The sequence below is a fragment of the Neopsephotus bourkii genome, unplaced genomic scaffold (assembly GCF_033783945.1).
Source record: "Neopsephotus bourkii isolate Nb327-2 ecotype Australia unplaced genomic scaffold, CSIRO-AGI_Nbou_v1 NB_1630, whole genome shotgun sequence".
In the NCBI taxonomy this organism is placed as follows: domain Eukaryota; kingdom Metazoa; phylum Chordata; class Aves; order Psittaciformes; family Psittacidae; genus Neopsephotus; species Neopsephotus bourkii.
The window spans coordinates 5,653,226-5,725,314 of NW_026902105.1; the positions used below are offsets into that span (position 1 = coordinate 5,653,226).

A 72,089-nucleotide genomic window follows, 5' to 3' on the forward strand; every position below is an offset into this window, starting at 1 on the left:
CATGGCTAGGGATATTAAGGATAACAGGAAGGGATTCTACAGGTACATAGCAAATAAAAACCAGACTAGGGAGAATGTAGGCCCCCTCAGGAAGCTCTCGGGAGAACTAGCTACACAGGATTTGGAGAAGGTTGAGGTTCTGAATGACTTCTTTGCCTCGGTCTTCTCTAGCAAAGGCTCTGACCGCACCACCCAAGTCTTGGAAAGCAGACGCAGGGACTGTGAGAATGAAGACCTTGGGCCCATTGTAGGAGAGGATCTGGTTTGAGACCATCTTAAAAATCTGAACATGCACAAGTCCATTTGTCCTGATGAAATCCATCTGCAGTTCCTGAAGGAGCTGGCAAATGAAGTTGCTAAGCCACTGGCCATCATATCTGAAAAATCATGGCAGTCAGGTGAAGTTCCTGATGACTGAAAAAAGGGAAATATAACCCCCATTTTCAAGAAGGGGAAAATGGATGACGCAGGGAATTACAGACCAGTCAGTCTCACCTCTGTGCCTGGCAAAATCTTGGAGCAGATTCTCCTGGAAGGTGTGGTAAGGCACATGAAAATCAACAAGGTGTTTGGTGACAGCCGGCATGGCTTCACTAAGGGGAAATCCTGCCTGGCCAATTTGGTGGCCTTCTATGGTGGGGCTACAGAACTGATAGACAGGGGTAGAGCAGTTGATGTCATCTACCTGGACTTGTGCAAAGTGTATGATGCTGTCCCACACTACATCCTTGTCTCTAAATTGGAGAGACATCAATTTGATGAATGGACCACTCGGTGGATAAAGAACTGGCTGGATGGCCTCACACAAAGAGTTGTGGTCAATGGCTCAATGTCTGGCTGGAGACCAGTAACGAGTGGTGTCCCTCAGGGATCGGTGTTGAGACTGGTGTTGCTCAACATCTTTGTCAGTGACATGGACAGCAAGTTTGCTGATGACACCAAGCTGTGTGGTTCGGTTGATACGCTGGAGGGAAGGAATGCCATCTAGAGGGACCTTGACACACCTGTGAGCTGGGCTGATGCCAACCTTATGAAGTTTAACCATGCCAAGTGCAAGGTCCTACACCTGGGTTGGAGCAATCCCAGGCACAGCTACAGGCTGGGCAGAGAAGAGATTCAGAGCAGCCCTGTGGAGAAGGACTTGGGGGTGCTGGTTGATGAGAAAATGAACATGAGCCAACAGTGTGCGCTTGCAGCCCAGAAAGGCAACCGTATCCTGGGCTGCATTAAAAGGAGCGTGACCAGCAGGTCGAAGGAGATGATCCTGCCCCTTTACTCTGCTCTCGTGAGGCCTCACGTGGAATATTGTGTGCAGTTCTGGTGTCCTCAACATCAAAAGGACATGGAACTGTTGGAACAAGTCCAGAGGAGGGCCACGAGGATGAGCAGGGGACTGGAGCACCTCCCATTGAAGATCGGCTGAGAAAGTTGGGGCTGTTCAGCCTGGAGTAGAGAAGGCTGCGTGGAGACCTCATAGCAGCCTTCCAGTATCTGAAGGGGGCCTATCGAGATACTCAGGAGGGACTCTTCATTAGGGACTGTAGTGACAGGACAGGGGGTAACTGGTTAGAACTTAAACAGGGGAAGTTTAGATTGGATATAAGGAAGAAGTTCTTTACTGTAAGGGTGGTGAGGCACTGGAATGGGTTGCCCAGGGAGGTTGTGAATGCTCCATCCCTGGCAGTGTTCAAGGCCAGGTTGGACGAGGCCTTGGGTGATATGGTTTAGAGCGAGTTGTCCCTGCCCATGGCAGGAGGGTTGGAAGTTGACGATCTTAAGGTCTTTTCCAACCCTCAGTATTCTGTGATTCTATGATTGTAAGTACGATCTGTTGAGACTTAATCTGTGGTGCATCAGACAAAGAAAATGAGAGAGTGAAAAATGCTGTTTGTTTTGATTTGATTTTTTAATTTGTTTTTTAATCTTTAACTGAGAAATGAATGAACTACTTTTGCTGACTGCAGAAGCTGTGTTATACTTTACTTAACCCTTGCCACATTCAATTACAAACATTTTCAGGAGTCTGAAAAGAAGCATTCAAACTTTCCAAAGCAGAGACTTGTCTTACATAGAGTAGAAAGTAGTTTTCTCACAAGCTCCAGTTTTCCAAGTGTCATCTTTTTTGGTTGAAGCTGTCTAACAATTCCAGCCTGCCATCTTCACTATTGAGAGGTTTCAGTTCAACTGGTTAACTTTCATAGAATTCTTTTGGGGCCCTACTAAAAATATCAGGTTTTGCCAGTTTTAGAAGAGACGTGTATGCCTCCAAATACTTCAAATTCATGGGACAAACGTGATGAGAACTGTAACTGTCTGTATTATGTAGTGCTTGGCCAGCTATGAATGGCTGCCTCGGTACAACTGATCCTTGTGTAAGCTGTGTCCCAGCTGTGTGAAGTAAAATTTTGTTTTGTTCATGACACACCAAATTACAATGTTTTTTGTCATTGAGGAAAGTGGTGGCTGATTTCTAGCAAGATTGATAGGAGACTTACAGTTTCTCTTGCAGTAGACATCTGTGGTGTAATTAACATCTGACATTTAACATACCACTTAAGTATAGTACTTGACAGGACTGGCTCTGCTTCCAACAGACTGTAGTAAGGAAGTGATCTGGAGTTTCTCCTTAATACTAGAAGATTGCATCTTGGTCTTGTAGTCTGCTTTTTGGGCATTCTCCTCACTTCCCAGCATGTTCTGGGCTGGGATACACTGAAATTTTTCATTCACTGTTGAATCAGTGTAGAAGATGATAAACTGGATTTTCAGTTAATTGAAGTTAGCTAGAACTTGGTTTCTTCTGCAAATTGTAGGTGCCTTTCTGTACTTTTAGACTTTCTAATACCAATGCAGTTGGTTTTTCCCATTGGGAACAGTTAAGCAAAGTGCTGGTGCATTTTTAGTTGTGTTGAAGTAAAAAGACCAAATGGAAAGCATGTATACTTTCCTGGTTTAAACAACTTGTATTATTCCATCCAAAGCTTGCTGAAGTCCTTGCTTTGGAACTCAGAAAAAGTGAGTCAGATATGGCTGCCGTTTGTCTTGTGCTTTTCTTCCACGAAGAAAGAAAGTTTGGAAGTTTTGTCCAGGGAGGTTGTGAATGCTTCATCCCTGGCAGTGTTCAAGGCCAGGTTGGATGAGGGCTTGGGTAATATGGTTTAGAGGGAGGTGTCCCTGCCCATGGTGGGGGGGTTGGAACTTGATGATCTTAAGGTCCTTTCCAACCCTAACTATTCTGTGATTCTATGAATAGAGCTCAGTGTTTTGAATGTTGATGGAGTAAAAGAGCCGTGGAAAGGATATTACTCTGCAGCAAGCTGCTTGTTTATATTTTTTTGATGACTTTAGTTCCTCCATTTGAGGTGATGTGAAGGTCTCTCTCATTTGAGTGTAACTGAAATCCTGTAAAACTACTCAGCCAGTAGAGGGCATGGAAACCACTTCTCTGCTCAGAGAAGTTCAGCAATACGTAGTTTTTAGTAGGGAGAAGAAACATGACCTGGTATGACTTTCCTTCAGAATGGCAAATGAATAGCATTGCTTAGCACCTCATGCAGGTTTTGGAATTCTTTAACATGCTGGCTGGTGTACATACAGCTTTTGGCCTTCTGCATCATTAAGTGGATGTGCACAGGTAATTTAAATACATTGAAAGTTAATGCTTTACTGCTCTGTCAGTTACATTTCTGTACTCTTTTTTACTAAGCAAGTCTTTATCCTTACTGAATCTGTGTTAAATATCACCTTTTAAAGTTAATGAAGCTTCATGTTTGTGTTTACAGTCCTCTTGCAGGCCACTCTAGTAAAATTTAAATATCTGATAAACTGAATCCAAAATGTAACTTCCTTATTCCATTCTAATACTACTTATGCAGTACAGGGGAGAGAGCTACAATGTGCCACTTGCTCCGGTTGTTGAGCCTGCGCCACTCAGCGATGTGTTGTAGCTGTAGCGGGGAACAGAATGAATGGAACTTTGTGTTGGTTTTGCCTTTTGCTCTAGTCAGCTCTGTATTTGTGGAAATTGGAAACCTTTTCTGAGGACAAATTCTTTGAGCTAGTTAATAGTGATGTCCAAGGCTTTATCGCAGTGATGATCAATAATGCCAAAAGGATGCACAGCTGAAGACTCTTACTTCATTTTTGTTAAAGACTATTGTTTATGCTTGTACTGAACACAAGAGTACAACACAGATCCTGAGCATGTGAAAGGGAGTGTTAGAGGTTATCATCTCATCTGATCATGAGGGAAAGTTTGTAGTACTTGCATTACCAAGAAGATAACTACTGATGCTTGCGTTGAGGGAAAGGGGGACATAAGTTGGTGTTCTAGACAAGTCAAACTGTTTTGGTCTGAATTTGAAGAAACAGGTAATCTTAATAGTCAAAGCATTAGATATCTGTTTATTCTTTTTCTAAATAGCTTTAGGCCTTATAATAGCCATACACTGTCACTGATTGTGTTACTCTCAATCTTTGAGAATTAAGTGACTTTTAGATTGTAAAAATAATTGAACAGTTATTACTGCCTAAGACTAGATTAATCTGGAGAAAAAATAGGACTTCAGCACAATAGAAGAATAACTGTTCTGAGCCTAACTACAGTAAACTGCAGCTCTGTTTGATTAGTTATAACAACCTGTTTATACATGTAATGACATCAATCAGTGATTAAGGTATGACCATGCTAAAAATTGGTTTCCTGTTATTTAGCAATTCGTGTTTTCTTTAATTGCAGACAACAGAAGATAGCAGAAAGGGAAAAAAGAGCAGCAGAGCAGCAGCGGAAGAAAATGGAGAAAGAGGCCCAGAGGCTAATGAAAAAGGAACAAACCAAAATTGGTGTAAAACTGTCCTAACAGAAACCAGGCATCAATGGCAGTGCCAGTGAAGAAGAGAATTTCAGCTCTGCAACATACATATTGGTATTGATTTTAAGTATTTCTAGGACTTCAACATGCTGCTTGGTTTCAGTGCATTCTTCAGGTCATCTTGGAATCCAGGATTCTCCCACAATACCTTGAACTACTAGCTGCTTCTCTTAAAGGAGAAAAAGCCCACAGAAAATCATGCCTTGGTGGAATCATGATTCCTGCAATTGTTCTATTCCAGCACCGTTCTTTGCAGCAGAAGTGATTGAGCAGGGATGTTGATTGAAAGACACTCTTAATGAACTGCTGAAGTCTCAGAAAAGAATGTAAATATTCAGTGGTGGGAAATCTACTGTATTATCTGTGCTTACCTGAAACATGTAATTAAACAGTTTTAAAAAACCCTTTTCTTGCTGCCTGGTAAAAGAATGTTTGCTTTTGCCTTTTTATAAAGGTATTTATAAATACTTCAGTGTGTTCTATGGGTGATCATATTTTGACGTGCAGAAGAAAAGCGCTTGTTATAGATGACCTGTGACTCTAAGTGTACTCCTGGTAGGTTATGCTATGGTAGAGCACAAGTCAAAGCTGAACACTGAAGTGGCAGTATTTTCACCTTGTCCGTTGCAGCTTCCTGTGCTGTCTTGCCCATTTACACATAACACTGCAGTAGCATCATCACACAACAGCTATGCATGCTGTTCCTTTCTTACGCAGGTGGATGTGAACATGGGGGAGCCATTTCATCACTTGCATATAGTGTTAAATTTGTATTTACAGCAGAAATTCTTCCTACAGTTAAGAAAAAAGACCCTTCATGCCTTATACTTTTTTGCATAGGTAATTGAACAAAAATTGTGTCCTGTTAATAAAGCTAGTGTTAAATTCTCAGTTCACAGCACTTCTCACATTCTATTTTTGTATACTTTATGTATTTCCACTGGAGTTCCTCTGGTAAGGTGTGTGGGGTAGATACACAGTAGATAACAGCCGTGCTTTAGAGAAGGGAAGTTTCACATCTGCCGTAAGGGAAGGTGTACAGTTGTCTGAGGACCTGGCTTTTTCATCTCTAACAAACTCTGCACCCAGGCAAACACTCCCAATAATCAGACACAAGGTACAGAGCTGTAACCAGATCAAAACCACGCACAAGTCTGTGAGGGGGGAAGGGAAAGTAGGAAAGCCACAGAGTATTTATATCGTGTCTACAGATGTAGAGGTCAGTGACCCTCTCCTTAGGGAAGCAAAATGACCGTGGGACATCATAGTGTCCAAAACTGCAACAGAATTTTCCTGATGAACAGAACATTCCTATCTACAAGACTGAAACACACTCTGAATACTGTCTCGGTACCACAATACTCCCAGATCTACTTTTCCAAGCAAGACCCAAACAAGTAAACCCATTACAGAGATGTCATACCTCTTCTGTTCACACCTCTCAACATTACTGCCCCTGCAAGGTGCCAGAAGCTTTCCACAGCCAGGTCCTGCCTGCAGCACAGAGAGCAGGAGCTCGCTAAGGCTTATCTCTGGGTAAACAGATCACAATCAGCCCTGGCTACCCGAAGCATTTCAAGGAAGCGCAGCTTAACTGACCTGCTTGCATCACAGAGCATGGCTGGGGCAAGCTCCAGAGCTGGCACTGCCGTCTGGGTCAGCAGAGCCTGGAAACAGCCACCTCCATCACCGAGCTTCCTGAGCCTGAGCTGCATTCGAGACAGGAACCGTGCCTGCCAAGCACCAACTCACCTTTCTGGCCACGGTTCTGATAACAGCTACACGTAAACTTCACACTGAGCACAGGAGATTACTTATGTTTAAAATTAGGTGTGAGGATATTTATAGGCTCCTCAAGAACACCTACATTAAAGGGGTCACTGCTAGCAATGGTTCCAAGTGCATTAGTGATATTCAAGGCAGCTTTGCATGTGGCAGAGCTCAACAGCAGTGTTACCAGGAGACTTTTAAAATGCTTCCTCCCATTTGGTAGAGATTTCTAAGCAAAGGAACGTGGCATGTATCCATAAAATATCACATGATGAAACACATCCTCCTGGGTAACTGTGACTTCTGTCTTGACAAAGAGGTGGAACTCTTGCCTAGCAGCACTGCAGGCAGGAGCCTCTCATCTCTCCTAATGCCATTCTCCGGGCTGATGGCGCCCCAAGGGCGCCTGTTGGCTGTTTTTGTTGCTGTGACAATGTGATTGCAAAAGCACACACATGTAAGCCCAGCAGAGCCTGTGCTGGGCTTATGTTAACCATATTTTGTATTAACCATGGAGGTTGGCATTTCTCAAAGCCACTAATTTGTCCTAACTGGACATAATACTTGTTCAGCTCTGATCTCAGACTTCCCTGTTACCAGGACTGCCTTACCCACTCTTTCCTGCCCATGATGCTACAAGTTGGGCCACTGGATTCAGCGGTATCTCATTTGAAATTCCTTCATTCATATTCTTCCATGCTCCAGGCACTCAGTGTCACAGCACCAACAGCCTGCCAGGGTGACCTGACCTAGGCATATGCTCTGATGGAGATGCTTGTGCCGCATGTGGCATTTGGCCTTGGGAAGCTGGTTGACCTGGCCTTCCCCATCTCACAGCAGGCTCAGTACAGCAGCGTGCCCTCACCCCTGGAGTGGAGCTGTGCACTGCTCTCTGAAATGCGAGACACAATTTGAGAATGGCCAACAAAGTAACATTTTCCAGAACTGCTCCTTGCCTGGAATGGGTATCTGAGAAGCAGGAGTGAAATCATGGATCTGTTGCTGTCTCTGCACTTTACTGCTTGATGGACAACTGCTCCAAGCTAAGTGCTTTCTGCAGACAGCATCATGCTTTGTGCTGCCTTTTACTCTGCTTGCTGCCCTGACAGCCCTGTGACAGACAGACAGTCAGCTGCAGCTGACACGGAGGGGAGGAGAAGGGAGCTGTGCCACCCCGTGACAAGGGCTGCAGGCAGCACGGGCAGGCACAAGCCAGGCAGAGGCAGGGAGGGCAGCGAGGCTCTGGCAGATGTGTGCTCACCTGAGCCAGGAGTCAAGGAGCGCAGCTCAGGGTGCTAATGCTGTCCTGCTGCAGCATGGGAGTCAGATGGGGAACCTCCTCCTGCCGATGACTCAAGATTTCCCATCCTGCATGTGATGCCACAATTTCAAGGTGGGATTGAGGGAGGGAGAAGGAGCTGCCTGTGCAAGGACAGCTGGCACTGATGTGTGTTTACTGCACTTGGGCAGCACAGCCATCACGCCTACATTCTAGGTGCAGAGAAGCCCCACCTTTAACTGCGCTGTCTGCACGGCTTCAGCCATAGCACAAGGGTAATGACACAGTATGGTGACCAGACCACACGCTGCATTCACAGCTGTTACAGGCAGAAAAAAGTCAGTATATTAGGCCTACCAGGGCAATATGCAAGCACAGAAATACCACACCATGGATATATACCTATGTATGTATGTATACAGAGGCAGTAAATACATTGCTGACGCAGAGTCACACAATAACTGTACATAATAAAGCGTACAGCTTTGCTGTGTTTCTCTCCACATCCCTGCTGTGCTTGAGCACAGCTGCTCGAGACATCACCTCATGGACCATGTGCTGACACAACGCCATTAAGGATATGGTGCTCTTGTAGATGCGTGATAACCCATGCAGTGGTGGTACACTTCATTTTACATGTGCTGTGTCTTCTTTTCTCTTTCACAGGCTCCTCCTTTTCCCTCTCACACTCAGACTGTTGGCCATGCCCTTTTATTTCTTCACTGAAAGCTAAGACTTGATTGCTTTCACTGTTATTTCTGGCTATGGAGAATTGACCTGCCAGGAGGACTGGATATCATCCTTTCCTTGGCTTTGCTATGGTTGGTCATGTTTGCAATGTCCTGTTTTCATTTGTCTGAAGGGTTTTGGAGCAAAATTCTCACTTGTTCTTCTCATGTAGGACATAGATAATACAGTGTTTTCATTTTGGTGTGTTCCTAGAGGGTGGGATTTAGGAGAGAGTTGCATTAGGGTGAAAGGAAGGAGAAATGAGTAAGTAATTGAAAGTTAAGAACAGCCTTGAGAGAGGGTGGACATAAGTAAGGGTGAATTTCGGGGCAGGAGGTGGGCAGTGCCTGAACCTTTGTGTTTTCATCAGCTGATGGGCATGCTGGTTACCCCTTCAGCTGAATAGTAAAGAAAGGAGCTCTTGTTCCTGGGCTAGAAAGCAAAATGCATAACAGTGTTATCAGCAGGTGGTACTTCAGCATCCACATCCTCTGTGGATCAGGGAATAAAGGTCACCTGTTGCTGAGCAGTTAAATGCCTTATGGGAGCAGAGCAGACCAGAAGACTTTTAAGGCCAGAAGCAACTTTGAGGTTATTCTGGTGTTAGCACCTTAGGTCTTCAACAACACATGTCAAAACACTACTGCTAAATGCAGCCTGTCCGAACAATGGGCTGAAATCAGCCTGGAGAAGAGAATGCTCCAGGAAGATCTTAGAGCAGCCTTCCAGTCCTACAGGAAATCTGGAGGGGGACTTTTTACAAGCACATGTGATAGGGCAAGGGGGAATGACTTTAACCTGACAAAGGGGAGATTGAGATTAGATATTGGGAAAGAGTTCTTCCCTATGAGGATGCTGAGGCACTGGCACAGGTTGCCCAGAGAAGCCGTTGCTGCCCCATCCCTGCCAGTGCTCAAGGCCAGGTTGGACACAGGGGCTTGGAGCAACCTGGTCTAGTGGAAGGTGTCCCTGCCCGTGACAGGGGGTTGGAACTGGGTGAGCTTTAAGGTCCCTTCCAACCCAAACCAATCTGTGATTCTATAAAATGAGTTTGTCCTACTGTAATTTTAAACCCACGTGCGGGTTTGTGCTTTGTTGCCTCTTTCTGCAGTAGAGAAATCCAAAACTGTAATCAAGTTGGTAACATCTTATGGTATAAAATACTGCTCTCTTGGCCTTGAGCAGACACGCTCTGAAGCAGGAACACAGCATTTTCTGACATGTTTTCTAGTGCTAAGAGGGAACACCTATAAATGATGAAATTGCACCTGTAACAAGTGCATTAACCCCACATACTGGCCCTGGTGTCCATGTAATGACAAAGCTGAAAGCGACCTCTGAGCAATATGTACTGCAGCAGCTTCACAGGGCATGCCAGGCCTGTGGGAGCCCAGGGAGCCAGGAGAGCATTGGAGAGCAAATTACTGGCTCCCATAGCATCTTTGTGAGCTCCAGGGGACTGTGTCGCGTTGAACTGTCCGTTAATTCTCTTCCTTGAAATAATGCTTAAAGAAACCTCTTGAATCTTTGTTGCAAACACAAGTAATGCAGAACTGAGGCATCACGAGGATGTGAAAGGACCCCAAGTTGCCTCTGCAAGCACCAGTGCGCATCACCCTCTTGAGTGTTGCAAATGCTCCCCACACGCTGGCCAACTCCTCCTCCTCCCTCTGGCTTACTAACAGTTCCCTTCCTCCCAAAGCTGGTGAACAACGCATGGCATTGTCAGGCTTCACCAGGCCTCCTCTGTCCTGAGCTGCACAGGGAAATGCTCCACTTGCTTTGCAAAGGGGAAAACAGAAGGCTGGTGAGGTTTAAATGGCCAGAGGTGTGTCTGGAAGCTGGGGTGGAGCCAGACAAGCCCCACTGTTCATCTGTTGGGTGATGTTGCCCTCCTCTGATCTATGCACAGATCTCATGGTTTGGACATGGTTTCATGGTCATAGCTGCATCTCAGTGTGCCCAGACTGTTGGCTGAGTTCAGCTGGGCCTCCTGGACCTCTGTCAGGTGCCAGGAAACTGATACTCTTCCGAGAGCACCAAAATGGGAAGTTGCAAGGTTCCAGAGGGCTGCACTGGGTTTCAGAGCAGGTCCCGTGTGTGTGTGATGCAGTGTGTGTGCAGCAGAGCAGGCGCCTGTGGCCACAGACCCACTGCTGCCTGTTCCTCTGGCTGAGTACTTGTGCTTGGAGCTGTACTACAGTTTCCCCAGTCTAACTCTGTGCTCTGTCCTGTAACCACAGAGCTGAATGAGGAAAGGGGGGCCAGTACTTTATACTGACTGTTGGATGGTGGCAAATGCCCTGTGGGGGTGGTTGCAGCAATGGAAGCAGAGCAACTGGCAACGCAGAGGTAAATCCATCTGGGCTGCTGCACTGTGGCAAGGTATTGCTGACCCGGTGCAGAACCTGGTAGGGAAGGTACGCCACATAGATGCTCATGTGCCCAGGAGTCGGGCCACTGAGGAACACCAGAAAAACCAACAAGTGGGTAAAGCTGCTAAGATTGAATTGGCTCGGATTGGCAGCATAAGGGTGAATTATTTTTGGCCTGGTGGGCCCATGACACTTCAGGCCATCAGGGCAGAGATGTAACATACAGATGGGCTCGTGACCGAGGGGTGGACTTAACAACGGACACTATCGCCCAGGTTATTCACAACTGTGAAACATGTGCTGCAATTAAGCGTTCATTATTTTGGATTAATAGTCACTTGTCACAATGCTGATTTATTGGCTCTCAGAGTTGTTGCTCTTGATCTCACAACCAACCTTATGCCCTATCACTGTGCCTCCTCCTGCTTGGACTGTGCCAGAGAACTCAGCTGAAATGGGGTGTTTTTTATAGGTTTTCCACAATAAAACACTCACGCATTTGACATTTCCAACATGCTTTACTGAACTTGTGATAATAAAGGTAACTTACACAAAAACAAATAAATAAACAATAAGTTAAACCACAATACATTTATCCTTAGTATTTTAAAGGGCTTGGAAGACTGTTCCAATGCACTAAGACTTAAACCAAAATTAAGATTCAAAGTGTACCTATCGATGTCCAGCTGGAGACCAGTAATGAGTGGTGACCCTCAGGGATCGGTGTTGGAACTGGTGTTGCTCAACATCTTTGTCGGTGACATGGACAGGGGGATTGAGTGCGCCCTCAGTGAGTTTGCCAATGACACCAAGCTGTGTGGTTCGGTTGATACGCTGGAGGGAAGGAATGTCATCCAGAGGGACTTTGACATGCTTGTGAGGTGGGCTGATGCCAACTTCATGAAGTTTAACCATGACAAGTGCAAGCTCCTCCACCTGGGTCGGAGCAATCCCACGCACAGCTACAGGCTGGGCAGAGAAGAGATTCAGAGCAGCCCTGTGGAGAAAGACTAGGGGGTGTTGGTTGATGAGAAAATGAACATGAGCCGGCAGTGTGCGCTTGCAGTCCAGAAAGCCAACTGCATCCTGGGCTGCATCAAAAGGAGCGTGACCAGCAGGTCAAAGGACGTGATCCTGCCCCTTTACTCTGCTCTCATGAGACCTCACTTGGAGTATTGTGTGCAGTTCTGGTGTCCTCAACATAAAAAGGACATGGAACTGTTGGAACAAGTCCAGAGGAAGGCCATGAGGATGATCAGGGGACCGGAGCACCTCCCGTATTAAGACAGGCTGAGAAAGTTGGGCTGTTCAACTTGGAGAAGGCTGCGTGGAGACCTCATAGTAGCCTTCCAGTATCTGAAGGGGGCCTATAATGATGCTGGGGAGGGACTCTGCATTAGGGACTGCAGTGATAGGACAAGGGGTAATGGGTTAAAACTTAAACAGGGCAAGATCAGATTGGATATAAGGAAAAAGTTCTTTACTGTAAGGGTGGTGAGGCACTGGAATGGGTTGCCCAAGGAAGCTGTGAATGCTCCATCCCTGACGGTGCTCAAGGCCAGGTTGGACAGAGCCTTGGGTGGCATGGTTTAGTGTGAGGTGTCCCTGCCCATTGCAGGGGGGTTGTAACTAAATGATCTTAAGTTCCTTTCCAACCCTAACTGTTCTATGATCCTATGATTCTAAACTTATAACAAGTTTCAAGACTCCCAACAATGCACATTTTTGGTTACAGTCCAAGTATAGGCACAAGACCAATGAAATGCTCGAGCAATTGCACCATTGAGAAGAGCACTACACAAGACAGGGACAAAGGATGTGCTGGGTGGAAGCTGCCTGCGAAATGTGTGTGTTAACCTCTAAACTGATTTGACACTCTGGACAACACATGGAAAGCGCTAGCATGCTTTCTGGAGCACATGGATGATACCCTTGTTGGGCTTCAGTCTCTATGTAACTTACGTAACACTGTAGTTTCACAACCATTTGAGGTGAGTGCTGCCGTAAGAAATACTGTTCCCTTCCCTGTGTGTGTTTTGTGCTGCCCTTGAGCCAGTGAGTCTGCTCAGTGAACCACTGAGGGAAGTGACCGAGCTCAAGACTAGCTCAGCAGAAAACACAGACATGAGCTGTAAGTCTTCTTGATTTCCCTGGTCATGTTTACTGTGCAGATGCTCTGGCACCATAAAGACACCAGCACAGGGGAAGGACACAGTGCCTGGGAGCAAGAGGACCATCTGTGTAGGCAGCAGTGCTGTTTAAAACACCAGTTAAAAGATACCTTGTGGAAGTACAGGATTCAGCTATTTTATATTTTTGAACAAGGAACATGTTTCTGAAACAATTTGTAGTGCAAATCAAATAGTGAAAAGCAAAATTATGAACTCTTAAAGAATCTACGATACTTTAAGGACCTATTTTATCCCTATTCACCTCTGTCTCGGGTAACCACACCAGGACAGAGCAGACATTAAATTTTGGTACGGAAGGGTGTACGGCGTAAAGAGAACAGGGCCACCAGGCAGCAGCCACGAAGCAATGTGCTAATATTGTAAATGGGTTCTGTGCCTCCTCTGTGGGTACTGAAAGCCCACAGGACAGTTGGTATAACAGGGACTGCTAGAGCCAGAACATCTGTGAGGGGACTGCTGCTCCAGTAGCTCCTCTTGATGTCTATCTGAGAGGAAGTATGGGCATACTTAAAGCCTTCATCATCAGGAGGGTCGATGAAATCAAGTTCTTTCATGAAACGGTTTTCATTAACTCCGCGCTGCACCAATCGGCACGGAGACTCCATGGGAGACAAAAGGATGACAGAGTTTGGATCACTCGGAGTTAAGTCCACTGCAATAGCAGAATCGGTGAAGCTTCCAAGAGAAAACTCATCCAGCTCCTTCAGTGACGAAGGTGGGCTTAGAGGATAGTTATCTTGAGCACTGAAGATGCTTTGGAAGAACTGCTCCACATCCAGGCTATATGGTACCACATCAGTCTGGATGGCCTTTTCCACCATCACGTTGATGCTTTTCTCCTCCTCCTGGGGGGAAGCTGGTTTTTCATCCAGAGCATTTTCAAGCATCTCTTTATTCACAGCAGGATTGGAGGGAATTGGATCACTCGGTGCGGAGGTGCTGGTGGTTAAACTCTCTTCACATGAATCAGTCTCATTAGCTGTGCCCTCATTAAGAAGCAGTCCACTATCTGCCACCTCCTCCAGAGCTTGCTCCCCAGTGATGAGGCTGTCTGGTATCACGGCTAACAGCTTCCCTTCCAAGTCACACATGTACTCCAGGTGCTGCTCATCCTGCACAAAGCTGTGCTGAGCCACCTCCATGCTCTGCAGCAAAGATTCCAGTTTCTTGTTTTGAATGTTTATGTCTAGGAAATATTTCTGCATTTTTTTGTCTTTCTCAGCCATGCTGTTTTTCATGGTTTCGATAACAACCTTAAGTTGTTTAATTTCACTTTTTGCTTCCTTTAAGGCCAGCTCTGCCTCCACACGATTACACTCTTCTTCAATCCAGTCTTCCCTCATCCGTCCCAGCTGAGCTTTGAGCTCTTCTATTTCTTTTTCCCTGTAGCAGAATAAAAGTGTTGTGACACTACTGCTGACTGGCCAGTTAACAAATCAACATGGGGCTCCTCATGCTGGAATTGTTGTGCTGCAGAGATGCTCCAACAAGGAAGCAAACTCCTCCATGCCCCATTTTCTGCCATCCCTGAGAGAGCTGGCAGACATGCATACAGCTGCCAGCCAGAGTCACCAACCTCACCACACAGCCAGTAACGACAAGTGGGCACACTGGTATGTGTAAGAGCTTTTCTTTCATTAGGGGAGCAAGGCGACATTTGTAGTCATATTTCACTGAGAGGCAGAACAAGAGACTAAGGTCCCATGCTGGCAGGGAAAAACTGCCTTATTTATAAAGGCCTCTCAATGCTAAACCAGACTGGTAAAATATAGTCCTTTAAAAAATATTCTACAATGAAAGTTCAAAAAAGGGGAAAGAGGCAGCTATAATCATATTAAAGTGCATGGTATGTATTCCCTGAGAACACTGTGAGACCTGAAATACCTGAAAACAACCTCATCAGACTGAAAAGATTTCAGATTTCTTAATGCAAACTTTATGTGGTCAAGAAATGAGTAAAAGCGTTTGGGATTCCCACCCCTGAATGTTCCTGAATAAATCTTTCTTGCTCTGATTTCTGAAGCAAAATTTACCTTTCTTTGAGTTTGCTCTCAGATTCCTTCAGCTTGGTTTTCAAATGCCGTACTGTGACTTCTTTCTGCTGCAGAGGTGTCAAATACTGCTCTGGACTTTGTGGCTTAATATTGTGATTGTCACAAGAATTATTGTACCTTCCCGATCGCCTGCGAAGAAAACACACAAACCGTCACATAACATCATTCCTACAGTTCTTCCATCCCAGCCAAAAGAAAAGCATCCTGTTGACTGATACATTTGACTCCCTTGGGGCTCCTCCATGTCCACACAAGTGACTCCCTCTGGCACATCAGAGTGCTTGAGGGAACAGCTGATTTGTGGCTATGTGCAAAATCTGCTATTTATCGTACTTGCTTTCAGTGCCATGACATCAAATGAGACATTTAAGGCTAAACCACCCAGCTATGCTCTCACACAGAATGGATGGTGTGCCCAGCAGCAGGCAGCTGGGACTGGCAAGGGTCCCCAGCTGTGAACACGGACAGGCAAGGCTGCTGAGTTCATCTCCACATGGGAGTTATGAAGCCCAGCATGCTGAAACCTCGATTCATCCTATTTAGCTTTAGGTGTGTGTCTGACATGGTAGGCTGTTGAACTGCCTGAGAGAGGGAGAGGGAGGGAAATAGCAGCAGTGTGGTGGCAATTTCTTCTCTGCACTACATGCTGCATTCTCTGGCAGACATCTGTTTTCCTTCCTGTACAGGAAACTGCACTCCTCAGGAGGGTGCTCAAGGCTGGGCAGGGTGAATTTTCCCTCAAGTGCATAATATTTTCTATACTACCCCATCCAGTTGTCTCCAAAGTGAAAGGACCCTTCAAGAAAAGAACCATGAGAACTGAAGGCATGAAACCCCATGAAGTAGCCTGCCTTGGAGTGAAAACAAACTCCAAAGGGCTTTGATTAAAAGTAACCTTGAGTTTTACAGTGCTGAAACGATAAAGCTTTTACAAGGGATGGAGCACCCTGCTCACAGTCAAGCCACCATCAGGAGAAGTCACACTTATGCTGAGGAGCAAGGTGACCTGCTCTGCAACTGGCACAGCTGATCCCATGTTACAGTGCAGAGAAGATAAGTCATGCGCTGAACACCGGGATGCTGAAATAAACACTTGCCTCATCACTGGGCTGCTGTTGCTTCCTTTGTGTGAGCCTGAGTTGCTGCTGCTGACTGAAGAAGCCCTGTAACTCTGATGGATATTAGGAGGACTCAGCTGGTTTTTGCACAGTGTTGGCAAAGGGTCCTTTTCACGGGAAGCAAGTGGGCTGGCTCCAGGCTTGTAGGATAAGGATCCATTATTCCGACCATAAGGGCCACGACTGGAGGGGAACCAAATAGTTAGAGGATTATCGTGGTTTAACCCCAGCCAGAAACCAGTTTTCACAAAGCCACCCCCTGCCCTCGCCCCTGGAGGGATGGGGAGGAGAACCAGACAAAAACGTAAAACCCATGGGTTGAGATAGGAACAGTATAATAACTGAAATAAAATGAAGTAAAATAGAATAATAAACACAACACCAAGTGTAATGAAAAGGGAGACAAAAAGAGACAGCTGAATAAAAACCAATAAACGCAAGTGACGCTCAATACAGTTGCTCAGCACCCGCTGACTGATACCCAGCCAGACCTGAGCTGTGACTGGCTGAGAAGAAGGTCCTGAAGCCATCAGCCACTGCATGTCCTTTCAGTGACTGCAAGGCTCTCAGTCTGAACCACGTGATCTAGGGAAACCTCGGCCACCTTCACATTTGTCTGTGGATAGCACAGTACCCAGTGACTCCATCATCCACGTTCCCTGAACTTCTGGCTCCATTAAGTAATGAGAGGCCTGCAGCCTGGATTAGTACCACAAGAACCACGCTGCAGCTTTCCCTGGCCAGGCCTGCAGAGAGATGCCTGTCTGTGGAGGTTTGCTGTAAGGCTGCTTTCATGCTCCTCAGCAAGCAGCCTGAGGCATCACAGCGTGCAGTGAAAACAGATTTTTGTTGAGCCACTGTTCTTTTCTGCCTTTGGCATCCTGGGTGTTTCAGCTGCCATTGTCAGCTATTCATTTGCTTAGATATAGTTGAACCCTACTGGGAATAGGCTGGAATAGTATTAAAATAGACAAAGGAAAGCACAGCCTTCCTTCCCTTCTCTCCCTCCCTTCCTCCTTCCAGTTTCCCTCAGACACACCTATCTTTCTTTTCCCACTCTTTATTAAAACTCTGACTTTCAACTGTGTGTGCTTGAAAGCAATTGGTATCTGCACTGCCCAACAGCTGCCAAAAGGCTGGGGAACCCTGAGGACAGCCTACTTGGTTTGCCTTCCTGCATTATTATGCTGCTGCCTTCTTCCTCCCATGGAAGTTGTTCTAAATTTAATGAAAGGGCAGGATTAAAACAAGATTGGAAAAAGATAAATCCAGACAGCAAAAGAGAAAGCTGGGACATAAAAATTTAAATATCACAAAATTATGAAGCAAAGTCTCTTTTTTTAAATTGTTCGATTTGGTTCCCTCCCTTCTCTGAAAGTGGAATAGCTTATAAGGAACAGATGGTCGAGTGGCTGCTGCAAACCTTCATGACACTGCTGTGGTTTGGGTGATTTTACGGTTACTTTACAATGAAGCACAGGGCAGTGGTCTGTGAAACAGTGGAATGTTTCGTAGTGGGTTGAGGCAAATAGTTAAAAAAGAACCTATTGCAAAGGAGACAACTCCTCCCACTTTGTGCAGTACAGCATCAACTCTGGCAGGAGGCAGAACTTGTATGGACTGTGCATAACAAAGCAATGCATTTGAAGGAGTCTTATGACAGACGACTTCTGCCCAATTCAGTAGGTCAATATGCTTTAATTTAAAGTTATATTTAGATGCACAATAATATATGAAATTTTACATAACCTTACTGAAAACAAGGTGATTTTAGGGCTTTGTATTATGCATAGTACTGTTTCTTTCCACAGCCAGTAACTTTACTTGCTAGATTTAATCTAGCAAGAGCTTAAGTTTATTTTTCTAACAGTCTCGCAACACAGATAAGAAACTGCTCATAAAGCATCATTTTGCTGATGCCTGTACACTGGGGCACACTGCGATCCTCGAGTCGTCTGTGTAACTCAAGCATACGAGTACCCTGCTGCCAGTCCCTGCCTGCCAGCTCTGCCATGGAGGGCAGGAAACCAGTCCTGCCAACCTGAATTCTTTCCACCTACTCCAAAACCTGTATCCAACAGGGATCGTGTCAGCAGAGCGCACTGTGCACACCCCAATCCCACTGCCCCCCATTCACAAGCTGTCTGTATTTGCACTCCACACATGAAGGGAAGAAACCCCACAGAAATCTTTATGAAAGGTTTGGTCAGACAGATGAGCATGATATTTTTTAAAGCTTGCATTTCGTTTGAGTTATGTAAAGATTAGGCCAGGGTGTTTGAGAAAAAAAGCACCAAAGGCAATATTGTCTACCTATTTCCTACAGAAGTAAGATCATGATCTGGAAAGGCAGAAGTCGAGCTGACAATTTATTACAAAGAGGAAGTAAAGTAATAAAACCAAAATGTTAACTGGCTGGAAGTACCGCTGTTAACCAACACACACCCAGTTCTTTCCGCCTCCACTCCAGCCAATGCCTTTTCTGCTTTACCTGATTATCTCTCCACACCTGTCATGAATAAGCAACATACATCAATACCATTTGGCTGATCTGACATGCTGGCAATTTGTATGTTCCAAATACAGCATCATTTTTTCTTTCTCATATCACAGTTCTCACGAGTGTGGGCGCTGGCGGGGAACACAGTGTTACCCAAATTGTTTTAAATCTCACAACACAGGTATTGTATGCATTAACTGCACGACCTTACAGAGCAGTCTATCTTTGCACAAGCAGTACTTGCAATGTTCAGGAAAAATCGCTTTACTTACTTGCGAGAGAAAGATTTCTTGCTTCCAGCAGCAGACAGATGGACTTCAGGTCCTGAAATACTGCCCGTGCTGCCTGAAGAGCTAAAATCAGCTTCACTGCCTGGAAAGGAAAGGGGAAGAGTGAAAACATGATGGAAATTATAACTCAAAAGACTGTTTTCAAAGCAACAGTGAAGCACAAGCATCCTTCCTTTGTCCGTCCCAGGTGAATTTCAGAAGTCACATGGATTTTCAAACGTCCCTGAGGGCAAGCGCTGGACTTGTTCCAGATTTTCATCATTTCCTCAGAACTGTCACTTCCACAAGAGCTGACAAAACTTTTGGACATGTGCCCTTCATGCTACAGAAGCCATTTTAGGACTTTGGCTAGGAACATTGGTTGTGACAACCTGTTCGCTTTCTCACAGCCATCAACAGCTGAATGAGACCACTCACGTGTCTCCTTTGGGAGCACAGTCATTAGGAGCACACAGTTCTAACTGGAGATTTCTCTTGCTTTAATTCATATGCAAATACTACTTGTTGGGAGGAAAGCTGCTTCTGTTCTGTTTCTGAGACGATGTACACACACATTTATAGATGTATATATGTATAGAGACTAATAGGGTATGTGTATAAGTATACACGCACCTGCACAGGTATTCATGTGTCACAGAAGCATGGTAATGTAGTACCAACAGTCTTGAAATAATCCAGTAATCATGTGTGGCTCTCAAGTGCTTCCTGGGTGCTAAGGCATCTATCTGATTACTGACTTCCTATGGATCACAGATTTTATTTCCCAAGCTCTGGCATATACAAGAAAAAATGCTCTCATTTTGCTAAGGTCAGTACTAAATAGATGTACTACGAAAGTCCTCTCCCCTGGAAAAAACCCACCCTAAGGTTAGGAGTTTTTTCAGTCTGTCACTCAAATGGCATCGCTCAAATGACATATGCCTCAAAGCATATCCAAGGCTCCTGCTGCAGGGCCACAATAACGGATGGTGATTTTATTTGTGGGGATGGAAACCTCCTTCACACAGCCGGTCAGGGGGAGCATCACTGACCTGGATTTCTGGGTGCTGTCCCATGCATCTACATCCCTGGCCAGTGCTGCAGATTTACCACAAATCCCAGGTTTGCTCTTTTTTTCCATGAGGGAGAGATACAGCTGCAGATATCATCATCCCGTCCAAGACAGATAAACCTCCAAGTGCACCATCTTCACAGCCTTAAAGAGGATGAGTCATCCAGCAACCATCCTTACTATCTGGTAACTCTTAGCAACTGGTCATAGGGTCAGACATGTTCGGATTTAACTCAGCATTTTCCCAATCTCACCAGGCCTGAGACCAGCCCCATTTCTCTGTGCCTGTGGTTCAGCCCAGCCCAGAACATTCCTTAGCTCAATTTCAAAGTGCACAAATGGAAAGCTTAGCTCTTCAAAAGGGAAGGCCATTCCAGGGACCTGGAGAAGGGAGCTGTGCCACTGTCCTGGGTTCAGCAGCAGCAGTCATTTTTTCTCCTTCTTGGTAGCTGGTGCAGTGCTGTGGTTTTGACTTTTGGCCTTGGAACGGTGCTGATAGCACCCATGTTTTTAGTTACTGCTCAAATGTTTGGTCTGGCCAAGGACTTTCTGAGCCTCATTCTCTGCCAGGGAGGAGGGGAAGCTGGGAGGAATCAGAGACAGGACACCTGATCCAAACTAGCAAAAGAGGTATTCCATACACAGCACATCATGCCGAGGGTATAACTGAGAGTTACCTGGAAGGACTAGGACTGCGGGGTAGGACTAGGTATCGGGCGGTGCTTGGTTGGGCTGGGGGGGCGAGTTATCGGTCGGCAGGTGGTTAGGTGCTGTATTCTCTTCCCTTGTTATTTCCTTTATCATTATTGTTATTGGTGGTAGCAGCAGTGGTTTGTGTTATACCTTAGTTACTAAATTGTTCTTATCTCAACCTGTGGGAGTTGCATTCTTTTGATTCTCCTTCCCACCCCTCCGGGAGCAGGGGGACGGCAAAAAGGTGGGGGGAGTGAGAGAGCGACTGCGTGATTTATGGCTGACTTTGTTTAAACCACAACAGCCACCCCGTGACAAGGGCTGCAGGCAGCACGGGCAGGCACAACCCAGGCAGAGGCAGGGAGGGCAGCGAGGCTCTGGCAGATGTGTGCTCACCTGAGCCAGGGGTCAGGCAGCGCAGCTCAGGGTGCTGATGCTGTCCTGCTGCAGCATGGGAGTCAGATGGGGAACCTCCTCCTGCTGATGACTCAAGATTTCCCATCCTGCATGTGATGCCACAATTTCAAGGTGGGATTGAGGGAGGGAGAAGGAGCTGCCTGTGCAAGGACACCTGGCACTGATGTGTGTTTACTGCACTTGGGCAGCACAGCCATCACGCCTACATTCTAGGTGCAGAGAAGCCCCACCTTTAACTGCAGTGTCTGCATGGCTTCAGCCATAGCACAAGGGTAATGACACAGTATGGTGACCAGACCACACACTGCATTCACAGCTGTTACAGGCAGAAAAAAGTCAGTATATTAGGCCTACCAGGGCAATATGCAAGCACAGAAATACCACACCATGGATATATATCTATGTATGTATGTATACACAGGCAGTAAATACATTGCTTACGCAGAGTCACACAATAACCCCACGCATGCCTGAAGTATGGCATCCCAGTTCGCTACTCATAGCTCTTACAGACAAGGTCTTCTGGCCTCAACACTAAAGTTTAGCATTTAATCTTCTCTAAGAAGAAAGCTCCAACTTTCCTGTGTGCGTTTTATTGTCCATTTGCTATCTAAATAGTAAGACTAATGTATGGAGAGAAAAAAATAATTCAAGTAATACCTGTGACAGGACATCGACAACTGAGCAGCATAACTGATTTCCAAAACTCAGGATGCATACAGCTTATCAGTCTTTCCATGTAAGTCTTTCCTATTTGTAACTTCACCACTGTTTCATAGCTGCCAAAGCTTATAAACCGCAGAGCTTACTTATCTTCTGACTCCATAACATGACGTCTTTCTATACACCAGTTTTGACGCTAAGCTTTGCATATTGTCATCCAGTGAAATAGAGCTGTAAATAAAACACTGCTGACAGATACTTGTTCTCAAATGTAAAGCACTTACGTTTGCTGAGCTTCCTCGCCTTGAAAAGTATCCTGTTCCACAGCAAAGCCCACTCTATGCATACATGTTCATCACTTGGAGGCAGCAACTAGAGGAGTAAGGGTCACACTTTCTCTGTAGATAGGTTAATTTAGAGACCCCAGGGGAAAAGACAGGGCCTAACTGTGTAAAAAAATCTAACAAAGCCATTAGAAGCAGTTGGAAAAGTAGAAAGAATTCAGTTGCAATGCCCACTATTGAAAGGGACTGTATTTTAAAGAGATTTGGTTTCATTTCTCTTGAAACCTTTAACTCACAGCTACATCTCTTGTTCCAACCTTTAACAGTATAAGCAGTGTATTTCCAGGAAACACTAATGTGGCTTCCTTTTCTACTTAATATGAGGTTGCTCCCGCAAGGTTGTTTTTGTACAGCACAAGCAATCTAGGAAAGAAAACCACACTGCTCACATGCGCTGAAAAAAGTAAGAAGCCGCAAAGGAGTGATGAAGTCTCTCTTCAGCATTTCAGGCCTTTCTTCAGGTAACACCCTTAAAAATTATCCATTTCAAGGGTAAAGTCTCCTAGTGGAAAATGTACTCAATTCACAGCATCAAGAGCTGACAGCAGGGTTTGGTTCCAGTCTCCATCCTTTGACTTACTATTTATTTGATTTACTGTTACTTATCTTGGACTTACTATTCTATTCACACCAAACAGTAACTGGGTAAAAGAAGACATAATCCTGAAACCAAGGAAAAGGACACAGAGATCTCCTCCATGTGGACAGCTCTAACATTTGGGTGACACAAGCTGCTCCCACTTCCTCTGCCCATGGTTCTGCCTCTCCTGAAGCTGAGGTCTAGAGTCTATGGTGAAAGCGGAGGATGCCCAGTAGGTCGCAGTGACTCAGGAACTCTGGTGAGAGGTGTGGATTTAAAGTCCTTTGGTCCAAGGAGGGCACTGAACTGCTCTTTTCCTCAAGCTCTGACTGCTCAGCTGGGACCCAGAACACAGAGGTAGCAGTAGCATTGCCCTGTTTCAAAGGAATGAAATGAGCAGGCTGCCTGCCCTCACAGAGTTGGTCTAGCTCCAGCATGGAGGCTCAGAGTGAATCTAAGGCATGCATGTGGGCACACTCAGGACTACAAGTAGGTGACCAATTCTGTCTCTCTCTCTGACAGGCACTCTCTCTAACTTCTCCTGTGTACTGGTGGAGGCGTGCTCCTGCCTGTCATGCTCTGCTGTGAATTTTGGATTTTAGTACCTGACCATCCCCTTTGATTTTATGCACAGCTTAGTCACTGAGCTCAGATTTGTGAGTTGTGCTCCCAGAATGATGGTGAGGAGCTGGGCACAGCAATGCCTGGCATGGTCAATCCTAAGGGTACCAACAGGCATCCCTCCCATATCCCATTGCACTGGCTGCTGAAGCCATCACTCCCTACTCTTCAGTGGACATGCACCTGACTGCTTGCCAGTGCTCCCTCATCAGACGGGTCTGTTAACCATATTTCAGCCTGGAGAAGAGAGGGCTGTGTGGAGACCTCATAGCAGCCTTCCAGTATCTGAAAGGGGCCTGCAAGGATGCTGGGGAGGGACTATTCATTAGGGACTGCAGTGACAGGACAAGGGGCAATGGGTTCAAACATAAACAGGAGAAGTTTAGATTGGATGTAAGGAGGAAGTTCTTTACTGTGAGGGTGGTGAGGTGCTGGAATGGGTTGCCCAAGGAAGCTGTGAATGCTCCATCTCTTTCGGTGTTCAAGGCCAGGCTGGACAGAGCCTTGGGTGGCATGGTTTAGTGTGAGGTGTCCCTGCCCATGGCAGGAGGGTTAGAACTAGATGATCTTAAGTTCCTTTCCAACCCTAACTATTCTATGATTCAGGAATAACTGGTAACCTGGGCAGCTGGCAAAGCTGCAGTTTGAGGGATGTGGAACAAAACTTGCAGTGTGACCCTTCATAAATTGTTCAAACCTGCTGGGTGAGGAGACCTCCAGCTCAAAACCAGACAGAAGACTTGGGGGGAAAATGGCAACACAGACCCAGCTTCCCCACATTTGGACCTAAATTTGATTTTACAAATGATCTCCTCAATTCAGAGTGCTGGCTTTGTGATCTAACCTCATTATTTGTCTTGATTTTTTGCTTCCTTACTCTTCTTACTTTGGAAGAAGAGTTGTTATCAAATAATTAAAATTTATCTCATTAAGCAGTTTTCTAAGCTCATCTAAATACTGTAGTTTTGGTAGTAATGTGAACTCCATTAATGCAAATTATAAGCACTGCAGATCTCAAAATGAATACCGAATGTGATTTGTGTATGCTGTGAAACCACAATCAATCCAACTCTTCTCTAAAAACACAGTCACTACAAACTAGTTACTGCTATTGGCTGAGAGCCACCATGTGTATTCTGCATATCACTGTGATCTGGGCTTGTGTTTTTCTTATTTTTTTTAATTCTTGGGTTTGTAGCACAGCCACAAGAGGCTGTTGGAACAACGAGCACTGCAAGTTGGGTTTTTTTTAAGTGTTTTAAGAAGATTCTTCATAAAGAAATCAGCTTGAACCAATTGTTTTTTTGTGCTTATGCACACAGTTTGGGTTGTTCTAATATCTTAGAAATGGCTCTCATGAATTTTCTTTTCTCAGCCTGAAATGACCTTTGTCAGGGGGAGCATATGCTCATGGAGCAGAAGGGGGTGGTCTGGGGAACTTACCTTCTTGTTCAGACAAAAAGGCTCTTTGGAGCAGAGGTGGAAGGATGCTGCTTTGCTACACCAACCTCAGGGAGGTTCAAATAATACACTGAGAGTTGTATAACATGATACTCAATTTGCATTTGACAGTAAATGCAAGTGTAAGTCCACTTATGGACAAGTATCTTTTATAAAAAAAGCATGTAGTGTCACCTCATGAGATTTTTAAACGTACCTGGCAGCGCTATTTGGTCTGTTTGAAGGGAAATGGATAGTCTGGTCAGAAGTATTTTTAGGAGTGGCAAAATGTCATCTTTGGCAAGGATGACTTAGTAGAAGGGAGCAAACTCCATCAGAGACTGGGAAAATATCCCAGAGCTCCTGTCACGTTGGTGGCAGAAGTTTACCAAAGGGCTTTCAGAAGCCTCTCCAATGCATCTAAATCTGGTTCCCATACACATGGAACACAAGTAACTGGGGCACCACAAGTAACTGTGCAGGCAAGCATTCACACCATATATGCAAATGCATGAAATCACATGCTAAACCTGATTCAGCTGAAAGCTTGTGCACAGTCACCCTTAATCTAAGACATATGGTTTTCATTATAATGCACATAAATTTTTAAATCAGCTTGAAATGTTTTCAGTAGGCAAGAGAAAAACACTGGAAGAAGAAACATATCTGGGAGGTAACTAACTAAACAACCCAGCAGACCCAGGATAAGAAGCAAAATCTGTCATAAGCTAAGAAAGCATTCACTGTATTACACACCTTGAAATGATTACAAAATGCAGTAAGAGTTCAAGTGTCATTTCAGGTTGCAATTGCTGTCATTTGCTCCTTCTTTTTCTCAATAGCACTCTTCTCATTAAGAAGCACAAATGACAGATGAGAAGCTTGTGCTTTTTCAGTTTATTAATCCTTGCAGGTTTGTGGTCACGCCGTATACTGCCAGCTCCAGCAAACTGTCACAACCTGCCTGAATTTAGAAAGTCAACAGCTTCTTATTAGTTACAGAATTTCAGAAGAGAGGAAGAGAGACCTGTAATAAAGTGCCCCAGTGTGGAAGCAAGACAAGGCTTGTAATACTAATAAAACATGAAACAAACCCGGCAGAATTTTCATTTCTTTATGAAATGGTATATATAAAATACACTATTATAAAGCAAGTTTACTCTTTTGCTATGTCACATTAAAGACAGTACATTTTTAGCTCCTTAGGGAAGTAATGTCACCCTGGAGGCTGGATTTATGAAAGGATGCAAGGTCCCCCGCATTCGGGGCAGGATGGGGGAGGAATTTTGGAAGTGGCCGTCTCCTCATCTGCCACCTCACTTGGGAAGTACCTCCCATCAGTCTCAGTCAGCAAAGCTTCTCATCTGTGTGACGCTCTTGTTTCTGGGCATGCCTAGGAGCAGGTCAGCTTTAAAAGTGGTGAACAGTGCAGTGCTTGACTGCTGTCTAAAGACCAAGGTGAGTGTTTCACACCATGCTAAATACACTAGGATCTACACAAAAGCAGCCAAAGGAAAGCTCTCTTCTGCTGTCTGCTTTACTGGGAAAAGAAAGAATTCACAGGGCCAGACTTAGCTTTAAACAGGGAAGAGGCTGCACAAGATTTCCCCATCACACCACAAGGAACATGCACCACATCCAGCAGTAAGAAATGGGTGAAGAGATGGGGCTCCCATACTCTCAGCTTATGCCCCTCTCCAGTTCATCTGTAAATCCACCTAGCCTGGGATGCCTGTCTTCATTACCTCCTGCTGCATTTCCCACAGCTCCCACCTCCATCACGAGACTACCCAACCCCAGCATCCAACACATCTGAGAAAACTAAATCCTACAATCTGAAGTTTTGGGACAAGCTGTGCAACCTCTATCTAGTTGCTCTTCCAGATGCCAGTGTTTATTTTATGATTTTTAATTGTGTTTTGTTTATTGCAACAGTGGACTGGATGTGCATTTCTCCTATGTTCTTTCTGAGCTCAGAATTGTAAATTCAAGTAGGAACCAAAAAAAAGTGAAGGTATCTCAAACACAGCTTCATCAGGATTTCGACATCTAGGTACATAAAAGCAAGTAACATACCACTGCTTAAATGGGCCAAATGTTCAAAATGCCACCACTACCTGCAAAGGCCTGCTTAGTTGTTTATGCTTGAGCTTTCACTTCTGAGCCCAGGAACCACCAACATACCCAATGTCTTTATAGCACTGTAAAATGAGATGAGTGAGATTTGCATGACTAAGTACAACCCCTTAGCTTTCTATGCTTAAATATAAATACAGATATATAAGACAAGGAATATAAAGACATATCTGCTCAATACTGATCCAAAAGTATTTAAAGTACTCACTCTGAGGGTAACAAAAACTTTTAGGCAGTAACTTGTCACAAAAAAAAAACAAGTTCAGAGAATACTGAAGCTATTTATGATTAAAGTCAAACAGAAAATTGTTTGCTGTTTGCAATGATGCTATAATTTTGAAAACTGACAAATTTTTTTCTTCTTTCGAAAAGGGGGTAAACCCACTAAAAAAACCTCTCCACACATTCTAAATATTTTAGATTCAATATTGTGTTTGCTCAGTCTGGAACAAAGGTTTTCTTTAATGTTTTGATTTGGCAGCAAACCCCCAAATCAGTTATTTGCATAGCTCCACTTTGAACATTGTTGAGATGTCAGGCAAAAAAGAAATAAGGGATGTAAAGGAAAACAGAAAAAGGAAATAATCTATCAATTCTTGAGTAAACATTGCTCAGAAAACAGTTTAAATCCCAAGATTCTTATTTAAAAGACATTAATAACCCGGAGGAATTCCCAAAAAGGTCAACGATGATAACAGGATTACAGGGCACTGTTTATGAAGGGAGATTAAGGGAATGCAATTTGTGTATTCTAAGATAAAAATGAATACTGGCAACACTGTTTATCATGGAGGAGGAATACAGCTGGAAAACTGTAAAGAAAATCACGTAACAGCAACACAGGATTCATGTTATTTTATGAAAAATGACTTGAAATAAAAACTGATGGTTGGTGGGAGTAGTGCATAGTAAAATGTAGCTGGAGCAGGTTGAGAATACTTTAACCAGGGAATCAGAAAGCTATTTTAAACATTGGCGTAAATAATCAGATTGTAATTTAAAAGCAGAGCACACACACACACAAAATCTCCTAAGGGAAGATTCATAATGGCCTCTTTCGTCTGCACAGTATTCTTTCTGTGGAGGTGAGGTGAGCTGAAACCCACAGAAAACAGCCAGAAGGAGTGGAAAAATTGCTGCAGTAAAACACAAATTGCAAAGCATGTTCTAGCTTGACCTCACACACAGTTTAAAACAAATATTTAAGTGTGCAGTGTGTATAGAGCCAGTTTCTCTTTTTTGGCTCTCATTCCACTCTGCATTAACAGAGGATAGAAAAAAACCTAGTTCAATCACAGAACCATAGAATGTTTGGGCTGGAAGAGGCCTTAAAGTTCCAACCACCCTGTCATGGCAGGGACACCTTCTACTAGCCCAGGTTTCTCAAAGCCCCATCCAAACTGGCCTTGAACTCTGCCAGGGATGGGGCATGCAATTTTATTTTTAACTAAAGATCACAGCTATTGCCATCTTCCATACCTACCTCAACTCTGACTTCTAAACCCCAGTTCCCTTCTTACGCCAGGCACTCAGCCATCTTTTCCAGATGCAGGAGCACATCCCCACAATCCCCAGCAGATCTTCCTCTCTATCCAGAGGAGCTAAAAGATGAATTGGCTGGCACAAGTCTCCCCCTGTCCAGCAGCCTGGGCACTCCCTGACGAAGTCACATATCGGTATCCCCTACTCACTCTGATTTGCAGTTAGAGCCCTGGCTCTGTCACGAATGAGCACAACTCTACGCTTGAGGTTGCAGGCATGTTGCTGTTATCAAGCATGAAAATCATTTTTTTGATGACTTTCCCACTTTTTGCACATCTGGAGCAGTACTGGGACAATTAACAGGCCAGAGAGAAAGAAAAAGGAGCTATGGCGTGCCTGCTTGGAACTCTGCTTCAACTCTCAATAAAGCAGTTACTAAATTAACCAAAGTGGAACAGCTGCCCTGGGAGCAGACTCTCTGCATCCCCTCAGCCTGCCCAGACCTGGATTAGAACACTCTTCTCCTTTATGCTCAAGTCCATCCTCCAAAAGAGGCACAAACAGATCTAAATATAAATTAATTTTCCCTTTAATGAACTAAGTAACAGGGATCTCCTCTTACTGTATATTTGTATTAATTTCCTAAGGAAATAAGTACCTAACTGCACAAGATTTGTGCCCAAGGCCCTGAATTGCAGGTAGCCTGTGCCACCACCCCACACCTGGACAGGCCATTATCCAGGACAGGTAGGACTCGGACTTTTGCCTTTTATTTGCCAGTTTCTCCTTTGCAACTTCCTGGCTTCAGTTTTATATGCTCAATTTTTCCTGTGATATCTGGGTGCTTGCTGCAGCCTGAAACCTTTGGAGCAAAAAGTGGTATGCATCTCAAGAAGGCACAGCCCAACTACTAATTGCTTACAGCTCTCCTAAGCAACACCTAAAATAATCTTTAGAAGGGGATGTATTGCAAATTTAGTGACACAAAATTAAAAGACTGTATTTTGAGGTCACTTTAACAGGAACTTGTAGATTTGGTTTTGATAATATATGAAACCGCTCCTCAGAGGGTCACAGGATGCCCTGAAAGTGTTGGTTCAGCCTCTTGTGGCAAGAATCCCTGCGATCATGGAGCACAGCCGGAAGTACCCTCACCACCCCCGTGCGCGTTCTGGTTCGGGCGGAGACGTGACACGATATTGTCACCCCCAAGCGAGAGATGGGCTGAGCTGATTCTGAGGGCAGGGCGGGGCGGGCGGGCGCAGGACAATGCGGCCGCTCTGTCACAGACCCCAGCCTGGCCATCCCGCTGGGGTCTGGAACAGACCCGAACCTTTGGGGCTCGGCCCACCTGCTCCTGCCGAAGTGGCTCTAAGTCCTCACAAGGAAAATACATGAGGGTTTGGCATACTGGCCGGCAGGTCTGCCCAGTGGTGGAGCGTGGAGTCCTGGGTGCAGAGAGGCAGAACCCCTCTAAGTGAGGCTCCTGCAGACTGCCCCTGCCCTATCACAGAACAACCTATTGTCTCAATATCTATTGCCAAACAGGCCACGTCTTGAAGTGATTAAAGAGCTAGAGAAGATGCGCATTGTAAGTTGTATGCGCTCCCCTCAGAACTCCCCAGTTGGGCCAGTCCATAAGGCCAATGGCCAGTGGTGTTTAACAACTGATCACAGGAAACTTAATACTACACCCCTGACGGCTGCTGTCCTGAGCATAACCTCTGTAGTGACAGCAATGCAGGCTGCTGCCCACCCCTGGATGGCCACTCTACATGTTAAGGGTATGTTTATGGTTACCCTACGGGAAGAAGACACACCTCGATTGCTTTCACTTGGAAGAGAACACAGTACATCTTTAACTGACTCCCTCAACAGCATAAACAATCTCCCAATATTGCCCACAGTGCTTTAGCCAAGACAATAAAATAGTTGAGTAAACTAATGGCCTGATTAAAAGACATGCAGGTGTTTCATACCACATTTGGAATGTATACCTGATGATCAGAGGAGTCAATTCCCATTGGGAACCCATGTGGGACGACCAATGGTGAAATTGCCCTGTGTTGGCATTGTGCCCACGACCCTGGCAAAACCCAGAGGCCTATATATGCCTGGCGAGCCCTGGACAGGAGTGGGAAGACCCACTGAATTACTGCCTGATGGATAATCTCTGACTTTAACCTAAAGCAGAGTCTCAAAGGGCAGAGACCTAGTTTTGTTTCCTTACAGAGGAGGACATGAAGATGTGGATCAACCTGATGCGACAGGAGTACTGCCCTGCAACAACCACCAGGACCTGGTCATCAGATATGTCAAAGCCAGCTTGGTGTGGTATACAAGGTGTAATTTCACCTTTCTACACCCTTTCTCACAGTAACACGGGGTGGAATTGGACATTTTCAAGGAGGGTCTGTGCCAACAAGTGGTGGGACTGCACCCCAGGAAGCCAGTGGGAGGTGTGGCAGGAAGCCTCAACACTAAAGAAAGGGTGTATGTGGAATTCTGAAACTGTTGATAGATGACTGTTGTCTTCATATTCCAAAGTTTATATTATGAGATGTTTCATTAACTGTGCAATGATAAGATCAGTAACATAATTGAGAACTAATGATCCACAGTGAGCATTAAGACTCACCGAGGCTGTTCTCTCTTCTAACTTTACAGGCAAGAGGCCTCAGTTTATTGGATCTGTGACACCAGGTTAAATGTTCTTTGACATCATAGCCTTGTTCTTAATTACCCATCCCCCAGAAAAGGTGCAGTCTTGGAATGTGGGTTACAAAGTACACTAAATAAGGGACAGCAGAAAGACAGACACATGGCATTGAAGTCACCAGTCTTCTCATCACTCTCACCTTTGTGTGATTTCTGCTTTTAAACTGACACACACTCATTTATTTTAGGGATCAGTCAAGTCAGATTGCTATCTCTAAATACAGATTTTCTGTTGTCTGTTTGTCTTTCTTCAAAACAACCCAACAGTGTGAGTTTGTGTTAGTACACAAAGTACATCAGCAGCATTTTAAAATGTACTTCAGTGTAAGAGGTAGAAGTACTAACAAGTAGTTACATAGAACAATGAACTTTTGCATATCATAGGATCTGTTCAAATTAGTACATTTTGTAACTTGTTTTTTGTACTCTGTACTGTTGTTCCTGAACAATGGGGACAACAGTTCTATTATTTTTCCCACTGCTTGCAGAAACTTGGTGCAAAGAATGAACATAAGCCATGCAAATACAAGATAAAATCTTCTTGGATAAATCTACCAGTAAAACATGTCTTTCCAATATTTTATCAGACTTCCCAAGATAAAACAAGTCCGATCATTGCATCTTTCTGCATTCAGAAAGGTGAAGTTCTTAAGAGTGAAGTATACTTCCAGAATTACCTCTTAAGACAATCCTCTCTCAGTATTTGCACATAGATTCATCTGCTTTTCAAGTGAAACACATACATATACACATACATTTCAGAGCCAGACACTATTATTTCCACAGTATCATACTGAAGAAAGGGAGTGAGCTGGCAGAAGAGCTATAAAATCATAAAGCCAGATGTCAGTAATACAACCTAAATCAGAGCTTTCATTTAAAATAACCAGACTGGCTGCCTTTAGCATACAGGCACATATGGAAGGAGGGTAGCGATCTGGATAAACTTACCTGCTAATTTTACACTAATGGATAAAGTAGCCACTACTCTTGTATGCACAAGGTGACCCCAAGAATAAGTTACTGGATATTTTGTATCCTGAAAATCTAATCCTTACACAGTGGACAGCACAAAAAAGCAGGAAGAGCATTATGTTTTAACAGCTGGACATAATTTGCAGCTAATGCTTGTATTTCTTCTCTGATCAGTTTGGCTTATGTAGCTCTAACTGTAATATTCCCAGTTACTCAGGGTCATTTCCCTTGCCTCACTTTTGTTCATTATCATCAGCTCCAACACTGATTAAAAAAGTTACCAGCACCTGTTGAGTACTCATAAGCAATTTAAGGCCAATTACAGTCTGCCCCACCTGTCTCTCCTAAAACTCCTGATAATCTTAAAACTTTCAAAGATAAATCTGTGCAGACGTGGACATCCTACCCTGAGGGTCACTTGCTTGTGACTTAACAAATTCACCAGGAAGAAGTAGAACAGATCACATTGGCCACAAATTCTGAGTACAATGTTACTTACTATGGCTTAAAGTTAGATGACATTTTAACTTGAATAGTGATTGTTAAAAGTTACTCTTTTTTTATACTTCCATTTTGACAAACTTATTGTAAGTGAAATGTCAGTACATGGACATGAAAGTGCAGAAAAAGCACAAATTGTACCTTGCAGCTACTTAACTACAGATCTGGGTGATGCACTATTCAAAGTAAAAAAAATCCAACACAGAATCACAGAAGTTCTGGGAGTGGAAGGGAACTCTTGAGACCACCTGGCTCAACTCCCAGCTCAAGCAAGTCTAGCTGATGCAGGCTGCCCAGGACCATGCCCAGCTGAGTTCTGCATGTCTCCATAGATGGTAACTCCACACTTCTCCAGACAACCTGTGCCAGTGTCTGCTCCTATCTGGAATGGTTATTCCTGAACTGAGCTGTGAATGACAGCCAGCCAGTCTTGACGAGGCTTAGGGAGTTGACCCTAACTATGGCTCACCTAGGTCTCCTTTAATGCAGTCGTGCTTACATCTCTACTCTGCAGCCTTCTGAAGATGCAAAAGGGACAAGTCTGGGACAGTCTTAAAGTTTTACCTTAAGTCTTAACAATTTCATGTGGAACTTCAGCAGTTTGACAGGCTCTAAGAGACAGTTCGACAGCAACCTCAACTGTTCCATGTATGCCCATGACACCAAAAGCAAGAAAGCAAAGATCAGAACTTCGGCCAGAAATGCTGAAAATAGTCAGCTGATCAGGTGCCTTCTCAAATGATGCTCACAGACATTTAAATACATCTCTGTGTTACTTTAAACACACAAGCCTTTTAAAAGTTACTGACACAATTCTTGTGCAAGATTCCCTTCTTTATCCACGTCTTTGGAAGTTTATCAGTACTTTTTAGCTTGCAGATCCAGATTTTGAATTCTAGTACTAAGCATTCTAAAGGAAGTCTAAAAAAAAAAAAAGAGATGACAAAGACTGTGAAAGAAAGCAGTTCCAACTATTCTCAACAAGATGTGGACATGAGCTGCAGGTATTCAGGATGGATCTTTGCAGAAGGAGTACACGAAGAATGTGAACATGCAGAAGCATTTATGCTCCTGTTTATTCAATTACAGAAACTTGAATTCAGTAAGACTAGTTTTAACAAAGCTGCTTGTGCCTTTTTGTGTGGGCATTTTCTGCAACACATTTTCCATTGCTTTTAATATTGCATAAATGAGTCACATCCAAAGAAGGAACAACTTCTACAGCCCTGAATTTAAAAGGCTTGTAACTTTCTTCTGGAGAGGATGTTCTAGATATTCCTTAATGTTCCTATCCTCTCCATCCCTTCATGGGAAAGCAGGCACAGATTTTAAGCCAAATTCACCTATAACACTGCTGTGATTCAGATTTAATGCACAATAAAAGCCATTACCAACTATCTCAAATGAATAATTTCTTCATGGTTATAAATCTTTCAGATGCTTAGCAAGATGCAGTGATAATTCATTCCAGGATTAAGTATGGTTTGCTACGCAGACAACATAAATTATGAGTGATACCCAAATCTAGTTTGTTAATACTTCAAGAGGTGAAGATGACTTAGATCCGTAAAGCAATGCCTAAGGCTGTTAGTGTCCTGGGTTCAGCTGTAACAGTTATTTTTTCTTTTACTTAGTAGCTGGTGCAGTGCTATGTTTTGGCTTTAGTCTGACAACACCACTGATAACACCGATGTTTTTAGTTATTGCTAAGTAATGTTTACCCCAATCAAGGACTTTTCAGTCTCATGCTCTGCCATTGAGGAGGGGCACAGGAACCTTGGAGGAAGCAGAGATAGGACACCTGACCAAACTAGCCAAATGGGTGTCCTATACCACAGCACATCATACCCAGTATATAAACTGGGGAGAGTCACCCAGAAGGCCCAGATTGCTGCTCAGGTCGGGCTGGGTATCAGTTGGCAGGTGGTGAGCGGCTGTATTCTCTTCCCTTGTTATTTCCCTTATCATTATTATTACTGGTGGTGGCAGCAGTGATTTGTGTTATACCTTAGTTACTGGACCGTTCTTATCTCAAGCCGTGGGAGTTACATTCTTTCGATTCTCCTCCCACCCCTCCGGTAGCGGGGAGACAAAGGGAGGGAAGTGAGCGAGCTGTACAGTCATGAGTGGTAGGGTGTCTAGGCCAGTGGGCCCCTCGAGTTCATGCAGTGGCCCTTGGACCAGTCCAGACTGGGCCAGATGTGCTTTACACCACAGCCGGGGAGAATGGTCCTACCTGAAGCCTCTGGCAGAAAGCTCCAGGCAAGACTCGAGCTCAACCCCTCAGCTTTTGGAGCTGGGGTACAGAGGATCTGAGGCTAGCTATATTCCAACTGAAAAAGGGATATTGGCAGCATGTGAAGCGGTTTGAGCTGCTTCAGAAGTGATCGGCACTGAAGCACAGGTCCTCCTAGCACCCCAGTTGCCCGTGCTTGGCTGGATGTTCAAAGGCAAGGTCTCCTCTACACATCATGCAACTAATGCTACATGGAATAAGTGGGCTGCACTAATTACCAACGAGCTCGAACAGGAAATCCCAGTCATCCAGGAATTCTAGAAGTCATCATGGACTGGCCAAAGGGCAAAGAATGGAATGTCACCAGAGGAGGAGGTGATGCATGCTGAAGAGGCCCCACCATATAATAAACTGTCAGAAAGTGAAAAGCAATATGCCTTGTTTACTGATGGGTCCTGCTGTATTGTGGGAAAGCACTGGAAATGGAAGGCAGCTGTATGGAGTCCCCCATGACAAATTGCAGAAACTGCTGCAGGAGAGGGTGAATCGAGCCAGTTTGCCGAGGTGAAAGCCATCCAGCTGGCCCTGGACATTGCTGAACGAGAAAAGGGGGGCAGTACTTTATTTCTATACTGACTGATGGATGGTGGCAAATGCCCTGTGGAGGTGGTTGCAGCAATGGAAGCAGAGCAACTGGCAAACCCATCTGGGCTGCTGCACTGTGGCAAGACATCACTGCCCAGGTGCAGAACCTGGTGGTGAAGGTACGCCGTGTAGATGCTCATGTACCCAAGCATGAAAGAAGCAGGGGAGTGAGCAAGTGGCTGCATGGTTCTGAGTTACTGTGGGCTTAAACCACAACAGTTAGAGAAAACAAAAGCTATGTTGCATTTTATATTTTGAAGTATAGAAAAGAAAGATGAAGTGATGTTGCATAAGTAGCAGAAAGGTACTGGAACTTGCAGACAGCCTAAAAAATGTCCTAGGGTTCATTCCCAGTGCTATCCCACTTTGACATTTCCTGAATTATCTAAATATTTGTGTGAGTGTTACTTCTGAGATTCAGATTGTTCCAGGAAAACAGTCCTGGAAAAAGATAAATTTATTTCAGCAAAATGGCAGGCGTTTTGAAGGTGTATGCTGATTGATGTACTTGCCTGCAAAAATGTAGTGCAGGACACGGTCTGTAAAAGACGGTGGTGGTAGGCTGCATTTCTGTCTCTCGTATCTCATATCGTATCATATACTCCTGCTATGTAGCCATTATCAGAAGATGTTTCCAATAAATATGAAGTAGGGATTGTCTCCATAAACCAGTAAGGGCTTTTGGTATAAAGATACTATGCACCACCCCTTTTGTGCCAGAGTTTGAAGTATCCAGTTATACGGAGAACTAGGTTATACACAAGGACATGTCGCTGCTACACTCCTCCCATGTCCCACTTCCCTTCTACTGCTCCCCTGTGTCTTTTGCTACATGATGCTGCCCCTCTTTTCACAAGGGCTAGATATTCCCGACTGAGTCACCTGAAATTCATGTGCAAGTAGGTCATGGGGAAGACACTGGATCCACTGAAGCCAAGAGATGGCAATGGGAGTTACATTAACCCCTCTGGTCAACAGTGAGGAAAATGAACCCCAGCTGTCCCCTGGCATGCTTCCCATTTCAGGAATGTCCCTCACATGCGTCAGTGCTTATACTATGATGCAGTTTTTGACAACTTTCCACTAAAAAAGTTATGAGATACTTAGCACGAGGAACTTAGAAGTACTCTGTGAATCAGACCTGGTTCCTGCTCTGAGAGCTTTGATGGATCTCAAAGAGCAATAGGCTTGAAATCAAGAAACAGTTTTTCCAACCTTAGTCAATTGATGTAGAGGTACCAACAGTTACTGGATGGCCCACTTAGAAAAATACCTAAATACCTAAACTAAGTCCATTCAAAGACTTGAAATAATACTGTCAACTAAAATGAAGACAACTTCTGACTATTACTGCAAAAGGCTAATAACTTTATATTATAGGTCAATTTAAGTGTAATAATTAAACCAATTAATTTATTGAAATGTGCATAACTTTTCCGCGTGTATAGGACTCCTCAGTAGAAAAAAACCTTTCAAAATCCATAATCCACATTTTGCTAAGCTACGTCCATATTCACTTAGTCTTGCCTTGGTCTGACATGGTGTATTCCCAGAGCTATCACAGCCTGGCAGCATAAACTTTAGGCAGGATCCAACAATAAATCTAACAACATCAGAAGATTGTAATTCCTTGCTTTGATGGTAAGTCATTTATCTTTGGCCAGTGAAATATGTGTGTAATTACCATGAAACGGGATAAAACCTGTTTCAGTTATGTGGCATCACCATTGAGCCTCATAAAAGGAAATGAAGACGTCAATTAATTATATTTTCATGAAAAAGCTAATAGCAACACTGTTTCCAAACCTTGCAGGTGGCTCCATAGAAAGAACCCAACTTTTTTTTTTATTTACTATCAGCATTAGTGGTATCAGAGGCAGCACAACACCATGTATGAAGACACCTGCAGATGTACTAGTAAATTAGAAAGTGTCATTAAAGAAATGAAAGGCACTATATTGTACTCACCAGGATTTACAAGGCTTGTCTTTGTTTCCTTCTTAGATCGACTTGGCTGTGGGTTCCCTTCGCTTGTTGTCCCTGGACTGAATATTTTCCTGCAGAAGTCTCCATCACTACCAGTGCAAAAACTGATAGGACTGTTCCCAGCATCAGAAGGAGTCTTCACCGGAGATACTGACTGGCTACTGGGACAGCCAGTGTCATCTGAAGGGAAAACATCAACATTTCTAACTAGTAAGTACGTGAATGTTAACAGAAAATGAAACAAACAAAAAAAAAAGTGTTTGCACTACAACTGTTTGCAGCCATTTAACTGATATGTACAACCTTGTTTCTGAAACCTGGTGAGAAGCTATTTGCTTCTCCCATTTTGTGAAGAAGTCATTAATACCTTATGGCAGAAAGTCTGACAAGATACAAAATCAGGGGCTACATAATAAAAACTCAGATCTAAGATAAATTCTGTTGATGTAGCTAGGTTAGGGAGTATTCTGAAATAAGGAAATGCACATAAGACACAAGAATTGCTTGTGTAGTGTACACTGGATGAAGAGCTAACATGGCCCATGGAGGCCATGGACTCTCCTTCAAAATCTGTTCCTGTGTGAGCAAGAGGACAACCTAGAGTTCATATGCACAAAGTCAGGATTTGAATTTAACTGGAATTAATAAATGTTTCTCAAAACTGTTTTTCCTCTTAAAGCTATTGTGATCACAGAGCTCTTCCTTCTTGACAAGTGGCTGTGAGGCACCTAGTTCTGAAGAGGGTGTGTTATACACAGACTGCTTTTAAGACTAAATTCCTCAGGGCATGGTCTGTGGTATCAGCAGCCACCTGAAGAACAGGCCCGCGTTCCTGACCTCCAGGAATAAAAACCCTCCAGCTCTTAACAATAAAATGCAAAGTAGGAAGTCTGAGTCCAGATGAAATCCACATATCAAACACCCCCTTCATCTAATCACATCTCCTGTAATCATGGCTCCCCTAAAAGTCATGGTGGTTTTAGAGATACACAACAAAAACAGGCTACTCTGACACAAGGAAGCCTTGAATATTTACTCCCCTGGAGAAACTAATTGTTCTTTCCCAGTACAAAATGAAAGCTGCCATCTTAATTATGCAAATGTACCCTGCTCTCAGTGCAGTCTCTTTACCTAACATGAAACTCAAAGAAGTACCAGCAACTGAGCCAAAAGATTTGCATGACCATACTGCACTTATCACTTCCACCCTGTTCATAATTCAGGTCAAGCCTGGTCTTGCAATGAGCTCTGCATGAACAGATTGCTCAAAAAGTCAGTATATGACTGCACATTTATGAGACAAAAGGGATACCCTGTAACTACCTAACTCCCTCCCTGCCCACCTCTCCTCCTCAGGGAAAAGCAGCTGTTAACTACTGTTCCCTCAGTACAGTAAAACCAGTTTTCCTGGCCAGATATTTGCTCCGATGTTCTGCTTCTTACTTCTCCGCATTCTGCCTCCAATACTGAGCAAGGTACCTGTAGGTGTTGACAACTCAATTCATGTTTTATGCCTTAGCACGTATCAGCAGCCAGCAGTCTGAGATGTTGCTGTCTAGGCCCCTGCAAAGTGCCAGCCATGATGCCAAGCTGCGGGGCAGCCTTGCCTACTGCCAGGATTATCTCCCAAGGCACAAAGGGCAGTAATACTGAAAAGCACCTAATACAACTTCGTTGTATTTCATTCCTTCACATCAGCTCAATTAAACCTACGAGCATCTCCTTTTGCCATCTTGCTGCTGCCTTCAGAACTGGTCCCTAGGAAAATGAAAGAGAAGATGGCTAATAAGGTTTTCAGCCCATCCCCACATTCTTCCTGACTAAAGCAGGATTGCTGTCCACATGATTTTAGTTTACTTTTTATCCTTTCCATCCCCATCAACATCACTGTATAAATGAATACAAAGAAAAGAGAAGGCAGCAGTTTCCTCCCAGATCGGCACCCATTTCCTTTTTTCAAGGGTTCAGTCTTTTGCAGGCTGAATGAATGCCACCTACAGCGCAATGGATCAGCATGCTGAGTGAGCTTCTGAACTGCATTTAAGCAGTTCCTTTAGCTTTGTCCAACTCATCTGCTCTTCAGAAGCGCACAAACATTTATAATTATAAATATATTCTGAAAAGTGAAGCTTCATGCAGTTTATTTTTAATTGTGACCATTCCATTTAGCTATGTGGCATTATTTTCAAAACTTTGCATTAAAAAAACCCCAACCCAAACTGTTTACTTCATCTCTCCACCAGTAAAACCACTGCAATACCTGCACAGGTTGTGCAGCCCTCATAGATGTGTTTTATATGGGAGGCTTTATATAAAAATAACACCCAAAGCTAGATATACTACCTGGAAGAGCATCAGGAGCTGATAAAACCTTTAAACAACAAAAGAACTAAACTTCAGTGCTAAGAATTAGGGCAATAAAAACCTTAAATACTTAAAGCTCACTGCAATAAGGAAATGAGGTAGCTAAAGAAAGCATACAAAATAGCATTAAAATTTAAGTAGTTTAATTACCATACTACCACCATTACCTCTGATATCACACTATTGACACTATGATCACATATGTTATGTCTATGCATTCTCATTTTACCCTTAAGGACATCAGTTTTCATTGCAATGGGGCATTTATTAAAGGAAGAAATGAGCCTGGCACAAAGAAGAATAACCCTTCTCTACTTATACACCCTGTGATCTTTAAATACACCAATAAGCAGGTGAGCATTCCCTCTCCAAATGAAGAAAGTAGTGATTTTATTGTACTCCCTCTCCTCTGATAGTTTGTTGTATTTTCTGTGTAATGTGTAACTTCTACTCCTTTGACCTAGTATTAGACAGAAACGGAAACAAAATTAGAACTGTCCAAATCTAGGCCAAGATGCAGACAGTTTTCTGTGCCAGAGCGTTTACTACCACAGACAGGACCAGCTGCATGTAAGTGCTGGTGCTCCCCACCAAAGGCAAGCAAAGCTCGGCTATAGTCTGGGGCATCCACCTCCCATCTGACCTGCAACCCACCATTCTGGCACAAAGAAAAAGACCTGAGGTGGTATCCAGCAGCTCAGTGACAGCCAAATTGCCTGCACTTACCTTCATTCTTTTCTGCTACCAAAGCCTTAACAGGCTACTTAATTGCATTTAACACTGTAGGTGAACTCCCCACAGGAGAGCAACAAAGTTCCTTATGGACCCTAACCACACACCAAACTGAGGCTCCCTCTGCCCTGCAGACAGCCTGGCCATACATTATGCTCACTGCAGCAGTGAACAACTTTGCTGCTCATCCGCAAGTGGAAGGGTGCAGTGTGGTTTCAGTACTACCCACAGACCTGCAGGCTCCTCCAAAACCCTACTGACAACTCTGATGGAAGGAGGTGAGGACCTCCACCTGCCCAGAAATGGGCAGAGATAATGGATCTATCTCCAAAGGAGGAAGGTAATAGGAGCAGATAAGCCCACAATGGTACTCACTTTCTGCTGATACGAATATATAAAGACAGGATAGCAATGTAGTTTTCAGCAAGGTCAGTTATGGATTCAGTCCTATTACTTGGCAAGACTTTTGCCCCAGTAAGGATTTCAGGTCTAGACTCCCCGGGAATACAGAGAAACCTTATTTACCTTCTCAGGCACAGGAGCATCAGGAAGACAGAAGAGAGAAAACTGGCAAATACTGCTGTGAAAGTATTTCACAGCACAAGATCACTTCTGATATTGCCTATATTATTTAGTTGCACAAGAGGGAAAAAAAAATTATAACAAGACTTTCATTGTTTACTTAGCAATATTCAGTGTCTTTTTTCACAGTGGCCTCCTCAGAGTGCTCTGGGAGTACTTTCTCTTTGAACATCAGCTGGATTTCATCACTGAAACTCCATGTCCAACCCTTTTCCCAGATCAGGCATGCCTGCCAAGTTTCAAAGCCAAGCATGGGATATAGTGTCTTCTCTAACAAACAATCAGGGAGGTTGCTCAGAGTACTCTGACATTTGCATGCACTAACTTTCAAATAGTAAAGTCAAAGTATAAACAGCAGCATTAAAGATAATAACACTCTACCAACTGACAAAAATAGTGTTCTAGACTTTGAGGCCATACATTGTGACGTGATTTTCTCTGGTTTTCTGGGCACTTTAGGAGTTAGAAATTTCACTGGAATATGCCTTAGAACCTTCTTTAGAAAAACGCTGCCTTTTCCTAAAGGTTTCAAGGGATACTGAATATATAACCACCTTATGTAATACACCAAATAATTAATGATGCTGTCTCTGAGGAGCCACTGACTTAGTTCTACTTTCACTCCTAGCTGCCAGATCTAGTTATGCACTTTTATGAGTCTGCTGTTCATCCCCTATTTATCTTCGCTTCACCGTCCCACTTTCATCTCCTCTTAAAGTTCCCTTGACCAATGTTCAGGCTGTATGTATTTTGAATTTCCACTAAGAAATGTGGATCCTAGAATTAAACATGGGCCTCTAATGAAGGCCCATGAGTGAGTAAATACGCAGTGTACCAGGGCAAAAATAGTCTTCTGACTTCTACCTGACTCCCCTTCAATTCATCCCAGGATCTGTTAGTCTGGGTGACTATGGCTCTGCAAGCATGGCACACTGTGAGCTGGCTGTTGATGGTAAGGGTACCACTAAGGGTATTTCAGAATTTTTTTTGGTTAATCTCCCAATCTGTTTGTCTGCTTAACATTTTTTGACACCCTACATGCTTTTCTTTTATCTTTTTGCCACAGGGGTGTTTTATGCATTAATGAGAGTTGCTGACAGACACCAAAGGGACTGTATCACCTAACTTCCACCTGTAAAGTTCATTCTGTATTAACTGGAGAGAAAGAGGCTCCTCTGGAGGAGGAGAGTCTAATTCAGGCTTACTCATCCCACTACTCTGAGTCACTGTCTGGAGGATCTCGTCTCTCTCCTACAAACACTCTTCTGACTGGCATTTGAACCAGTGTTGGTGTAAAGGCTCACTATCCAGTCAGACAACAGTGCTAAGAGGGCACTCAGAGCATCATTCTGGAACACCTGGACAACATGGTAAAAGCAGTAGGATAAAACATAGTAGTATAAAATGAGTAGTACATACAGAAAGACAGAGGTGGGACATATTCAGATCAACACCCTGAGGCTCTCAACAGGTAGGAGTCTAACACCTGTCTCATCACAATATGGGATTGTTCTCTAGAGGCACCCTCACTTGCCCACATCATTTTGCCACCTAAAATTAACTAAAAGATTAGTCATTTGCTACTAACAATCTGTCAGCTGCAAACCTGCAAAGTCACACAGGCTGTTGACAAAAAATAGTTAACAACTTCAGTAAAAGCAGAGCCCTAAACTTCTACTGGTTTTGGTCCATCTGATCAATTCTAAACTCATTTTACAGCTATTTTTAAGAACTGTTGGGGTTAGTATTTAATAAAATTCATCAGAATATCATGTGGTTGTGAGGCACGTGTCTTACAAAAAGTCAAGCACACTAAAGCAGAGTAGAAAAGCCACCAAAACTATAGCCCTGAGAGAAAAAATAGAGGAGGCCTACTTACATGAAATTCTGCTAAGCAAATTAATTCCACATTTAATCTCCGTGTCTCTGCAGACAGAACTTGAATTAAGTATGCTCCATTTTGCCTGAGAAAGAAGGCAGGCTAGCAGCTCCATCACTCCTTGAAGTTACCTTGAGAGGCTGTGCCAACTCTTGTCCTTGAAGGTCTTCTAGACTCAGACAGACAAAGCCACGGCTGATGTGAAGACAGTCCTTCTGCACAAAGGTGGCTGGATGAAGTGATCTCCAGAGGTCCTGTACAACCTACACGCATAGGGTCATTCTTTTCCTTGGCATTTTTTAGATACTCCACAACTGGGAACCAGTCTGGTTTTCCCTGTTCAAGCTGGAACTATTGATTTTAATGTTCTAGTTATAAAATCTAACTCAGTAGTGACATAAGTATTTCCCACAGACCTGCAGGCTCCTCCAACACCCCGCTGACAACTCTGATGGGAGGAGGTGAACACCTCTTCACCTGCCCAGAAATGGGCTGAAATAAGGGATCTATCTCCAAAGTGGGCAGTGGGGTAACAGGACCAGGCAAAATTAAACATCTTCAACTCCTTTTGATTGTTGCTGTGGTTCCTATCATTAATATACAGGTAACTTTTACACCTGTTCCTCACCAGCCACTTTGACCTTGCTTCCATCACACCCACAGGCTCCACACTAATGGTTACTATGGAAAATTTAGTATGGAAACTGTTCACTGATCACTCAAAGCATGGTGACATGCTCAAATTATGTGTAAGAATGGAGAGGAAGGTGAGAGAAGACAGACTGACCTGCTCCTACAGCTTGGGCAAGTAGTTAATCACAGAATAGTTTGAGTTGGAAAGGACCTTAAGATAATCTAGTTCTAACCCCATAGTCAGCGACACGTTCCAGTAGACCAGGTTGCTTCAAGCCCTATCCAGCCTGATCTTGAATGCTGCCAGGGATGGAGCATTCAGCACTTCCTTGGGAAAATTTCTTATTCCTTGTTCCTTATTTCCCATAAACATGTCCTTAAAGGTATCCACTCTTGACATCTTGACTATACAACAGATAAGTTAGACTGAAGCAGCAAATTTTAATGGACTTTGGCAGTAAATCTACTAATCTTCCTTCTATTTGAACATTTCACTAACAGGCAGAACTTATGTGAGTTCTGGGAAAGCATCTGAAAAAAAAAGCTGTATTGTGGCTTACTGGCCTTGTCATTATATTTATAGCACCACTAATGGTAGAAGCATTACGGAACAAAAGCATAAAGGCTTACTAGTAAAAACATCAATAAAAATAGTACTGTTACTAGGAGAGAGCTGTGGTCACCAATAACACAGCTCCTAGAGGTTTGATATCACATCACAGGTAGCATATGGACAAGGGTTTTAAGATGATAGAGGACTGAAAATATATCTCAAAATTATAAAGAAAAGTTTTAACTAAAGGTGAGGACAGGAAAGGGTCTGAAAAAGAGACAAAGAAGAGTCTTGGATGTTTGATAGGGTTTTTTAAGCACTTTAGTTGACCTCACTAACCTTTTCTAAGGACAGTAGCTTGAAGTGGAACCACTGCTGTTGCCTCTGGTGGGAAAGCCTTGACTACATCCAGTCTAAGAAAGATTACCCATTTAATATTAACTCTATGTGAAATACACGTGTATATAGATGGATTTCCACCTGTGTGTTTTTTAGATGTTTAATTTCATTATACATTAAAGGAAGAAATTATACATTATCCAATTTTAAAGGTAGCATTTTTGGAAATAAAAATCTTCAGTAGACCACACAGAAATTTGTACCTGTTCTTCAAATGGTGCAACGTATTACAGCCCCTTGCTCTCACACAGCTCTACCTCCATGGCTGACAGCATGACTATGACCTTCACAGCTTCGACATCACCTCACAATGTTATACTGTTTATCTTCTAATGGAAGGAAACCACATATATTCTAGCCATTGCTGTTGTACTCCTATTTTTCTGTTTTTGTTAACTTCCCCCAGGCCCAGACTGGCACTCAGCATTACCACACACAGAACCCATCCACTGTATCTGGTGATATGTACACATTAAAATACTGTTCCAGAATTTCAAGGGGTTAAAACATGTCATGTAGGATTTCTTTTAAAACATCAAGATTCTCTTTTAGTACAAAATAAACCAAAGACTTGTAATTGAAGTTTCAGTCCTGCTACAAGCTGTGATGTTCTTCAAATATGCATGAGAATCGAAAACTGTATGAAAAGCACTTTATAACAAAAGCATTAGATTACACATTGGTGGCAAAGAAAATACACACTGCAGTTTAGAATTCAGGCCACAGCACACAGCAAGCTGGGACAAACAGGGTGGTAGAAAGGGTGAGGTACTGAGTGTTCTCAGGACAACATCCAAAATGTGCCAGAGAGAACAGGAATTCTTCTACTGGCTCAGGAGGCTCAGGTCAGGCTTTAAAGGTTCACAGTGCTGACAGATAAATAAAAAGGTGACAACAGGCATTCAAAAGGTCAAATATTTTGGCTTCCAGATGTTGTTGTGTGGCACAGGAACAAAAAGACTTACTTAGTAAGAGGGAATAAATAGTGAAGTTGAAAAGGAAGCAGGGAAAGGGCAAAAGCTTAGGAACCAGCAGGCTTCACTCTTTAGTACCTAGGCATTTTGCTCATTTCTATCTTTGGAACAGACCTTGAGCCACAGAAAAAGAACTAGTGGTTAACAGTATGAAGCAATAATAGATTATTGCACTTAAGCCAGCACAGAAGGAAATTCTCCAGGAAAGCAGCAGTGAGAAAAGGAAGCATGTCACAGTGTGGCCCATATGCAAAGGCCATCCGTACACTTGTTCAAGCAGATTTTGTTTCAACGCATTTGTAAACTAGTATCATAGTGATCCTGAGCTGCATTAAAGAGAGTGTTGCAAACAAATGCGCTGGAGAACACCTCCACTTCGTACCTTTCAAATAATGGCAAAAATACCCTGTAAAGGCACAGCATAAAGGACTGCGGGAAAGAGAATGTAACTTTCCGTATCACATACCTGAGCACTTTTAAGCCTATCTCTGACTTCAGTAACTCAGACTGAAAAAGAGCAACAAATAAACCAGAAAGGAACTATTTAAATGAAATATTTGTTCTTATAACAAGCAACAAGAATGGGAGAGCCCATGATTTCTGTATAATAATACATACTTTATACATACCTATAAATACACACAAGTAAGAAGAGTATTTTCAGTAATCTATACTAACTCTCTGGCCTCATTCTGTTGATTTGATAAAATACTGAACATTTGTTCTCCTCTGTTTTTCTATTCAGAAATACATTTTTAACTACACACACTTTAATAGTGTAGCCTCCAAGGCTTCATGGTTACAGTGCAAGCTGCTTCAATGCTTTAACAAACTGCTTTACCGCAGTTCCAGAATATACATTTTTTTGTCCACTAACACCCATACAACCCTTCTCTTCTTCTGTGACTACAAACATGAGTCATGCATTCACATGGACTTCAGTAAACCTGCCAAAAGCCTACATGCTTTTTTTGACATAGGTGGTGTGAACTCAGCCCCAGCATCCATCACCAGCTGGGTCAACTGGCAAATAATCTCTTGAGTTCAAGGTGCACAGGAGCAGGGAATGGTAACGCTGAGTTTCCTGCTGCAGTGCCTGCACCCCAGGGCTTACAGTGCAGCCTCGGTACAGGAGCATAGTTACCATGCCACCCAGAACAAAGTTTTCAAAAAGTCATTGCACCAGAAAAGAACAAGATATGAAATAAGCACTGAACCCAGATCTCAAAATTTGAAAGGAAAAGCAAAATGGAACCTTCAACTTCTATTTTGGAAAACTGCTGTACTAAGTCTCAATCATCCATGTGCACAGACACTACTGGTTTTCAATAGCCTGTAGTACTATGCAGTCCAGTTAAAGAGGTGGTTTGCAGGTAAGCCCAAGAGGAACTGTTTGCTGTGAGTATAAAACAGGTTTCCTTGCTCACAAGCAAAGCAAAGCTGCTTCCTGCAAAGCTGCATCTCAGTTAACAAAGCACTGCTGCATTACCTGCAGAAATTCAGGCACCTGGCTTCTGAAGAAAAGCTGGAGGAAAGCCTGGGCATCGTTATGAAGGTAGCTTGTAACAAGTCTTCATAAGGAGAAATTTAAAAGCTGAACTATTCAGCAGCAGAAACTAGGAAAAAAGCAGATCCCAAACTTCCTTTTACAATGAAAAGCTAAACGGGCTGTTCCTGAGCTTGGCATGTCCAGGCTGCCTCTGATCCAGTACACAGCTGGCTTGGTATCAAAAGGACGTGTACACAGAAATCAAGGATAATGCCCTGCCCTAAGTATCTTATTTCTTATGAGTCAAATACTGCAGCTGGACTTACCAAAGGCAGCCCAGCAGCCGCTCCGCCACGGGCCCACAAGTGGATGGTTTGTTCTCGATGCTTAAATTGTGCTCTCCACCCAGCTGTGAAGGTAAGTAAGTGCACAGAGCCGCTCAGAGCCAAGTGCAGCTGATGAGCAAAACACGCGTGACACGGCAAGTGCTTGGTAGCAGCCGCGCCAGAAGCTGCTGAGAGCGTTTGTTCATGGTTTGACATCACACAAGCTCTGTGGCTGACATCCAAGCCAAAGGAGGGCAGTGGCTGCAGGAAGAGAAGTGCTCCCATATCAAATGACAAACAGGACCCCAGATGCACTAGGATTTTATGGAAAGATTGTGAACAGTGAATACTGATACAAAGGCTCAGCTTGCCTACACAACATCCAGAGAGCATCCGTGTTCACTTGGCAGAAAAAAAGGATATTAAAAACATGTTTTGTCAAGAATATCAGGTAAGATTAACAGCCTCATGTTTCATACAGACTTACAGAGCAAAACTGACACAGTCAGTTGCAAATAACTGACTGACAGGGTCAAGTGAGCCTCCGACCCAGTCACCCAAGACAAAAGGAGCTGATTACATGAATTACTTCAGCCAGAACTAACTTCTTCAAAAGAAACTAAGAACTAAACCCAAGTGTCTCTTGTCTGTTGCCAAGTGGTATTTTTGCTCTGCCACAGTTACCAAAGGCTCCCTCCACCTAAACCAACATTAATGACACCTAGAAGGCCCTGCTGCTCTCACAGAAAAAGAAATCCAAGCATTCACTTACGTGTTGTGACCAATGTAAGCACACAGGGCAAACAGACAACCTCATAAGCCCTAGGGAATCAAGCAGGAAATACATGTTTAAATGGAGGAGGGGAAAAAGAAATCTACTGTTCATAACCATTTAGTGTCAATGATAAGGGAAGAAAGGCAGAGAGCAACTTGTTAAGGGAAGGGTAAAGAGGAAAGCAATTATTCTAGGTGTCAAGTCATACAGTCTTATCAAGAACCTTTTGAAGTTTAATGCTCCAAAGAACTTATAAAAAAGAGATTTATCCAAATGCTCATGAGCTTTTTCATACTGCCATCACACTGTCATTCATATTATCCATCTGCTCCCCTCTTCCAAATGTATTACTTGCTAATTTTAAATATACTTTCTGCACATGCCACTTCTCCATTAAGATGAAGCACCAGGAAAGGCAGGTGAGAGGCTGCTTCACTCCCCTCCCCAGGCAGCTCTTTGCCATCCCCTCCCCAGAAACAGGAACGAGCAGCCACCTGCTGCCGCTGGGAATTTCAATCTATCTGAATTATACATATTATGATAAAGAAGGATTTTCATAAGGAAGATAGGGAAGAGACACTAGAGACAGAGGAGATCAAGTCAATGACTTTTGTCATCATACCTACACTACAGTAAAAAATGCATCAAACCGATTGATCAACAAGACCCCATGTACTAGGACGGAGCACAGGGCCTTGGTTGATCCTTGGCTGTGAAAGGTTTGAAGACTCAGCAGTCAAACAGGGTAGTATGGGTGCTGCAGGCAGCAGAGCACTCAGCATGGGAAAGAAAATCAAAGCAGTATTCATGGAAAAATAGAAGATGAATACAGGAAATATAAACAGGAGCATTTGCAATAGCACTGCACTCCTGAAACCTCTGTGAAAGGTGCCTTAAAACTGTCCAGTCATGAGATCAGCCACACCCAGAGCAAATAAAAAGCTCTGCTGGGCCTCCAGACAACACACATGGTGCAGTGGGACAGCAAGGGTAACCCTGGGCAGCTCTGTGCTGAAGAGAGATCTGAAGAACACAATGCAGACCCAAAAGATATGAAAACGAACGTCAGTAACCAGGATGAAAGGCTTGTCAACACACAGGGGAAGAAAGTCAGGATAAGCAGCCATTTGGTAGAGATCATTAAAAAAAAAATGTATTTCTAGAAAGCTTCAAAATATTTTACTTCTTTGTAACAGCAAACTCACACAAGGTAAGGTGGAGGGATTCCAAAGGCATGGGAAAAAGACTTCACTGGTCCTACAGTACTGTGTTGTTTGCTTAACATTTTGTATTGTTCATTAAACAATAACCAAATAGATCATTCCACTGAGCCTGAATTGCAAAATCTGCCCAAGCTAGACTCTAACACGGATAGTGTGTTTCTCATCTAGGAAAACTGACTGTTCTTGTACATAGTGTTAAATACACTGCTTTTCATTAAAGGAATTGAAACCAATAATCTGATCCACTGTAGTGGAGACAAAGATAAATATGAGTGTTTATGGCTGTTCTCAGGAAAGCCTTTGGTACCTGAAATACCTTATGAATAAGCAAAAAGGAAGTTTAGGAACTTGCTCTGATATTAACTATTACAAAAATACTTCATATTTTTGATTCAGATTTTTAGTTAGACTGAGAATATTAGGCTCTCAAAAAAAAAAAACCTATTAAAACAAAATGTTTAGTCTCCAAAATATGCTTAAAGTTACCACACACATATCGAACCCAAGGTGCTTATGCTGTGACCTTCCATGCTGTTATCCACATGCATAATGTCCTACATGGTGAACAGTTAAAAGACTGCTCACCACTAGTAGGAATCTGAGTCATTCACTGCTAGTCGAGGCATTCGAATTGCGCTGAACTCTACACAGGACAAATATGTAACATAAAATATTTGGTTTCAAGCTGTCCCTGACGTAAAGGGTTATACTTACATTGAAGAGCAAATGACACTTTTGTGGTCTACAATTGGAAAATAGTAATTTACTTCTGATACATCACCCAGACATTGCCCTCTCTGTAGAGAAGACATGCCCAGCTCTGGTGACAGGCTTGCCCGGAGAAGCCTGAATGCTCAAATTAATAAAACTCAATTCACTTTGACAATGAAAACTTCAACTACATATTTAGTTCCGATTCATGCACAATCACTATCACAAAACAAAAAGGAATTGCAGTAGTTGACCTATATCTGATACTGTAGTAGCAACTCCCCTGTTTTACACACTGACTCAGGGGCTTTTCAGATGCCTCAACTCCATGCTGCAGTTTTTAAGGCAAATCTTTCTCTTTAAAGCAACTATTTTGCTGCAGTAAAACTGCCAACTTTTTAGCAGTAGATAGCAGAACTCGAAATGGAAACACCTGGTGTCGCTTATGGGCATGTATTAAAAGAACAGATACTGGAATGGTTGCCCTTCTTCATCTGCAAAGCAGGATGCTCATCAGGGCTCAGTACGAGCCTGACACACAGATGCTGCATCCAGGGGTGACAGCAGCTCACAGGGACCAGGGTGCTGGGTGAGCACTGAGGCCGGGAGAGTAGGGGAGGATCCCTCTGCGGTACCTGAGCAGAAGCTGTTGCTGCTGACGGTCCTGCGGGAACCCCCGGAGGAACTGGGCGGGTTGAATTCCCGGCTTTCCTCTTCCGAAAAGGGCGACTCGGAAGCGGGGGATGTCTTCTGCTGCGGGCGGAGGACCAGGCGGGGGATGCGGCTGCGGGACACCTCCTTCTCCAGCTGCGTCTTCTGCTCCTGCTTAGGAAGGGACACTCTGGGATGCACCCTCCTCCTTCCACCATCCAGGCAGGCTCCGGAAGAGCGGGGGGGGAGGGGGCAGGGGTTTGCCTGCCCCTGCCGCTCGTCCGTCCCCACAGCCTCCCGGTCCCCGCAGCCATCCCCGTCTCCTCACCTTGCTGCTCTCCCGCAGAGGCCCCATCGCTCCTCAGTCACGTCGCAGCCAGGAAAGGGCACCTGGCATGGGCGAGAAAGGATGCGCTCAGCCGGGGCCGCTGCCGCTGCGTCGTTAGCGGGTGGTGGAGCCGAGCCCGGCCCGGCCCCACCGCTCCCCGCCCCGACACGTGGTGCCGCCGCTGCCGCCCGCCCCGAGGTGCGGGAGCGGGGCCGCGGGTATCCCGGTGGGCAGCAGCATCGCTTCGGAGCCTCCCAGAGCGGGCAGAGCCGGGGGGGGGGGGGAACGCTGCCCTGGGTGCAGGAGGCCGTGGGGAGCATGAACATATTCATAGGGAAGTGCTGTGATGGAGGCTTCAGGTTCAGGCATGAAGCAAACACATAACGGGGTAGATGTTACTGGTACAAATATGATGGATGCATAGCTGTGTAAGTAGCAAAATGTGTCAGATGTTCTCTGCTCATTATTCAACACCAACTTTTGATGGAAAATGCAGAGATGTAAAACTGTACTTGCTTCTCAGTGCATGGCATAGTGTGTTTTATTGTTGTAGCATCTCTTACCTCTCACTGTGATAATTGTTGTTGACCCTCCTATTGATTAATGCACATGTGTTAACCTTCTTCATCTGCTCCCCAGAGTGGCTGTACTTAAAAGGGATGCATTTATTATCAGGGCTGCGATCTGAGCTGTGTGCACATTCACACAATGGGTGAAAAGGACTTATTTTCCACAAAAACAATGAAGAAATTCTCAGTGTGAAGCTCGTTTGGGGTTCCACATAAATGTCTGCTTGTAGGACTTAATGAGCTTGCAGAAACTGTATTTTTTGGGCAAAGGTTTCCTTTGCATGTATGCTTCCTACAAAGGGCCCCAATTCCTGTGGGGAACTTCTGTTTGCTATTAGAGAGTAAATATTAAATACTGTCTCACAAATAATTAAGAGCAAATGTGTCCTTTATGTCCAGTACAGAGAACATACCATCAGTAATAGGAAAGGTGATGCATTCATCTGGTCCTCGAAGAAGAAAGAGGACACTGGTGAGTACTGACACACTGATTGTTGCATATACAAAGAGATATAATTACTAATTTATTAAGCTGGCATCAGGACTAGGTCCATTACTTATGTAGAGCTCCAAGCTATGCTCTGCCAAAAAGATGATACCATCCTCCCTGGTGGTGTCAAGACATCTATAATTCAGAGAAGTGAGGTAGTTGCAGCTAAAAAAAAAAATAGCATAGAATCCCTGCATTAAAGATTCTCTGTGCTCGTAAGACACCCTCTAAGCACTGGAATACACCTTCCTGAGGCACAGAACAGCAGGAAGAATCCTGGGTCCTGCCCCAAGACTGTTTCCATGGAAAACTGAAAATCACATACTTTAATTAACAGGAATTTGCTCTTCCTCTCTGCAGGAACTGGGCACTGGAACCCACGGGCCTCTCCTGTGAGCCACATGTATGAGGTGGACATATCCCACATATGTTTGCTGTCATACCTGTAGAATGAGTAAGGAAAAGCTGTGCAGTAGCACTGCCATTGCCATAGTAACTCTGCTCTGGAGCGGATGGTGATGATTCAGTCACTGGAGCCTGCTTTATCTTTTTTCCATTTCAAGCTCAAATTTTTGCCTTGTTCAGAGAAAAGATCTGAAAAGTGAAGGCTTCAGGTTGCCTCAGGATTCATAATGGGATGTGATTCCCTTTGATCTCCTCTTTGCATAGAGATTTATAGCCTTATCGTAAATCATGAAACAATCATTAACCTTCAGGCAAACATTTCCCCCCCTCTTACAATCCATGTATATAAAATAAATATTGAGGAATTAAGTCACTTCTCAGCTTATTAAAATATTTTTACTGTGCACAGGTTAATCATCAGTATAGGGAGGAACACATACTTGACATGATCCCATGATACTGCTCCTGATACTCCTCCTAATGGCTTTTACAAACCAGCACTATTGCTGCATTACCTATAAAGCTAATTTTCATAACTAGTATGTAACTCTGACCATACCTGTGCTTGCTGTGGAAAGGAAAAATGTACATTGATAAGGGCCTCAGAAAACCTACAGAACACAGTATCTTCCTAGGCTTTTCTTGCTCTGCTCCCTCCTCGTAAATAACAGCTCTCCAGGAAGCCGCAGGAGGATGCAGATTCAGCTCAAGCGCTGGACTCTGGGAGCTGTCAGGGAAAGCTGGGCTCTGGGCCAGGCCCTTGGGTTAGACCTTTTGCTTTCCTGAACAGGGAGCAAGGTACGTGAAGCAGTTCTTATTCCAGGCTTTGCTACTCTGATCTTCACTTAGATGGAGCGCTTTTCCAAAAGCGGTTGCAAGGAGAGGGGACAGGGTGAATTACGGCTGGTCATTGAGCACATTTTGCTGTTGCCTCTGCTCCTGTTTTGCTGCTGCTTCTGAACCTTCTCAGTGTGAGGGAGAATGGGGTTCTCAGTCACAGAGTGTTGCTAGCCAGCAGTTAGCAGTGTCCTTTAGCAGAGACACAAGGAACACGGTGCATTGTTGCTTCCTACTGCAACTGACCTACCAAAGGAAAAGCTTCACCTGATGTTTTTGCAAAGCTTTCTGTGGAATTTGTTTTCATAAGTTGATTTGCTTCACCTGATGGTGCATTGTTTCTAGACACCTGCTAATGCTGTTTTCCAGTTTGCTTTCTTGCAGTCCAGTATTTTTGCTCATGAGCTGTCAGAATAACGAGTGGAACAGTCCAGTAAAAGTCTCAGCACTGCAGTTAAATACCCAAATACCTCTGGTCAGAATTGGCACTTCAGAAGAGCAAGCAAAACCAATACTGTACCCAGGAGAATGGCTTAGAGCTCCGTAGTACATACTAGGTTACCTTTGCACCCTTTAGCACAAGAGGTTTATTCATGCTGCCTGGAGAGACCAAGTTTCGGTTGAGACCTTCTCTGTGGTACAGCCTTGTATAAGACCTTTCTGATTCCATTAATTTTCCATCTTTTCTGTCACGTAGTTCCACTTCAGCAGGAAGGCTTCCTTTCCTTACTCACTTTACTTTAGACCAGTCCCTGACAGTAGATGAACGCAACACTTCTAGGAAGTCAGAAGCTATAGTCTCCCCAGGTGGCAAAAGCAGTGCAACTTGTACTTCTTTTTCCTTTTTTCCTTGGTGTAATAACTAAAAGGCTAACAATGATTCCTGCCCGATGTGTATTCCTACTAAACAGCCACCTCGTGCGCCTCGCCTGTCTTTATGCTGTGATCATCTGGTAGTGTTGTGTATACTTGCAAAACTTGGCTTTGTGGGGCAGTGGGGTGCTTCTGCACTCAGTTTATCACCTGGTCCAAAACCAGACTGGCTTGTTGCACAGACCAGGACACTTTCATGTTTTTATAACACTGAAAGCACTTGTGGACATTTGGCATGAAAACCCAAGAGGCGTTTTGTGACCTTATATTCAGTAGGGTTGGGCAGCTTTCTCTCAAAGGTATTTTGGTTTGGAGAGTTTTGGTGCCTACATCTGTCTAAGTTCAATTTCAGGTGGCTGAATTTTTCCTTTTAGGTTTGGCACTGGGCTTTCACAGGTTAAGAAACTGCAGACAATGCCTTATACTGCTTCAGGACTGTAGGCCAAGTTTGGGTTTTGAATTGTGTCCCCGTCTGAGGTCACAGGAATGCTGAAAGTGGCAGAGTGCAGGGCTGGGCCCTATAATCCTGATGCTGTGTGATCTCATTAATGCAGGCATATAGCTGATAATGCTTCTGTCTGTGACCTAGAGAGCATCTGTGCTTTGTCAGGTGAGGCCTATGATACCCTGACCTTTTTTTCCTACCCAAAACATGAGAATGATATTGAAATCGGCTTTTCAGAGTTTGGAGATGAGGAAATGTTGGGAAGATTGTGAAAGCCCATTAAAGCTGGGGAAAATGAAGGAAACACTACAAATGGTCAATATTAACAAAAGTTGACTTGGAGATCTTCTTTAAAGATCTGCTTTGTAACCAAGTGATTAATATGTAGGTAAGCAAGCACAATGAAAAGTGTTGCCGAGTATACACTCATTTGCAATTGTGTGTTATATTAGTAGGGATAGAACAGATAGAAGTGGTGGACAAAAATAGAACATGGAGAATGAGAAGATTACATATAACATGTCAGACTCAAAAGGCTGTTGCATAAAGATTATAGATGAAAAATCAGCATAAATAAGAGAAAATACAAAGATGAAACAGATATTCATTGACTATCATGTGCTTATGATTTTATACTTAAGAATGCTACTTGTGTATTTCTTATTTTTCATTGGTGGTGGAAAATTAACATTTTTCTGCTTTAGAAACCAGGTGTGCAGGAGAATTAAAATCCAAATGCGAAGACAGACCTGCACATGGGTTTAGTCCCCAATATCGGTACAGCCTGGAGGATGAATGGATTGAGAGAAGCTCTGAAAAGGACTTGAGAATATTGGTGGATTAAAAACTGGACCAGAGCTGCCATTGTGCACTTGTGGCCCAGAAAGCCAACCATATGCTGGGCTGCATCAAAAGGAATGTGGCCAGCAGGTCATGGGAGATGATTCTGCCGCTCTGCTCTGCTCTTGTGAGACTCCACCTGCAGTGCTGCATTCAGCTCTGATGCCCTCAAGAGGGATGTGGAGCTATTGGAACGAGTCCAGAGGAGTCCAGGAAGATGCTCAGGACAGCTCGGCTTTGGAGACAGGCTGAGAGAGCTGGGGCTGTTCAGCCTGGAGAAGAGAAGACTCTGAGCTTAGAGCAGCTTCCAGTGCCTAATGGGGGCTACAAGAAATCGGGAGAGGGGCTTTTTACAAGGGCAGGTAGTGACAGGATGTGGGGGAATGGCTTTAAACTGATGGGGAGATTGAGATCTTATTCAGATCTCATTACCCCTGTGAGGGTGGTGAGACACTGAACAGACTGCCCACAGAAGCTGTGGCTGCCTGATCCTTGTCAGAGTTCAAGGCCAGGTTGGACGGGGCTTGGAGCAACCTGCTCTAGTGGAAGGTGTCCCTGCCTGTGGCAGGAGGTTGGAACTGTATGAGCTTTAATGTCCCTTCCAACTATTCTATGATTCAATGATCTTTGATTCAATTATTCTGGCTGGCCTTAGTTCAAATGAGTTCTAATTCCCCAACAGAATAACACCCTCTAGTTTGCTTGTCAAATGTGTTGATCCTGTTTTTCTATTTGGATGGGTTGTATAACGTATCAGCAGATCTCACTGAAACATTTCACAAATACTAAAAAGAACAGCAGCTGGAGCTAAGCATTTTCATAACAATAGTTTACATTAGAGGTCTTCAGAGAATTAACTGAAAAATTCTCTTACCATATTTATGAAATACTGGAAAATAAGAGAAAGATGAGAAGACCTTGAATATCATTATTACATATATAAAAGGGCAAAAGGGAAGCATTTCTTCTTGTTGGTCTTGGGCAAAAAAGGAGAATAATTAATTTGAGATTCTGGCAACACAAATTGGAGGTTAAAAATAAAACTAATAGCTATCAGGCTATCTTTATGGGAAGAATATCTTATGAGAAAGACTCATTAGGTAGAGTGAACAGTAACAAAAATGTACAGCCAAATTCAAAGAAGAACATCTGGGACAAATAATAAAGCTCTGCCAACAGGATGGGAAACTGTTTTGGAAAGCAGTTATGAGAAAAAATACTTTGGACCCATAGTAGTGAATGTCTCAATGTGAGTTCTTGGACCATGACTGTTGTTAAGAGAACTGATGCTGAAGAAGTGGAAAGTTTAGCTGAAATAGGGGAGTAATGTTCCCTGTATACACAGTGTAAGATGTCTACTGGAACAGTGTGTTCAGTTCTAGTGGGGGAGAGTTCAGGGGAGATGTTATTTTCATCAAAGCATTATTTAATCTGACTTCTGATAAGAATTGTGTGATCTGTTTGTACTGGACAGATCCCTGTCAGTACTACTCAGTGAAATGCAAGCCAGAAAGCACACCCTCAGATGTTTGTGTAATGGCCTATGTACTTAGAAAAGACTTGCCTGACTTCAGGCATCTGAAGTTACTGCATGGAATTATGAGATATATAGAGGCAGAGTAATGACAAGCAGGCACATCCATGTCTGTGCCTCTGCTGGAGATGGAGATGTGAGGAAGAACCTGTGCCTGGATTTATGCTTGCCTCACTGAGGGTTCTTAGAGCTCTGCCAAAACCCATGACCCAGCTCTGCATCCAAACAATTTGCGAAATATAGGAAATCTGGATTTAAGTGCAGCTTGGATCTGCTTTTAAAACACATTAAAAAAATCTACCTAAACAATTATTCAACTGCCTGACCATCACAGGCACTCCCATCAAAGGCTAGTGTTTTGTAAATGAGCAGTCTGAGTGGCACAGATATACCCTGTGGGTTTTAGACTATAGCTGTGCCTGAGCTCCAGTAGAACAAAACCTGGTATTCCTATATAGATCCAATTTATCAAATTCATGAAATTGTTGTATATAACAGGACAGATATTTTGTTAATCTCTGAAAAGATTGCCCAAAGAGGTGGTAAATGCTCCATCCCTGGCAGTGTTCAAGGCCAGGTTGTACAGAGCCTTAGGGGACATGGCCTAGTGGAAGGTGTTCCTGCCCATGGCAAGGGGGTTGGAACTTAATGATCTTAAGGTGCTTTCCAACCCTAACTATTCTATGATTCTATGATTCTAACTTGATCCAGTGTAAGGGTTTAGGAGCAGCCTTGTTATGAGTCCTGGAATTCAACCATCTGAGTTGAGTAACTGTAGCTTACTGTATACCATGTGGCTTTTTTACATAATGTAAACTCTATGTGCAGTAGGGCTTGGGAAGTGGCTGTGGTGAGGCTCTGAGAAAGTTGATGGCATGCAGCTAATTTCTCCTGGCTGAGTCCTGGTGTAGTCTGTAACTCTGATTGCTTTAAGGCTTAGTGTGACATTGCCAAAACATGAATACTCAAGGAAGACAGATTATTCAGAGATGGGCTTGTACCTAATGACTCCTACCTAGTTTTGAAAGATTCTTTCATTTGGAGCAAGTGTTCTCCACTTTTATCTTGGCTCATTGGCCATCAGCCAACCACCATTTAAATTGGAGGATACAGATACGGTGGATTTGACAGAGACTTGATTTTTCATATTGAATGAGAATGAGTGAGAAAGTAGCAGAGGTATTCAGTGGTTAATTATTTCTGAATGCTGCATCTCCTGGGTTTTCAAGAAAATAATCTTTTTTTTCGCCTTATTTCCCTCTGTACCTTATGCATATTTGCATGGTATATAATGCTTGCAGCACAGAGCAGGGAGAAAAAGCATTTTATTGGGAATTTGGACTGAACTGCCAGTCAGAGAGGGATAGCTGACATTTTTAGCTTTTTCCGGAGACAAGTGTCTGTTGATGAATATAGCACTTGTGAAGGGAGTTTTATGACCCCAAAATGGGTGTATGAGAAGTGTCTTACCATTTATCTTGCATACCTAGTTGGGTCCCTCCATTCTGAGGAGTAGAAGATTTATTTCTGAGGTGCTTTTATTCTGTTCTTACCCTGCAGGTAGAGAGGAGTCTGATTTCAAATGCTCTTCAGTGTGGGAAAGAAAAAAGATGCAGTGACACCTGTATATCAGAAAGTTTCCCAGGAACCGAAGCACACTCTTGCAGGGGCTTTTAGGTGAGCTTCAAATTGGTTGATGACATTTAATACGGTTAAGAGGATAAGCCCTCACTGACCTGGAATCTAACACGGTTCTTATGAGCATTCCGTTTGCATCAAAGTAATGCCTTGCCAATTCACACATGCTCCTAGCAAAATGTAATGATTGGAACGAGGGCAAATTTAACCAATTTATGGGAACACTTGCACAGGAGCAAAAGGCAGAATAAGAGACTGTCATGGTGCAGAAGAAGATGATGTCTAGAATGTCTGTACAGGCTCTGTTGTATGAGACTGAGAGAACAGCGTGTGATGTAGCCAAGTGAGATTTGATGTAGGAGGTGATGATCCCTGGAGGCAGACACAGGGTAATCAGGAAAGGTTATCTAGGGTGCAGATGTGAGCCAAGGCACTGATGACCAAAATAACATGATTTCCCATGCTCACTATATGAAGCATGAATCCATCTGAACTGTCACTGAAATAAGAAAACCAGCATAAATGTTATACAATTACCAATGTCAGTAGCTATTCAACTCAAGGGGAGAGCAGAAACTGTGTTAGCAGAGCATTATAATTTGAATTCAGGATAACTGAGTCCAATTTTAACAGCATTTCACAAGTAACAGCAATGAAGAATGGTCAACAGAGTAGGTTTTTACCTCATGTCTTTTTAAAGGACAAAAATATGAACAATATTTTCCTCCCAAAAGTAGACTTCAAAAGAATCTTAGAAAGTCTTTTATCTTAATCAACTTACTAAGTACTGTATCAGTCCTTCTGGGCTTGCTTTAATAATAAATTTGGGATATGCATAGATTTATTCAGTACTGAGGTTCTGTGTTGAGTAAGTAGAAATTTGTATATGGGTATTCATGTATAAATCAGTTCATGAAAACATGAATAGCACCAAAGAGGAACAGAAACGTGGTTTTTATTTATTCAGGAGATGATATAGTGTTTATATTTTGGTCTTGTCTTTCCAAGACTGGTCTTTCTTATGTCAGCTTCACAGTATTAATATCTATACGCCAAGGATCACGTCATAGTTACTCTCATCCTCCCATTCTTTCTCCTTTCTGCTTTATTGATGTTTTTGGCTAGACATGTACACAGCAGTGCCCTCCACATAGGCTTTCTCTGGGAACATTCAGAGCCTGAGCTATAAGCAGGAGCAAGGCGTTTTGGTCTGTTTTTGTTTCAGTATCTATTGCAATGTGGCCTTGAACAGGGCCTTAAAATGCTGCTCCCTATAAAAAATAAATGATAATAGGAGTAAATGATAAAGCTTAATGCCTTCAGCATCAGAAAGATTGTCAGGGTGCCAGCTGAGCTATAAAATCTTTGAGTAATCAACAGATTGTGTTGTCCTTGATGACTTTTAAATCACTAGTATAAGGATTTTGGACAAGTGTGTACTTGGTTCACGTGTATGGTTCCTGACAGGTACATTTCTGCTTGATAACATTCCCCATATGAATTATTTATGTTGTTGCCATCTTCTGATTCCCTCTCAATAAGATAATTGAGCTATCTGGGGCAATTAAAAGGCAAATGACACCTTTTTATCTAGGCATCTACTTTCAGACAATGGTAGTGTCATATTTTCCACAACTGTCAGTAAATAGCAGTGATAGTGGTTTGATATAGAGGCTTGTGAAGTTGAGAACACTGAATATGCAAATGGCAGAAGTGCTCTACTTCCACAGAAGATGTGTGTTTGTAGGACTGCTGGATAAATTTGCTTAGAAATGTCAAGAGAAAATGAGATTTTTAATCTTCATTTTACATCTGAATGTAAATAAAATTACTTACATTTTATTTACATAAAGTTTTATTTATATCCTAAATTTGTAATTTATTTAATTTTTCTCTAAAGGCAGACAAGATAAGCAAGAAAACATTTTCTACTGATACTGAATTGTCAACCACGTCAAATATGCTGTTGATTTATAGTCTGGTTATTTAGCTGAAAGAAGTGTGTCCAGTTTGAGCCATGGATTTACATTATGGGTAACAAAGACTACATATAATCATAGAATAGTTAGGGTTGGAAAGGACATTAAGATCATCTAGTTCCACCCCCCCCTGCCATGGGCAGTGACACCTCACACTAAACCATGCCACTCAAGGCTCTGTCCAACCTGGCCTTGAACGCTGCCAGGGATGGAGCATTTACAGCTTCCTTGGGCAGCCTGTTCCAGTGCCTCACCTTACCTTTTTGTCCAGACTTAGCTGTGTTTCACAGACATTGCTTGCTCTCTGGACAAGGCCCTTCAGCTGTAGCCTGGCACAATGCACAACTCCTGCTGAGATATGTGCTGGCTCATGCTGTGTTGTTCCAAGCTTGCTGGAGGCTCTCAGCCAGCAGTCTGCCACCCAGTCCCCTGGCTCAGTTTAACCACTAATTGCACCAAGTGCCTCCTAGAATGCAGGGGAGCAGGGGCACAGCAGGGCAGAGTCTCCTGGCATTTCCTCACAGCCACCCCATAATAAGCTAGCAGTGGGAACTGCAAAAAAGAAAGCTGCTTTGTAAGACTGTAGCCCACAGCCAGGGCAGGGATCAGTGGAAGTCAGGGGATGGAGGGGAAACCTGTCAGAACTGATTCCATGTCCCATTCCCTGCAGGAGGTGCCCTGGGTCCAGTGCCACCTGGCACAGCTGGATGTCAGCATCCCCTGCTGCAGCACAGAGCAGGTACTGGCCAAGATTCAGTTCAGGAAAGACTATAGGATTGGATCAAATATTTCTGAAATATGATTTAATCCCATAGTCCTTCTATATCCATAACTAACAACATAGCTGAAAGGTTGCATCCTGCCCTGCAGTTCCTACCTGAAGTAGGTGCTAAGCTTTGAAAGTCATTTACTGAGGAATTCTTCTAGATACTAAGAATAACTTAAACAAATACAAGTGTTGTGCAACCACTGGTGATAGGAATTTCAGAAGATTCAAAACCCTGATCAGTAAAAACCTGTTATTAAAAAATAGCTTTTTACACATTTGCTCTCCTGATTTCCTTTATATGTTGCTTATTAATTGAAACGTCAGAAGATCAGTGGATCTTTTAACTGATGTGGGAGGTAACCAATGCAGATTCAATCTCTTAGGTTCAAAATTGTTAATTTCCTTTGTAAAAGTACATTTAAGTATGATAAATTGTCCCTTTCTTTTTCCATATGCCTCTTATTTTTTTGCCATTTTATTGTATATATATAGTATAGATATTTTGTAAGTAAGAGACTACCATTACTGTTTACTGTGGGCTTGAACTGAGTTTATAGTAGTCAAGAGCACCCACTCAACCCATCTGAAGCATTGATATTAAATCTTCATGGAATGCAGGTTTAACCCACATCAACACGTGATCCCAGAAATGCTTGAGCCTGATGCAAGGATTTCCATTCAGTTTGTCAGCATTCACTGCTGGAAGATAACTGAAAGATGAGGTCTGCATAAACAATACTCAGGTAATATCCAGTGTTCATTTTAATGGCATCAGTAGAGTTAAAAGAAACCTACTTGTAGCCTAGGCTCCACAGAGAGCTTGTGACAGAATGAAAGATAACCTGCTGAAACCTACTGTAAGCAAATACCACAAGCTGTGCCAAACAATTAGATTAGTTTCACTGTAAACATAACACTGAATAGAAAGAAAGGACTTGCATATTCTGTCACCATTGTTTTTAAATGATACCTCCATGAAGAAGGCAAGCAATCATCTGGCTAAAAAGTCATTAAACCATAATCTGTACAAGTATCCAATGCAGACAGAAGTTTCAGGGGTTTGGTTTATCTTATAAGGAAAAATGGATCTGAATATCACATTTGCTTCCTAATATTGTTTAGGAATATTTATAAACCCTGCTGTTATTTCAGAATTTCATTTTCATGACATTTTAAATAATGGTTGGTTACTCTCATCCTGTGTACATACAGACTCTTTTTCTACTTTTGATTTAGAAACGCTATGGTGTAATTCATCTGCTATTTGCAACAAAACAGTAAAAAGAGGATTAGTGTTTAGTTCATGCCTAGTACATCATAATATTTGTAACTCTAGAAATGGATTCCTGTGGACACCACTGAAGTGGTGAGGTTATACACGCTTAAAACATCAGGTGAGGGATACATGTGTCAAATCCTACTATTTCTGAGGTGGTCTTGCCAAAAGATGCTAAGTTTTGTATGCTTGTCTAAGAAAAAATAGGCTGTCAGCTGGCCTGAGATGACATTCTCCTGGCTCAGGGCCCTGGATGCAATTTCTTATCAGATCCAGTGCTTTTTCAAACACTCTGTGTCCCTAACCTGACCTCGACCTCCAGAGAAACTGCCTTCTCCACCCCAGTAGATGAAACTGGGCTTGAGTGGAGAATACAGAGCTTGAGCACGAGGGGGATTTATCTTTAGAGTTTGTCAGAACACACTGCCAACAGTTTTGATTTCAGAGCTGAGTTCCACTTTTTCTTTAAGGAACCATTTGTTTATGCCAGCTGGGAATCATCGCAGTTACTCAGTTTGAGCAATGCTTCATCAGGAGCACAAATATCTCTACGGTTTTATATAGATATGTATTTCAAAAGTTTGTAAATTGGTTTATATGTTGCCTCAAATATCATGTATTGGAATGTGTCTTTCCACTGTACCTTACTCAATTTGTTTTTCAGTCTATGGTGAGTCAGAAATATCCATATGTCACTAATCCCAGACTCTAATCCACCAAAAGTTACTGAATGTGGCTTTTTTCTTTTTTTTTGCCTTACATAGCAAATCCTTCATTGCATTTCAGGATTCACTTATTTATCTTCTCCCAAGTACTGTACAGTTTCTCATCTCTTGTCTACTTCAGTGTGTAAGAAACATTAGTTCAGAAATCTGAAGTCTGTTTTAATCTAAAGTAAGAACATTTAGGGATTCATAGGGTAGAACACTGACAAGGGTCTGCGTTCAATGGCAGGGAACTAATGGCCTCAGCAGAGGTGTTCTTACTTCTCCAGTTAGAATCTCTCACATTCTGTAGACATAGCAAAAGTAATTACATCTCTTCCTGGATTCATATTGCAATGTGTCACAAATGCTGTTCATGCTCCCTGTTTTTTTCCCAGTTCTTAGAGATGCCATTTCTAGCTTTTCTAAATGATCATTTATTTCAGCTTTTATTGAAGCTCTTGTGAGCTTTCTCTAGCTCCTTGTTAGAAGTTACTATTTACTTCCCGGTAAGACTAACATATGAACAATACTAAATCATACTTGGAATTCTTCCCATTGAAAAAAAATGCTTTTAGGTTAAAGAGTCTGACCTCATTTAATATTTAAAATAGTGCAATATTAGGTAAACCTGAGCTCATTTTGTTCTAGGGAATAAAGAAATTAAGTGGTAGCTTTTTCTGTAGAGCAGTCAGGAAGATTGCATAGGAGGTGATGTAATGTTTCTAATAATAGGACTTTTTATCATCTTCCTGCAGATTCTGGATCTTTTCAAATATCGTTGTAATAATCATAAATGCATTTGAAATATTCTAAGTGGAACAGATTCTTTTGCTTCTAATAGGGACGTTGGAGCAGTGTGACAGAAGCCTTGATTCTGGAGGCAGTGATGTGCATGTGCATAACCTGGAGCTGTGTAAAGGCATGTGCCTATCTGGAGACACTCAGACTTTCTGTCCCTGCACACAATAAAACAGGTTCCTTTCTAAAGTCAGTGTATCTGTGTTGGTTTTCTCCTTTGTCAATATATCAAGTAATATTGTTCTCTGTAAATGGTAATAAATTTTTTTCTAGTACTGAGTGCTTCAACTACACCTTTGTTGTTTCTGTTATAGGATACACGTCTAACTTGCTCTTAGAAGTCTCCAGCAATGGTTTCCATAATCTCCCCAACTAAATTATTCTTCCACTCTTAATTATCTTTACTAGGTGTTTGGTGTGAACTTTCTGTGCTAAAAGTGTTGGACTCATTGTTCCTTGTCCACCGTAGTCATGAAGGACAAAGGGCCCTTTTTGTCTTTGTGTCAACTTTTTATGCATTTGAATAGTGCCCTCTGCTTGTATTTTATGCAAGCTTTTGTTTGAAGGTCTTGACTTATAGTCCCATCACACCTATAAACAGCTCTGTGTTTTTTAAATGGTCATATGACAGTGGAGTTAGCTTGTGTCTCAGAGCAGTCCTGCTCCTTTACTGCACAACTGCTGCCTATCGAGTTCTTCCTCATTCTGTGTATCTCATTATTTCTCCATTAATTTTCATTTATCCTTTTTAGAAAATCAACCTATTATACTGAGATGATACAATTTGTTAAAGCACTGACAGTTCCGTTCAGCTTGGAGTTGCCTGCACATTAATAATATATTCCTTATTTCATCATGCAGGCTATTAATGGAACTGCTTGCCAGACCCAGGGCCAATCCCTGAGGACCCTATTGAAATACATGCTGCCATTTTCATAGTGAACCATTGATAACTGTCCTCCTAATGTGATTTTATAACTGGTTTTGCACCCAGTCAGTGATATTTTCACCTCTATTAAGTGTTCTAGCTTGCTTTGTGAATGCAGTGTCAGTGCAGTGTCAGAAGGAGTACTAAGATCAAAACATATGACTTCAGCTGTTTCGGTCTTACCCACTGGCCTGTCATCCCATCACAAAGGAATTTATATTGGCTTGGCATAATTTATTCTTAAGTAATCCATATTGGCTTTTAGTCATCTCCTGTTCCTCGAGATGCTTACAGACAGTATGTAAAAATGATCATTTTGACTAGGACTGTGAAGAAATAGAGATGAAACCAGCACTGTGGCTGGCTCCCAGATGAATGTTGGTGGATATTATCAGAATAAAATCTACCTCTGTAGGCTCTAAACCCCAGTTGCTCTTCAGACTACAGCAGAGACCATTGCTGCCCAAGAGGTTAGTAACAAGGCTGTATCTCTGCCAGTCAGCCCTTGTGCCAGGGACTGATTCCTGGCATGTTCCATCAACTCTTTGGTTTACAGCTTCAGTCTTCTTAACCTCTTGCATCCCTTTTCAAGGCTGGGATCTTTGACAGGTGTCACCAGTGGTAACCACTTGATTGGCACATGAACTTTTTAGTGAAGCGAAACTTGGCATCATCATCTGTTCATGGTACTGAATGGCAGAGTAACAGTTGGGTTTTCTCTTATTATTGAAGTACTGCAAATGCCCCTTGCTAGTTGCATCACTTTTTTTTGCTTTCACTTGTATTAGAGTAATAAGTTTGCAATTAAAATCTGTCTTCTGGTAGCCCTTTTAGAGCAAATTTCCACTGAAGTGTTGACTAAAGTGTTGACTGAAGTGTTTATATTCCCTAAAACTTGTGACAGCTTAATATATATATTCATGTCACTACATATTAAAACATAATTATTTATTAAAACATAAAAAAAGCCTGATCTATTATTTTTTTCAGAAAGTGGACATCTTGAAGAAGAGAACAAATACCATAAACCTATATATATATTATGTGTTTATCTCTAGATAATAAATGTATTTCTAAAAAAAGTATGTATGTGTTCTTTTTAAATAATAAATTCATCAAAATTGATTTCATTAAGCTATCTAATTATAGAATTGATTTTACCCCTTAAAACAAAGAAAATTGGTTTTGATGTTAGGTGGTAAATATATAGCAGTATTTGAAAAGACAAAATATTTTGGAACTGTGGTCTCCTGCATAGTAATATAAATTATGTCCACTAATATTACTACAGATAAACAGAATTTTCTATGGAATTATACAGAAATCCTTTCTCTGTATCAAAACCAGGAAATATACTGTCTTTAGAAGGAATGTCTTCTGGCAGATCCTCATCCTACATGAGAAATGCAGTAAATAATGCTAAAGTTGAATGAATCAATTAAGGGAAAAAGTTATAAGCTAAAACATCATACTGAAAGAAAGCCTTCAAAATTAAACAAGTATAAAAGCGGTGCTGTACTGTCGACGTTTACTTTGAAATTTTGGGGGTAAATCAATTTTTTTCCTTTTTCAAATTCATGTTTGCTATAATGCTAACACTTAAGCTAATGACAACCTCAGGAAGGCCACTGGAGCTCAGGCTGGGGAGCTGTGTGAGTGTCCCGCCTGCCACTAGCCAGCACTGTATGCATGCGAAAGAACACAAGGGCAGGGTTATACATGCAGTGATATGTTTACAAATATTCTCTCAGCCTGTTGCAGTTTGTAGGTCAAGGCCTTTCCACGGCAGAGTGAAGGTTTGATTCATGCATTTGCCTTGTTGGTTTCTGCAGCCATCTCTAGATTCTGAAAGCTACCACATTCTGCAGAACAGCATTCCATTGCTGATTAGATGTGGGGTCATATCAACACTTCTCATTGCATTTTTCCTCTCTGGTCAGTGCTTTTTCCTGTGACCAGCTGCTAATTCCTCAATTGCACAAATCCGTCTGGGGTGGAAGAGACTACTCTCCCATCCTTAATACCTTCCTTCCCTTACCTACTGCTTCCCCCATACCTCTAACACAGAAAAGATGGGGAATGAGATGTTGTTGGCATGTTCCCTGGCTGCTCCATGGAAGCCAGCTGCAGCACTGCCAGCCAGGGCAGCCTGAGGGAAAGATGTCTGCATGTCCTATAGACTGAAGCATGATGGGTGGAAAAGGAACCCTAAGAAGGTTGTAGCTGCTATTCTGTTTGCAGAGCTGAGTAACAGCTGTCTTGTTCCATCCTCAAATGATTGACCTGATGAATTATATGCATTGCCTCCAGTTGAACTTGACACAGACAGGTGAGCCAAGTTCCTCCATTCAAAAAGTCTCATGCATTTACAAATAATTAAGGTTAATTTTGAAAGCAATGAAGAAAATAAATAAACCCGGTCAACTTGGGAAAAACATTTTCCAAAAGTGATAGAATAAATTAATTATGTGTGAAAAAAAAAAAAAGAAAGAAATCATTATGCAGTTCATTTTAACAGTGTGGCAAAGACCTCCCTTATTTGGTGTGAATGGTCCCAGGAAGGTGTTTCTGCTGTTAAGACTGGAGAACACAGGTGAATGTACATGTGGAAGCTCCTGGCAATAATGAAAGCATGGGAGAATGGAGCTCATGAACACCAAGTTATATGCTGTATGTTTTCATAAATACTTATTAGCCTGGATATTTTGTATGTCTGAATGCAAATGCCATCTTTCCTGGTTTTGTGTTTAATTATTACTGCTGGTTTCCACTTTCTAAGGTCAGAGAATCATAGCAGCATTTATAAAAGTAGCAACAACATACTAATGTACTAGCATTTTTCTTTTCATGCATCTAAAAATATAAATGTTCTAAATTAAGAGGTGAGATCGTTCACTGCTTTATTGAAATATGACCTAGTTCAGAAAACTTCTGTTTCCAAATTCCAGGCTGCAGGCTAAGAAAACCAGTAAATTTGTTGTTTGCAACTTGGATGGATTATTTGATGGAAAAGGAATTGGCTGGATGGTCACATCCAAAGAGTTGCGGTCAATGGCTCAGTGTCTAAATGGAGATCAGTGACAAGTGCTGCCTCTTAAGGGTCCACACTGGGACTGGTACTCTTCAGTATCTTTATTAATGACATTTGGGATTCAGTGCACCTTCAGCAAGTTTATGGGTGACACAAAGCTGAGTGGTGCAGCTGATACGCTGGAGGGAAGGGATGCCATCCAAAGGGACTTTGGCAGACTTGAGTAGAGAGCCTGTGAAGTTCAAGAAGGACAAGTGCAAGATCCTTCACCTTTGTTGTGCTAACCCCTAGTATCAATATAGACTTGGGATGGAAATCAGCCCTGTGGAGAAGGATTTGAGGGTGCTGGTGGATGTAAAATTGGACATGAGCTGGCAATGTGTGCTTGCAGCTCAGAAAGCTAGCTGTATCCTGGTCTGCATCACAGGAAAAGTGAACAGCAGGTTGAAGGAGGTTATTGTCCCTCTGTACTCTGCTCCTGTGGGATCCCACCACAGTACTGTGTTCAGCACAAGAAAGAGATGGATTTGTGGGAATGGGTCCAGAGGAGGGCCGTAGAGATGGTCAGAGGGCTGGAGCACCTCTCCTATAAAGCCTGGAGAAGAGAAAGCTCTGGGGAGACCTTACTGTGGCATTTCAATAAAGAGAGCTTACAAGAAAGATGGAGAGAGACTTTTGCCAAGACCTGTAGTTACAGGACAAGGGGCAACAGTTTTGAACTGAAAGAGGAGAGGTTTAGGTTGGACATAAGAAAGGAACTTCTTATGAGTGTGGTGAGACACTTGACCAGGTTGCCCTGAGAAGTTGTTGATGCCCCATCTGTGGCAGCATTTAAGGCCATACTGGATGGGGCTTGGAGCAACCTGGTCTACTGGAAGGTGTCCCTGCCTGTGTTAGGGGGTTGGAACTGAATGAGCCTTAAGGACCCTTCCAGTCCAAACCATTCTATGGTTCTGTGATTTTTTACAGAACCTTTAAACAGGTACATGGGTGAGGTAGATACAGAAATTCATGCTTAAGATGAGAACATGTGAAATCTTTTCCAAGTAACGGATGAATCCACCTCAACAAAATTCCGGCTCTGAAGAGACCTACCTGGGTATATTATTTACTTACAATACACCTTTTTAAAGGGATACAGTGAGCAGCAAGAAGTCTGAATTAGTAAGGGAATGAAGTAAAGAGATGGCATAACAGAAAAGCAGAATAACTTTAATGGACTTTGGTTTGCATCTTGAGTAACACAGAAGTACCAAAAGAGCTGTCTGGCAGACTGTGTTCTTCATCACTCTCTCCTGGATGGGTCAAGAGTGGCATTACAGCCTTGAAAAGTGTCCCCTTTTGGGGAAGTTGAAGATGACAGACTGCAACTACATTTTTAATGGAAAGGCAAAGTGGGAATGAAATGGATGAGAGAAACAAAATCATTTTCCTCTTTCCCAGAAACCCTAAGCCCACCTACAGGATTCAAGAGGGGTTAAAATTGTCATAAATTATTATTCATGGCCAGTTGATAAGGCCATGTGGGAAATGGAATCATAAAATTGCACTATTATGTACTCAGAAACAGGCCCAGAATAGCCACCTGAACTATACTGTGAAACCTCAATGCTGGTGCTGTAAAGGAAAATCAATCCAAAGGGTGCAAACAAGTCCACTTCCCTGTGCCTTCCCCCTGCCTTCCCCAGCAGTGAAGCTGTAGCTTCCAGTCACTAACCATGATGTTTCCCACGGGACACAGCACAGGGCTTTTAGCTGTAATTGTGGAAGGAAGGGAATGGTAAAACAGAACCCATATACTGGTTTCTGGCCTTACATGAACAATTTCTACATCTACTGATGTTGAAGTATGCACATCAGAGAGAGAAAGAACACTTTCTATGCAGGTAACTACTGACTTTAGTTTCACATATACTCTGAAAGTGCAGTAATCGTACTAGTCTTCCATTTCATTTGGTGCCTATGAATACTAAGATGTCATGACATAAAAGGCAAAGCTCTTAAGATCAGGCTGTTCTAAGTAAATGTTGACAAATTATATATTGTAAAAATGTATCAGAGAAATGAAAGTTAAATATTTTTAATGACTTGAAGGTATTTTGTAAGCATGTTTATACTTAAAGATGTATATAATGCATAAGATTAAATTAATCTTATATATGTTAAATATGCAATTAAATACATATGTAAAATATGTATGTAGAAGAGATGAAAGGTTTAAATGAATATGGAGAAGTGAAATTTTCGAGGCATTTTACAGCCATTTTCTCATAAAAGCAAGAGTAAGCAAAATGTAAGGCATTAGTTTATATGAAATTTGCTGTCTTTGATCAGAGAGTATTTAACATTCTTAGAATATTGGTCTGAATAATAACACATAAAAATTCAACCAGTCTGGTTACTGAGATGACAGTAATTTCAGCCAGATATTGCAGGTCACACCTTTCCCAGCTGACGATGATGATGATGCTTATATTTGTTCCACAGCCTGCTGACTCCAACTGGGCTACAGGCATGGGAATGGCTGCACCAGGAAGAATTACAGTCCAATGCTAGGGAGGTATTTCCAGGGAAGTACCATTGATGCATGGAAAAGGAAAATACCCGGTGTCAATGTAGCTCTGCTCAGCTTCAGGAAGAATGTAATAGTAACAAGGGCAATGGGCTTCATGTCATCATCTGAGTGGAGAGGCCCCTCAATGATCATGACAGTGAGGGAGGGGCTGCTGTGGTTGTACGTATAGCTTCTCCTCTAGCTTCTCCTGGCTCCTAGCTACCAACATTGAAAATTAATTTAGTTGACTCTTTTGCAAATACAACTCAGTTCTTTACATGGCTCCTGATACATAGATTTTACTTTGTACATTAGACGCTATGGGAGAAAAGGAGTAAAACAGATGGCCTATGTTTCTGAGAAACAGTTGTTCTTTTTTAATGAGCAGTGTGTAAACTGTAATTGCAGTTTTATCATTTTATTTGGCAGTATTGCAATCATTTTGTCTTGAAACAGATGTGGTAGCTTTGGTTGCAACTGCTGAACATGAACTGTTGAAACTGAAGTGGTCTGTGTAACTTGTTAGATCTTAATATCAATAGTAAGTCCTGTAAGCACATATGTTCTTACTCCTGCCTATGGGTGAATCTCTCTATATGCATATCAAATACAAAGATAATTCAAGCTGGTGTAAGAAAATGATTTTCAGAATCATTAAATCAGTCCTCCACTCAGAGTAATTATAGTCACACCCCAATGTCCCCATACACATTAATTTGACACAAAATCACACCCCTTGTGCTGTGTGAACAATGGGAAATAAGAGGTTTTTCCTAATGCACATGTATTTCAACAGTTAGAGAAGCTGTTACTATGTGAATAGGATTAAAAATTCCTTGTAACTCACTTATCAAGTGTCTTTCAGTTTGTCAGGTATTTTTAGGGTTTTAGAAAAATCACATTTTGTGTAATTGTGCTGGGGAAAAGAAAGTCCCTTAAATGTTCACTTACTCACATGTTAGGGAGTAAATGCAACTGTCCAATGCTTTGATTAGAGAACAGTCTTAAGGGACCAAGCTGGTCGTAACAACTGCTTTGTAAGAAACATGACAGAGTCTCATAAACTGGATAGCTTGGAGAATAGGATGGACCTTGCTCTGACCAGAGATGCCCAACATACCTGTCTTCGTG

General features: G+C 42.9%; 2 protein-coding genes across 6 annotated transcripts in view; one reads left to right on the forward strand and one right to left on the reverse strand.

Annotated features, from left to right (window-relative positions):
- Positions 1 to 5,338, forward strand: part of EBAG9 (estrogen receptor binding site associated antigen 9) — a 21,122-nt gene extending 15,784 nt beyond the window's left edge. For all 3 annotated transcript variants that reach the window (XM_061373404.1, XM_061373402.1, XM_061373403.1), the window contains one exon: positions 4,739 to 5,338. In XM_061373404.1, coding sequence (XP_061229388.1) covers positions 4,739 to 4,859 — 121 coding nt within the window. In that variant the 3' untranslated portion in view covers positions 4,860 to 5,338. The remainder of the gene's footprint in view (positions 1 to 4,738) is intronic.
- Positions 5,339 to 13,330: 7,992 nt separating this feature from the next.
- Positions 13,331 to 51,443, reverse strand: SYBU (syntabulin). Of its 3 annotated transcripts, XM_061373408.1 has the most exons (7): positions 51,286 to 51,443; positions 50,942 to 51,128; positions 37,649 to 37,846; positions 19,161 to 19,260; positions 16,368 to 16,571; positions 15,250 to 15,399; positions 13,331 to 14,599 (listed from the first exon to the last, which is right to left on the reverse strand). In XM_061373408.1, exons 1-7 carry the CDS (start codon positions 51,310 to 51,312, stop codon positions 13,495 to 13,497), a joined length of 1,971 nt encoding a protein of 656 aa, XP_061229392.1. In that variant the 5' UTR covers positions 51,313 to 51,443; the 3' UTR covers positions 13,331 to 13,494. The 3 variants fall into 3 exon arrangements, with proteins under 3 accessions (XP_061229392.1, XP_061229391.1, XP_061229389.1); XM_061373407.1 differs by lacking the exon at positions 16,368 to 16,571; XM_061373405.1 differs by lacking the exon at positions 16,368 to 16,571 and having other exon boundaries at positions 50,942 to 51,131; positions 51,286 to 51,442.
- Between the last annotated feature and the right edge of the window lie 20,646 nt (positions 51,444 to 72,089).

What these genes read in the sequence shown, in the direction of transcription:
- SYBU (XM_061373408.1), bottom strand. Translation starts at nt 51,312, where the DNA reads ATGGGGCCTCTGCGGGAGAGCAGCAAG. An exon ending in CAGCAACAGCTTCTGCTCAG is followed by an intron (nt 37,847 to 50,941) that starts GTACCGCAGAGG and finishes TTTTCCCTTCAG; the next exon opens with ATGACACTGGCTGTCCCAGT. An exon ending in GAGAGCAAACTCAAAGAAAG is followed by an intron (nt 14,600 to 15,249) that starts GTAAATTTTGCT and finishes ATTCTGCTACAG; the next exon opens with GGAAAAAGAAATAGAAGAGC.